This window comes from Thunnus thynnus, chromosome 8 (genome assembly GCF_963924715.1).
Source record: "Thunnus thynnus chromosome 8, fThuThy2.1, whole genome shotgun sequence".
Taxonomy (NCBI): Eukaryota; Metazoa; Chordata; class Actinopteri; order Scombriformes; family Scombridae; genus Thunnus; species Thunnus thynnus.
In genome coordinates, this window is record NC_089524.1 from 29,725,295 (window position 1) to 29,789,061 (window position 63,767).

Sequence of the window (63,767 nt, forward strand, 5' to 3'; positions counted from 1 at the left end):
AAGCAACGGCGGCAAACTCCCAATTTACACAGACTGGTCCAACCTCTTAGCCTTAATATTGACAAATGCATAACAGCAGTGTCAAGTGCTCAAGGGTGATCTACTTTTTTCCTGATGTGGGGCTCCCTGGAGTATGGTGCAGAAACATATTCTCTTCAAACAATCCCAATGACAGCCAAATAGCCTGCTTGTCGCTTGTAAAAAACCTTCTAATGATGCGTGTCGAGGGAGCGCCCTGCCTTCTTGTAGCAGACGACTCCCCTGTGTATGAGGAAAAGCAGAGGGAGAAAATAATCATGTTTCCCCAAATCATTCCTCCTCATGAAACCCAACGACACCCGAGCATCTAAACAAACTCTCCTTCTCTCAGGATCTCTCACGTTTCCTTTTTCCTGCCTTTCTGATCCGCTGAGTCAACATTCATTACAATAACCATTAAATTTCCAGTTTCAAACAGTATTTGCACATATGCGCAGACTTGGATATGTATTGGAAAAAAATTGGACATGATAGGTACATGAGTGGAAGCACAGGGATCTTCAAGCAGCTATTGCATCAATGTAACAGGGAAGCAACTGTTCCATCCCTGTGCATACATTTCAGGTTCCCCCCTTCACCTTTCATATTATAATTAGAGCAAAAGTGATAGGAAGTTAGATGTTTGCTGTCTGGGGCTTAATGTTCCCTCGTGAAATAGTGGGGGAAGAACACCAAATCACATTCATGTATTTCTAACACGATACCTTGTTAAAAAAAAATGGTCGTCTTGGCCACCAATGGAATGCTACCTTTGTATTTTTTATTTATTAATGAAATTTTATTTCATAATCTAGTCTCCATTACAGGTTATTTTCTTGATTAACTGATTAATCATTTAGTCTATAAATTATCAAGAAATTTGTTTTTTTTTTTAAGTTCAGCAAAGAGGAGATCAGTCCGAAGCCCATAAACATTCAGTTTAATATCACATGAAACAAAGAAGAACAGGATAATCTCACCAATTTGTTACATTTTTGCTTGAAAAATGTCAGAAATGATCAACCAATTATCAAAATAGTCCATTTCTGTTGACTGACTACATTTCAGCTCTGTTATGATCAATTCTTTATTAAATGTATCTGCTGCTATATCTACATTCCATTCTGTTAAGCACCTTAACTAACCCCAATTAACATAATGCGTAACTATCATGATGGTTATTTAAGAGGAACAGACTCAAATTTTATAAAACAATAATTTACCAAGAAATCCAGCAGTTAATAAGATCATTAGAGAAGCAATAGAAGAACATCTTGATCTTGAGGGAGCAGGGTAGTTCACTGTCAGATCACAGAGTCTCTATTAAAAACATATCTTTTTCATGTCCGCTGCACAGATGACAGGGCAGCCAATGAGAGAGCAGGAGGCTCCGTGTCTTAATGCCAAGAAAGTGGGAGTGCTAACAGGCCCTGATTAGCTCCGTTTATCTCTAATTAATTACCTTTACCTAATTAGATGCTCTGTTTCAGCTAGACATGGAGTCAAGTAGACTAGATTATTAGTGTGCTCATCGAGCCTTTATAAAGGGCTGAAATTAATGTTACGTGCAAAAGAATCCGCTGCTTTAATTGCACAGGTGTTGCCTTATGGCAACACTTCATCATCCACCGACTCCCCAAGATTATTAGCAGGGATTCATACAAAGGGACTATTCTGTGAACTGCACCGTCGCAACAGCTCATTAGTTAGGCTTGTTATTGTATTATTTATTACATTTGGCCTTCCCCCATTGCCCATATTGATTCATAGACCCTATTTTCTTACATCCTCTTCTCCTTGGCTGTCTGTTATTTCATAGCCAGTTAGTGAGTCTAATTTCAAAGCCTGTTTTCACAGAACACCAGAAGCCATAAAGATGGAAACAGTGGAAGAGTGTGTTTTCACACTTGAATCTCTTTTATGAACAAAGCCCCAATACTTTTTTTTTTTTTTAAATAGCTTTCCTTGATAAACAAGAAAAACATAACACAAAGATTGCAGCAGGGGTGGCAAAATTAATTTGATTACTACTAACTTAACATTGATAAAATTACACATTTAAATCCCCAGTGTGGGTTTTGTGGAGGATATTTTGAGAATACACACAGATTTTGTGAAGAGGCTTACAGATAGAAAACAAACTGTATTTGTTTCATTATAACCCCATATAGCAAATGATCTTACATATAGAATATTTCAAACAGAAACTTACAACCCAGTCTCACATCTAAATGTATAATAGCTACGTTGTTTCACAGCGCAAAACGTATACAATACAGTAACTGCTCTAAAACTGTGAGATGCCTACATGCTATCACTGGAACCACGAAGCTTTGTCGTTGTCTTTGTGTTGTCTAGTTATCTGAGCTGCTATGTTATTTGTCTTATTTTATGTAACTGAGATTTGTGTTTGTTCATGGAGTTCCCCCTTCACACACACACACAACAGAGATAGTGGCATTTGGATTAATATAGTTGTGATCGTGGCTGATCGGCGGCAATTTGAAATAGAATAAAGCTTTACCACGTCAGACAACCCAGAACAGGAATCCAACACACCAAGTTCACCCACAACACAAGGCACTTCCCTGACCCTAACCTGCCTTTGCACTGAATTGCATCAAATCTCGTACCATGGCCATATAAACCAGATGAAAACGGGGTATCAAACTGGACGTTACACTTCACATCCCTCATTTAATCCCTGCACTTGTCACTTTCATATATTTCATCACACACTATAAACATAATTTGTAATTGTACCTTTTATGGACAGCATAGTCAGAAATGAAAGCGTTTATTTTTCATATTTCAGCTGAGGTATATTTACCCAAGTCTGACATTATTTAAAGTTACCTGCAACACCATCTGGTGAAGAGAGCATGTTTCACCAGCTTCCACAAGGACTTTCTCATTAGGGCTGAAAACATAGATCTTACATTTCATCATGAAAATAAGGTTAAAAGTAGGCCAAGTCAAACAATTTTACCTTGATGAATTTTTGTCACCATTTCCACAAAAACAGAAAAAATAAATAAATAAATAATAAAATAAAATATGTACCCTACTGAACTTTCAAAGAGTTCTGTGATGCTGTGCCTGAGCAAAGTCATGTCTATGAAATGTGAATGAAATTAAAACCTTGTCATAGGACATTTAGCTCTCTTGCTAGCATTAAAAAAAAGTTGCTTATTGACTTTCATGTGGAGTATTAAATGACAAGATTGACACCACTATCATGTTTGTCCATCAAATATGAGACTATATAGCCAGCAGCTGGTTAGCTTAGCTTAGCACAAAGACTGGAAACAGAGGGAAACTGCTAGCCAGGTTCTGTCTAAAGGAAACAACATCCATCTAACAGCACCTTTAAAGTTCAGTAATTGACACATTACATCTCTCTTACCATTGGACAGAGCCAGATTAGCTTTTTCCCCCCCCATGTCCTGTCTTTAGGCTTAATTAAGCTAACCAGCCTGGCTCCAGCTACATATTGACCAGCATGAGAGTGGTACTGACCTTCTGACTCTCTGCAAGAAAGTGAATTAAAGCATTTCCCAAAATGTCTAACTATTGCTTTAACTATCTGATCTGCTACACTCCAGTGTGGTGGAATGAAGGTTACTCATAATAATGAAATGTGCATAACAATGTCATGTATTGAACAAAGCTTATTTGATGCTTCTATGTCCACAGACTTTAAAAATCTCCACATTGCTTCAGGTTATACTGTAGTGGGTCCTAGTCGGTTCACTTTCCATGGAAAAATGCATTCTGTGACTATAAAGAACAGAAGAACGACATCAGAACTTGGATGACTGAAACCATTGTAGAAATATTCAGCGTGTCATGGCACACTGTCAGTTTAAACATCTTTAAAATTACCAGACAGTTTGAGAAACATCAAACTGAAATGTTTATGACTCTAACATTGTACAATGAATGGTAAAGGTATAAATAAGGTGCGTGACACATAGCTCCTTGACAGCCACAAAGAAAAATGCCTTTAATTGGCAGCAGCTGAAGCTAAAATAGATTAGACCTCTTTTCGTTCTGAATGCGAGGGTTTCTCTCCAGCTCCACCAGCTGTTTTTTCCTTAGTCTCGTCCGATCTCAACATCGTGTTGTTCTGGGGGAAAAACGAGGCTGACAGCTTGAGGAAGTCTGATGTCCTGGCACTTATAGGCCTGCAAAAGGAGTGGATAATGCAGTGAAGTGAGGGATGTGGAAGGAGAAAGAGAGCCTGAGGGAGGCAGTCTACTGGACATGCATATGGTCCTCTCCTGGTTAGCTTCTCCACTGCTTCCTCCTCACCACTTATGGCCCCTCGCAACCCTGTCTTATGGCACCTTTGCCAATAAGAATGGGCAAGGCAGCTGTAACCAAGCATGCTCAAGGCCACTGACCTGGAAACGTGGCTCAACCTAGCAAGCCCACTTACTAGCCCCTATTGGATTTGTATGGCCGGGAGAATGTGAACCCCCCCCTCCCCTCCACCCCCGACCCTCCTCCCACTCCATATCACACTGCCCATAATGCTCAGCTTACTGGCAGTTTTATTATTGTCCTACAACACATGTGCAAATGCTCAGTCTAAATATGTATACAGCCAAATCAAGGCAGATTAAAATGTCAACATCCTCCAACACACTTTGTCATGTTAGCATCAATCACAAGCGTTAAGTGAAGTGAACGCTTCAAAAGCTTAGCAAGTCAAGTGTCTGTGTTTGAGGGTTTTCTTTAAAGTGCTCGACTATAATTGTCTTTATTTGGCTGTGATGGATATATTAAGATAAATTTTCCACTGCCTCCCTCCCCTCCATCTTTACTTTATTTCATCACATGTCTGTAAGATATCACACGGTGTGACAATTTCTTAACAAGGCCTGCCTCAAATTTATTCAACAATAGCCTATCACTTCAGAAATTTCTCCCAGAGAATAAAAAAAAAAAAAAAAAACGGGCACGCCATGTTTGTTCAATGACTCAGAATGAGTGAAATTAACAAAGATAATGTGACACTATCTGTCATCAGCCATTACAAATCAATGGACTCTCCATCCGCTGGAGCATATTCCCAATGGTTTTACTTCCTTAAAAGTACAGCAGGTATTTTAATGCGTGATGAAAGGCTCATTTCATTGAAGAGCATGAAATATGAGGGACATGTGACGACTGGGATGCGACCTCCTGTCTCAGAAGCTGCTGGCGGAGACAAGATGGGGAAAAAAATCAAGCGTCACTTTTGAGATGTGACGACGGGCTTTAAACTGAAGTATCTTAACTTGTGTCACGTTTAGAAACAATTAGAGTCCATTGATGTTTGATGGTGGAGTAGGGGACCGCTCATTTTAGACGTTTAGCATTTCAAGTATGCCGACATATCTGACTTGAGACGAAAGGCTGTATTCTACTGATGGTGTAATGACAGACATTGCTTTAGCTTGTCTTACACCCATGTCGTAATCAACTTACTTCAGCATAAAACAAGCAATGGTGACCTAAATTTGCTCCATATCGCCCATTGATGTTACTTCTTTCATTCTATTATGATACATATACGTATGACAACATGGCACTGATTTGAAGTAGGATGTTTGCTGCGCTGTAGCTTGCTTGATCATTTATTTTTGAAGCACAACTTCTTTAAAACCAGTGAAAAGTTGGGTAAAAGCCCTCTGCCAGACAAAGGTCACTCAGCCAAGAGCACAGAGAACATTCTCCTACTTCCCATCCCATTTCTTTAGAAGTGTGGGTGGAGCGAAGGGGTGTCTCTCACACTCTCTCTCCCTGACACACTCCCGCCGCACTGCTGTCCTCAGCATCTCCGTGGGGCGGTGACTAATTGCCCCCGTAAATCACTGTGCGGGCCGCGCGATCCTCCGTTTATTTTTTCTGACAGTAATTTAGTGCTTGCTCTTTTACACACTTGTCATCGCGTGTTTTTCCTCACATTAGAGGCTGGTGGAAAAAGGACGGTAATTAACGGTGCGACGCGCGCTCGCCATGGCTCTTTCATCATAGTGTGATAATTGTGCTCCTTGTCTGTCACAGTAACCTCTCAGTTTCCCCTGGAACTTCCTCAGTGCTATTTGTCAACCCTGAGAAATAGGAAGGATTCCGGGGGCTTGGATGCGATTCGGCTCGCTTCGCTACCGGTTTTCCTATTTGTATCAAGACTGGGTCATTTATATTTCACACAAAACTTGTCAAAAATATTAGCCTTATCCTGCACAGGAAGATAAAAGATATATGGTAAACACACCTGAGTGTTTGATAGCTGAGGAGCTCCACAGCCTTCCCCGCTTTTTATTTCCTTACTCTTTCTTATTCCTGAAAGGAGGGTAAGTCGCAGAGGAGTTGGCAGGGACAGCCTAATAAACAGTCCTTCCATTCATAGTGCTGAGATGCAAAAGCCAGGGCAGTGGGGATGCACAGAACAGCTGAGACCATAGAAAATCCATTCAATGAACTAATCTATTTACAGGAAAGCCCAGTCCACTCATCTCTTTAGAATTTACAGTGGAATAATGCAGTGTATATGCTACAGAACATGTCATATTCTATTTTTATCAGCTGTGGGCAGGTGATTCACTGTCTACCTTGTTATCCTCTGCTGTTCCATGCTGGGGATGCACAGTATCCATCACCCATAACCTGCACCCCAGAGGTTAAGTCATCAATAACTTTGCTGCTGAAAATATTGCAGAGGACTTGGAGGTTTGCGTAAGGTCCTTTGACTGGCTGTCCACGTCCCGCTCCGCATCCCCCTACACCCCCGTCTCCCAACTTCTCCCGGATTTTTTAATATCTTTATTCTCCTGTCACAGACAGGGGCTAATGGGATGTGTGGTCAAGATTTCAGGATCCATCACTGGCTTGCTGAAGAATTAGCATGGGCCCCATGCATCACCTGCCAGAGCTGTCAGGCCTGCTGTCTACCGCGCTTCATTATAGCGCTGGCACTGTGCTGCCTGTCTCCCCTCTGCGTTTGCTTCTCCCCAGCCAGAAACCACAGCTGGAGGGAGAAAAAAGGCCCTACCACGCCCCTCAATGTCAGCCCTGGTCACCATTCACTAAATTAGGATACACTGTCGTGCTTTTAGAAATTAGGAAGAGGAGCGGACGGAGCTTCTGTCTGCCGAGGATGCTCTCTGAGACAAGTGATTCTCCCTCCCTCCTCTTATCCTTTCACTCCTCCTTCTCTCTGTGACATAGCTTTAAGTGTTTTTTTCCCCCCTTTTTCTATCAGGAGTAAAAAGTCTTTAAAAACTATTAGGGTAATTAAGCAGTATTTGGCCCCTGTCGCACTGAAGGAACTATTTGATTACTCATGTCCCTCTGGTTGTGAGTAGAGGGTACTGCTCTCATTTTTGGTGGCTAACCCCCTTGTGCCTCATTCAGAGCCTGGACCCAGAAAACCCCTCGAGAGCCATTCTTTATGTCTCCTCTGCAGCGCAGATTAGACCGGCAGTGCTAAGAAGGTCACAGTGAAAATGAAGAGAGCAAAGCAGGACTACAGCTGGGGACCCTGCCCCGGTCCTTTCCCTCTCCCTCTTATTAGCAAATCAAAGCTGCCTCCAGAAAGATTCACACTCCTCACCTGATTTTGTCCTTTTCCGCTAATCACATAGCCACTTTGCCTTGACTGACAGTTTTCTTTATAATTGGCCCATGATCTGGCAAGGATCTAATAACCAGAAAATCCCCTCTGAGGGTCCGCCGGGCTTGGGCGACCTGTCTACACACACACACGCACGCACACACACACATACACACACACACACACACACAGAGCCTCCACCATCCCCCTAACACCATCTGCAAAGGGCCGTTGCCATGCCACACTGTTTGTGCATGACGGCGGCGAGCTAATCTTAACGTTCAATAATGGTGTGAATATTCAATGAGCAGCCCAGGCAGAGGATCCACAGTAGCACACTCTAATTACTGTTCATTTGCCAGAGTATCAAAGCCTAATTACTGTTCATTTTAATGCTCCAGAGAAAAGGGAGGAGAGTCAAGGCAGGGTTAGAGGAAGATGCCCTCGAGAGATCACTCAGTCAGTCTTTATCCGTCTCTTTCGCTGTCTCTCTGCTCACAGTGAGTTCATTGTCTTTGTGCGTGCGAGCGCTCGTGCCTGTGTGCATCCTGCATGTATTCGCCGCCTGTGTGTTTTATCGTGCGAGCAAACATTCAAAATTTCTTCAAACAAACACGTTAATCAATCACAGAGACAGCTTAGAGGAGAGAAAAAAGAGAAGACATGAGAGCACGAGACGAAGGCAAGAGACAGGGTCCATAATCCCGAGCTTATTGTTTCTGTTCTCTTCTTTATCTGTTTAATGTGTTTTGGGTAAATATCAGACAAGGGAAGGGAGGGGACTGCCGTCATATTGTCTTTGCCTTCACTAGAAGAAAGCTCTTTTTTTTTTTCTCCCTCTCACCTAATCCTGACAGAAGCCACCACAATCACTATCTGCCACCCATTTGACAGTTTCTGTCACCAATTAGCAGCTAAATCAGCATCTCCCAAAACAAGAAAACGAAGCAATTTATATGTCTATTATTTAGCGCTTGTCTAAGTGGGTTTTCTTCTCTTTTCATTCACACCCTCACTCCTTCACATTAGAAAACAGATGACTGCAATGCAGTTGGCGGCTCACTGGTCCTCTCAGATCTTCGGGCTCCCCGCATCGGCGCAGGAGGCCCCTATGGGCGGGGAATAAACCCTGTCTTCCCCTATCGGGAAGTTTGTCTTGTGAATTTTCTACCCCTTGCTCCGCAAAATTTACAAGGCATCGACAACCCCTTTAATGAGGCACACCAAGCTGTTCGCCGGCTTTCCCCATGATAGGATGTTAAATGAAAAGCTGCGTGCAACATGCGCGGTTTGTTATCATTCAATCTGCTTGAGACCGCAAACTGGTCATTATCCAGCCATTATTTTCCTTGATTTACAATCGCGGGTGGAGGAGGCGATTGCTGTGGCTTGTTCTCCCCTCAGTGGGACGGATGGGTACCAGCTTGAAAATTTGCATTTACATGATCCGGCTGAGCAGCTTATTAGATCTGGATATTTATTTTCCACTTAAACCGATGTTTGATTACACTTTAATAAAGAACAGGAAAACCACTGAGGTGGCTGGAACTAACTGATCCCACCCAGTGGTTTCTCTGGGATTTTGTGTAATGAAATGAAAGGGACAAAAGATAAGGAAGCTTTAATGCTTTATAACAGGGACACAAATGAAGATGATTTGCAGGACATGCATGGGGATGCAAGGGGAAAAAATCCTGCAAAACACATCCTTCAACACAGCTAAACTGATGTTGTCAGAGTAAAATCATACTGGATAACATTGAAAAACAACATTCAGATCACATAAAGGCAGGTTAAGCCTGCTGTTAGGAAGATAACGCAAAGCATCCACAAGTATATAAATACAGTAAAATCTAAGAAAAAACATCAGGAACAAGGGAAGGTAAAACCCAAATCACGAAGACCAGAAAAAGACAGTGTTGTTCTTTTGAGACTTCCAAACAGTGAGTGCTTAGTAATTGCAGCACCTTATGGAAAGACTAGAGATTATTTTCATTATTGATTAATCTACAGTTTGCTGGATGCATTTTGCGTTTGCTGTATAAAATGTAAGGTAATATATTATTGTGGTGGGTATATTGTGCTAAAGCCCAACATGATCATCGTCATCAAAATGCTTTTTTTGTCCAAACAACATTTCAAACCCTACAGATTTACAATTCATTATCACATAAGACAAAGAAAAGTAGCAAATCCTCACAATTAAGAAGCAGAGCAATTGTTGTCTAAAGAATTAGCTAAACAATTAATCAACTCTCAAAATAGTTGATTACTTTTTGGTTGATTGTTTAATCAAATAATCAGTTGATCAATATGATGATATACATGTATATTGCAAGATGATAGAAATTTGTCAGCTGTTAAGAGAATTTTTATTATATTTCAGAATTATTACAGTTGGATTTATGGGATTTTTTGCAGCAATGGGTAAAGAATACTGAGATGTTCTGTATTTAAAGACTCCTCCAGACATGTTTTAACAAATTTAAAATACTCTGCTTTGAATTCAAGTTCAATTACTTCATTAAAAAAAAACTTAAAATTACATCTACTCCTTCTGCCTCATTGAAAAATCCAGAATCTATAAAAATATTTTGATTTCGAAAGTTTAACTGTTGGACACAAGATGACTTCTAGTTCACTGAGAAGTCCACTCACTTATATAAGCTGTCTGCTCGACCGCTATTGGTTTTCAAACTAGTTGTGATGAGTGTGAAAACAACCTTCTAGTGTCAAACTCTGCACAGTGAGGCTCAAACATCGAAGTGAAGTACAAGCAAAATACATTTTTGAGTGGAGGGGCGCTTTAATTCTCCTGTGCTTATTTTGCTTGTGTAAAGTGTTCTATATCACAATATATATTGAAATATAAAATTACATATACAGTGACACACAGGATTTTTCCTTTATCATCCACTCTGAATGTGATCACATAGTCTTGTTGCTCAACAAAAATCCTTTTCTTCTTAAGTAGGGTCTTGTTGTGTACATGTATTGAGGGTCAAAAGGTAAAAACTTCAGGGTAATGGATATTGAATAACTATTGATGCTGACTGTACAAAAAGAAATCCTGTCCCACCTGACAGGACATATGGGAATATAAAACAAATGAGTTTGTCAGCTAACGCAAACATGGAAAACACAGACTACAAGCTGTAATTGCTTATGGACATTTGCTTTAAGCCAAGTGATGTTACACTTGACTTAATCAATATTTGCCTTAAAAAGCCATTCATAACCAAGTCACAGCTGATGAATAAGTGGCAACAGTAGCGTGTATCTCTAGTGTAAAGCAAAAGGTCATGATCTGTGTTGGGGGCGGTGTCCTTTCTGGACGATGATGCATGCGACTCAAACAATAGGCTCGTTTATGCCACAGACACAAGAAGCAGAGTATAATACCTCATGAATAGTGTAAGATAATGACAGAAGGCTGATATTCAAGTCTTTAAGAAATCATAAGTAAACTTGAGTTAGAATTTCGCTACAGTGGAATCACACATACATTACACGCCTTTCCCACACATAAACACAAACATAATTCCTCTCTCCCAGTGCCTGTAACTACTGCTTGTTGTCTATCGAACAGCACAGGCACACAGAGAGAAAATGCAGAGGTGAGCCCTTGGCCTGGAGTGCCCCTCATTTAAGACGATCGACAAAATCAATAAAGTGAAGTATGTTTCCTCGCTCTTTTGGCTCCGTTCCCGCTCCTGAAGCATTCCCTCAAGTAACCTACTCCAGCTGAGTTCTATTACTGCAGCTCTTCCCCCACATGTATACATCCTCAACCACTCTGTCTTCCCCTCAGCAAATAAAAAATTCCACCAGCACAAACTATATGGTGTTCTAATGGTTAACGCAGCGGTGAAAAACAAGCCGAGCCTCGGCACAAATAACAGAGGACGACCTCAAAAGTGTCTGTTTTCGACTTAAACACTGAGCTTTTACACATCAACTTGTATAATGGAAATTGTTCATTATGCTTGCATGCTAATTTTCAGGAGCAGAGAAAGTGTAGTTGAGAAAAAAAAAATGATGACATGTATTTAATTTGTTTTTACTGTAAGCAATTGATAGGCTATTAGCTACTGATTGAACAATAGTTTGGTTGAAACATTTTGTAATAAACAACCTACATGAACATCATGATTAAATAAGCAACATTAAGGGAATAGAACAACATTTAGGGAAACACACGTATCCACTTTCTTGCCCAGAGTTACACGAAAAGATCAATAACATTCTCCTGGCTGTACGCTAAATATGAAGCTACCGCTAGCAACCGGTTAGCTTAGCTTAGCATAAAGACATGAAACACAGGAAAACAGGAAGCTTGGCTTTGTCCAAAGGTTACATATACACACACACACACACACACACACACACAAACACACACACACACAGATCAATCTTTTCATCTAACTTTTAACTATTCCTAAGAGATTGAACTATCCACTATTTTACTGGATGGATCTCACAGCTGCAATTGGCAGACTTTCTGTGTTAGCCATTTTGCATCCCTCTTTTCACAACTCATGTTAATTCCATTTAAATGCATTTGAATGGGAACATAATACAGCATAAGACAAGTCAAAACAGTCAGTCTATGTGGGAGCTTCAGTGCTTCATTTGGAGCCAACTTCTGTACAGTAGCAATAGTCTTGTGAATTCTGTGTACCTCTCTACTATAAACTGAAAAGCAAAAACGCCATAAGATTATCTATCTTTCAAAAGAGATGATACTTCACTTCAAAGCTGTCCTCGTACACCCCGAAGAAAGCTTTGTGGCAGAACCATCAGCAGTTTCAATAAATATCACATAAGAGAAAAAGTTGCTGCTTTTCCTCTTTTTTTTTATTCTCAGTATTCCCAATTAGCTAGCACCTTTCGGAGTGTTGACTCTCTCCATTGGTTACTGTTCTAATGGGAGAGGGAATGAATATATCTTGGGATTTGAAGTGTTTGATTGACGCAGAGACATCTCTGGGCTGTGTACCCATCAACATGAAAGTAAACCAGGAGTAAAATGTACAAAACATTAAAAACTGCTATTCAGTTTTGATAAATTTATTTGTCAGTGAAATGCCATTCATGCATTTCTGATTACAACATCATTACCTATATCACAGTCATTCATTAGTAACTTTGTTAGCCTTTGTTTTCCTGTTAACTCTACTGTATAACTCATATATATACCTGGATAGCAGACAACGGAGTATGACTCAGTCAGCCTTCGTAGTGACATCTTTCATGAACGGTTCCCACTGGCCAGCATAACCTGCCAAAACAAAAGTGTATGCTGTGATTTGCTACCATTATATTCCCTCTTGAAGAAATAGTTTGCCAAATATGCTTATTTGATTTCCAGCCAAAAGTTAGATGAAGAGATTAATACATATATAAAAATATGAAGCAGGAGCCAGCTAACTGAGCTTAGCATAAGGAGTGCAAACAGCGGGACACAGCTAGCCTGGCTCTGTTCAGAGGCAACAAAATCCAACAACAGCAGCTCACTAATTAACATGATATATCTTGGTTTAATCCATACAAAAACAGAGGTGTAAAAACAAAAAGTTGTGGTTTTACATGGCGTTATGTGCAGGACGGAGCCAGTCTAAACATTCCTTTAAGCACCTGATAATATTCAGCAAAACCGCTTATTTAGTCTGAAACAGGAATTAAATTGGGCACATTGTAACAGTGCTACTGCGTTTATTGTTCACCAAATGAATTCCTGTGGTTCTGGCCGCAGAAACATTTGACTCTATGTGCTCTTTGTGTATAAAAAAACAATTTCAAAATACCTATGCTCCGTGTTCTAATAAGTACTCTTTGAGGTGTGAGAGATGAGGGGGGAAACAAAGCTAGAGTCTGCAAGGTCAAATCTTTGGGTTCATAGACCCCGAGGAGGTAAATTGATTGTTGAGTGTTAGGGGAGGGGTAGGAGGTAAGCATTTAACTGCTGACAGACAAACTCTGGCCCTGCAGGGGAGAGCAGGCAGCACATTGCTTGACATCATTTCCACAGGCCTGTGTTCCACAATCCTCTTTTGTTCAATGGGGCAAGACCCTGTGCTTTTGTTACAATTAACCTATTAGGAGAAGCCTTTCATTCACAGGTGATTCCATACTCCCTTGTGTGCCTCAATAACACAATTTTGATCTGAGGGACTACGGCCTAAAGACATTTGCCGGATAAATTCTGTTGAAAAGTGGAAGATGTTTCATCAAATGCGATAGGTCAGCTCTAGCACGGTCCTATGAAAACTTAGCCGCATTTTGGTAAAATAAACAACATTAACCACACTTCATATCCCTTGTTGTTTGGAATAAATGTGTTGTTTCTGCAGTGTAAATGTAGTATGGCCTGCAATAAAAACAAATGACTCTTACCCTCGGTGAAAAACATAAAAGTATTTAAAAATTGACCCCTAGGGTCTGCTTTGTCCGTGGCTGGAGGCATTATTATACCCTGGTTGTCACAAAGTACCCCCTCAGGTCATTACTCCCGGGCAGCCATGGACCCTCTGGCAGAAGCTGAGCTCCATTATCTGGGACGCAGAGTGGGGCTGAGCGGAGCAAAGAGAAGAGGGGAACGAAGGGGACGCACTGGCCGTGGATCTGAGGAAAAGGAGATGTAGCGGGAGATGGCACCGTTCTGATGTGACGTTTTCTGGGGCCTCGCCCAGGCCTGGAAGCCGCCCATTTGGGACAGGTTCTAGTGGTAGCTGGCATGTGCTGGCAGAGAAATACTTAACCCAATCAGGAACATAATTGCATATTTTTTCATCTGCTTTTCATTTGATGCATATATTCTCTTTAGTTAAATTGTTTCTTTCTCGCCAGTTCCAGCCCATTGGAGTGCAGATGAGAGTGATATGCTTTTTTGTGTACTAAATCAAAGCAAAAGCCCATTGTAAAATACGTCAGCATCATCATTCTGAGGCCAAACAAAGAAATATGTGTCAAGCCACACAGCCATCACAATGCTTAGTGCATAATGTATACTAAAACAATGCATTAACTCTATAAATCAAAAATAGGGTAGTATAATAGTGTATAGAGTGCTGTCTATAGGTATTTGGACAGTGACATGTTGTATTTGTATTGTACTTTTGATGAAATAGTGTCTATAGGGTTCAAGTGTTGACTTTCAGCTTCTCAAACACAAACTGTGTTTGAGAAACTGTGTTTGAGAGTGTCCACATCTGTATCTGCTGAATAGTGTAGTAGTATTCATAGTGCTTTTCATACACAGGCCCCAATTGTACAACAATGCAGTGTCTGACATTTGTGTTTTTCAGTCTCATCAACTATTAGATGGAATGCCATGAAATAATTTTCCGACATCTATTTCTCCCACAGGATTAATTTTAATGACTTTGGTTTCCCCTAACTTTTCAACTAGCACCATCATCTAAATTTAATTTTATCTGAGAATTTCAGTCTAAATATTTACAAAACTCGGGACATTCTCATTAGCCTCAGCTATTTAGTGCTAATTAGCATATCGTAGCATGTTAACACGCTGAACAAAGATGGTGAACGATAAGTGAACGAATGAATGATAAATATTATGCTTGCTTAGCAACAGTATTGTGAACGTGTTAGCATGCTAATGTTAACATTTAACTCTGAGCATCGCAGTGCCCAAGCACATCTTCATAGAGCCGCTTCCATGGCTGTACACTTTTAGTCTTGTTGAGTCAAGTTTCTGTCTACCTGACAAATGTCCTAGAATCACTTCCCTTTTAGCTTAGTTTGAGGGAAAGATCTGGCTCTTAGCTGCTAAATGCTCCACTACACAAACAAGCTACTTGCTAACATTTTTTGTGGGTTGTTTGGTGCTGGGCATGTGTTGTACAGTGGGTTTACAATGGGAAATTATGTTGATGAAAGCTGTGAGACGGAACCAAAATGGTAAAGTTGCGGGCTGTAAAAGTAAAACACTGAACTGACCTGCAGAGACAAGTAGTAATATGTGGGTTTGTCACTATGAGTGACATGTAGTCATTTGATCCATATAAAAATATGCATTAGGGCAGCTTTAAGTGTACAGTATGTCAACTTGTGCAATGACTCTATCCTTCTAAAACTGGTCAACAATGTACTGAGTAATGGTTCCTATGCAATTTATCTGATGAACTACCTAACAACAACTCAGCTGAATGCTACATGTAATTTAATACCCATCAACAACTCCGCTGATTGAGAACACATTTACAGGTCTGTACTTGTATATGCAGCACAGAGTTTGGAATTGTGTGTGCCTTACATGTTTATTTATAGAAATAATATATAGCATCAGTAATAGAGTCATCACTAATTTCAAGTTAAATGTGTAAAAGAAACAATTTCATGTAAATTCGTAAATCTTCTTGGTATTACAGGGTACATACTGAATAAGAGTTCGCAATTATAATATGTAACTGAGCGTCATTGTGCTCCATGGGTTCTACAGGCTGTGGCATGCTCTGTAGACACACACTGAAACATGATTGGGTGATTGTTTTGTTTTTAAAGAGAGTAATGATTTTATTTATTTTTTTTTTTTATTTTATTTTTTTTAAGATTCAGGCAGCGCAGGGGTTTTTGAAATTACTCTGTTTAGTGACTATGAAATTCTAAAATTTGTAATACTATGATAAGATTTAAAGCCAATAATGTGACACAGTAGCTGTTTTGGAATTTATGCAAATTTCTCTGCATGAACTCTCATATGAGGAAATGTAGAACACTGTTGATTTTTTGTGTAATTACTCATTCATTAAGTCTTTGGTTTGATAACCATCATGCACTATGTTCTGACTGTATTTCTTCCTCTCTTCCAGGGAATCACATGTGCACGTCAGACCGTCAATCAAACATGACAGCTATTTACACTCACTGGGTGAGATGAAAGGTTCTGGGTCTATCACTCAGGCCCCATTCACCTAAGAGAATGGGAAAGAAGACAGACAAAGCAGGAAAAAGGCCTGTAAATTTTTATATTCTGGGCTGTCTCGGATGCTTTCCTATGGCAGGCACAAAGACGTGCACGCAAACTCACAACAGCGCTCACGGGTGTGTGTGAGCGTGTGCAGAGTTACAGCAGAAACACAGACACACACAGTGTTACTAATGTTGCGGTGCGGGTCTTTGATGTTCAAGGTGCTGTATCTGTTGTGCATGTCTGTCCTCTCAAATCATTTCCAGCACTGGGAGTAAAACATGGAAACAAAGGCAAACAACATATTCAAAAGTGTCAAATGACACATCTGGTGTTTCATGTTAGCTGGATGGCGACATGGAAGCAACTTCAGTCAGTTAAGATGCAGGACAGACTAATAGACGCTGGCTGCTGCAGGAGGTGAGAGGTTAGAGAGGCAGGGAGTATCCATCCCCGTCATGAATTATCCTCCAGGAAAACTAACTCTAATTAGACTGCGAATAAATTGTTGATTAAAGACTTCAAAGTTAGCATTAAAAGAGGAGGATAAAGACTCTAACCTGACGCACAGAGTAGTGGTGTCGACAGAAATTAACTGAAAACCAATATGATGACCGATTAATGATTTAAGTCATTCACAAAACAAAAGTGTCATTCTGTGGTTCCAGCTTCTCAAAGGGGAGGATTTTCTGCTTTTCTCTGTTTTCATTGTAGTTTGAATGCCTTTGGCTTTTGAGTGTCAGACACAATAAGTAAATTGAACTTTGCTCTCTGAGAACCTGTAATGGTAATTTCTCCTCAATATTTTGGTGATATTTTGTAGACTAAATGATTTTTTGTAATTGATAGATTGGTCAATAATATAAATGTTATTTAGTGGTATTATTTAAACCCGTTCTCATTCCCAGGTCATCAAATACCAACGCTTTGACACGACCCTCGGCATCTGATACTGACGCACAAGGCACCCTGGGCTTTCAACTTACTCCAATGTAAACCCATCTGTGTCATTATTAGATCAATTTTTCAACATGTAGTATCACGGCATTTCATGAAATTTAATCTATATAATGTATTTCAAATGGAAGTATCTTAAAAAGTGACACCGACGGGTGTGACAAAGCATCGGTATTTGACAAGTTGGGAGTGAGAACGGGATGATTATTTTCATTTCAATCACATACTACAGCAACTTATGTCACTCATCAGCACCTTCAGACAGTGACTAATCTATGAAATGACAATCTGCGCACACCACTCAATAGCAAATCCTTAAAAGGAATAGTTTTGGGAAATAAGCTTATTTGGTCTCTTGCTAAGAGTAAGATGAGAAGATTGATACCACTCTCTGTCTGTATGTTAAAACGGAGCTGGAGCAAGGAGGTGATTAGCCTAGCTTAGCATAAAGACTGGAAGCAGAAGAAAACAGTTAGCCTGGCTCTGTCCAAAGTTCAAAAATATGCCCACCATTTCTAAAGTGTGCTAATTAAAACAAAGTTATGTCTTTTGTTGAATCCGTATGCAAACAGAAATGTAAAAATGAATGAGGTGTAAATTTCAATTTCTTGTCAGAAATCTTGGCAACATGGAGGATGATGTTCTCTATTGGCAGTAGAACCTGACCAATATATTGGAATGGGAAACATTATTGGCCAATTTTACGTAGCTTATCACAGATATATCAGTATACTGATATATACTGGATGTGGGCCAATAAGAAATAGCATTTTTCAACTTTATCACACAGTACAGACATTGGTCACAATTTAATTTAATTTAATTTAATTACCACATTTAAGGGATTCTTATCAAATGTCATTGTTTATACTTTGCTTATGTAAAAAATGCATATCAGATTGTTAACAAAACTTCAAAGGTTGCTGAAAGATGTGAGCCAATGTGTGTAGCACTTAATCTGAAGGTAATCTCAGTTCTCAGGCACATAGCACCTTCATCTCTTTAGTGGAGACTACCTTAAAAAAGGGAAGTACCAGTGTTTTTGCAGGTTTTACTATAATATATACTTTACAGTTAAAGGACCAGTGTGTAAGATTTAGTGGCATCTAGTGGTGAGGTTGCAGATTGCAACCACATGAATACCCCTCTCAAGCGTCCCAAGCATGAAGGAGAACTACGGTGGCCGCGAAACTCGCAAAAAACGTGAAGAATGCAGGGAAAAAACGTGAAAGGCCCTCTCTAGAGCCAGTGTTTGGTTTGTCCATTCTGGGCTACTGTAGAAACATGGTGGTACAACACAGCGGCCTCCATGAAAGAAGACCCGCTCCCTATGTAGATATAAAGGGCTCATTTTAAGGTAACGAAAATACAATGATTCTTATTTTCACTGGATTATACACTAATTAAAACATACATATGAATAGTATATTTCATTTCTACCAAGTCCGTTCCACCAGATACAGATTTAAGAGTGTAGATTATTTGAAAAGTTCATTGTTACCACACAATATAACTATGATCAAAAAAAAAAAAAAAATCTGAAATGACATTTACTGTAATGGATTGTCTATTTCAAACAGGTTTTTAAGTCTTTAAGTCCCTTCCCTTTAATACTCTCATACTGGTGTTTTTGGCCAAAGCAGTCAGTTGTGTTGAGCGAAAAAGCTCTGATAAACCCACTGTACACTATTTAAGATTTCAAGAGAGTTCACATTGGACTTAAATTTGTGGCCAGAAACACAACTCCAAATGAAAGATAATGTTGCTACGTAAATGCTGGATGCTGGAAGTGTGCCATATTAATTTAAAAGGTAATAATTTGTCAATGATGTGTTCACAACTTGTCTCTGCTGCCCCCAAGTGGCCAATGACTCCATCAGCACACAGAATATGTACAGGAGATTGGCTTGATCAGTGACTCACTGATACAAGACAGCTGTGACTTTAAGCTCCAGTAATAACTGCTCATTTCTGTGTAAAACAACACAAAGGCATCCATCCCATGCCGCATGCCAGCACTGGCTTTAGAAATGATAATCAAATGACTCTGAAAGGCGTGGAGGAAAACAACTCGACATGTCTTATAAATCATTTCAGAAAATAATAATAGATACCGAAATACATTTGACAATTATTGGCTGAGGGGAAACTTTTCAAATAAACAGCTTTATGGTAAGTCATATCACTTGGCAGTTGATCATCATGATCACTCCTGGATTGTCCCAGAAGGTGGCATATTTATTAGTATGCAACAGATGGGGAGCCTGCGTTTTCCTTGCTAAGGCTCCTGAAATGGGTCTTTTGGTAGCAGTATAAATATGATGAACTGTAGCCTATAACAGGCACTGGATCCCTCACAAGGACAAAACGTCCAAATGAGCAGCAAAAGTCGTGTTGTAGCTGCTTTACAACAGTGCCATCAATGATTGATCTACACCCTGCTGAGCCACTACAGGAAACAAAGTATAGAGCCTATAATTTAGTTGGAAAACAATGCATGAGACCGTCAGGTTGTGCATCCATTTCAGCACAAGCATTCCCCGGTGAAGAGAGATCATTAAACTACCAAGCGCTTTGCAATATGGTGTAGTCAATGTCACTGAAAAGATGGGACAATAAAGTGAGGTAGGGGGTTGCAACAGCAGGGAGAGAGCATGGAGATGTATTAATGTCACATAGGCTTTAGCCTGCCTCCTTAAGCCCTGCAAAGAGTCACCCAAGCCAATTTCCATTATCATATTGATTGAAATAGTTCATCATAGTGTAATTTTAGGTTTATCGCCACCCGGTTGGGAATAAGACCAAAGCATTATCCAACAAAAGCTATTGTTCCAGGGGACGTTTCGCTGTTCCAGTTCATTGATGGAGTTGATTAAGTTTAAATGAAGCAGACACTGGATAAAAGTGAGGGTATTGACCAGCGAGTGGTGTGCCGCGCTTGAAAAAGCCTGATACATGCGGAAAAGCAAGATTTGCTAAATGCTCTAATCTTCAATCAAATCTAACATCAATACAGACAAAGTTTGGTAATGAGAGATTCAATGAAGCATGCAGTAGAGAGAATTAATCCCCCTCGCCTAAACTGAGTTCAACTTTGAAGCTTGCTCCTCAGGATAGATAGTTATCTAAATGCTAAATAAGAAACGTATTGTACTTTTCACAGCATACTAATCATTTGTTCATTTTGTCTCCCTTATTTGTTCTCTCACACATCCCAGTTGTTGATCTGGTGATTAGATCAACCTTGGATAGTGGAGGAGAATGGAATAATGAGATTTGATGCACACCAGCCTGTAACGCTTAGGCCAGTGGCGACGCTGCCACCGTGTACTGTTACAGTTCACAGAGAGGGAAATAGGGCAAGAAGAAATGAAGAGCATTTAAAGTGTGGTCTAAAGATGCCTTTGCACTAGTCCACAGGTTATGAGGAAGAAATTCTGAATTTTTAGGGAGCTTCATTAGTGGTTTACTGAGATGCAGGAAAACTAATTCTTAATTTATAGAAGCCTGAATTCTTATTTTAGAAAAATCACCAATTGTGAGCTTATTATGCTTTAATGTGTTAACCTTTTTGCCGTGTGCCCACTTAAGTATCCTCTCTGGACATGTTTTAAGACCTAAGATTAAAAAAAAACTTTCTCTTTCTCATCTTTGAATAATGATTTGTGTCTGATGTGGTTTTTCCACAAAGAAAGTTCAATTAACTAAAATTAAAAATTCTTAAAAACATATATCCCTCACCTTCATTGGAAAAAATATATAAATATGCAAATATTTGTAATGTCAAAAGCTTAACCGCTGGACACAAACTGTCTCCTACTAGTCAATTCTCAGTGTTTGCGCACTGGAGGCTTCATGTGTCCACATCATATTTGTGTAAGTTGCATACTGGACGAGGATTGGCTCCAAACTACTTGTGATGTCACACATCATGTGGTACATGTGTTTAAAGATTTAAGGTGAGCACAGAGAAACTTTCTACTTTTAGCAGATGAATGTGAGAATGTGAGAGAACTCTGCACACATTATTCTGCACATTGAAGCTCAAACATCAAACTGAAGTAACAAGAAGAAAAACACATTTTTGAGTGGAGGGGGACTTTAAAATGAAGCTATGTCTATTATCTCAACTTAAGAGTGATTTGGGCTTCTATAAAAGATTCAAATACTGAGTTGAAAAGGGTAAACTATGCAGTATTTCACAAAAAATGTAATTTTGTGTGCTAGGATTTTTTTTCTTCCCTCTCCCATTAATCAGCTTGTGACTCTTCAGATTTCTCTTGTGACCCTTTGGGGGGTCTCGGACTCCAGCTTGGGAACCACTCCACTAGATAATCAGAAGGCCGTGTAGGAAGACTTTACAATTGATAGTTTAGAGAGAAGAAGCAATGGAGACACTGAGCCCCTTCATAACAATGTGTTTTATATCATAGCATGGGATCCTATTGAAGGCGCCAACATGTGCTTAATGGTGTAATGTCACAAATGTTTTACCTTATGCAGGTGAGATGACATCATTCAGCTCCCATAAACGTTCACATGACCCATCAACCATCCGCGCAAACTGAGCGCTTTCTCAATTATTTGCAAACATATTTGTCACATAGGCTAACTTTCTGGCACTAACTTTACAAACTACCGCGGTCTTCACGGGTAAAGCACCTGCTGTTAGTCAATGTCGCAGTAAGGTAATGTGCTAATAGTGACTGAAACAACTGTAAACCAGTATTTTACTGTGCACGTGTTTTGTTTTAGCTTTCAACCGACCCTTCAACCGCCATTTACCTGTATTTCCTGAATTTAAACTTAAACCTCGTGACCGAGCGTCACGTGACCTTTTATAAGGAAGGGGGGCAAAATAAAAAAGAAAATGTTCAGAAGTAGGGTGGGTATTAAAGATCTGGTTGTATTTTATCATGAATTTATTTATTTATTATTTCTCATAAGATTGTTTTTATATTTATTTATAAATAAATATATTTACTTATTTATGTGTTTGATTCTGTTTGTAAGGGATTTAATGGTCAAGGGTGACCTCCGAAATTAACCAACACACACAACACAGGACGGATATTTGCCTATTGTAAATGTGACTTTTGAACATATTACCGTATAGCATGACAGAAATAATCTGCATTTGAATTTCTGTATAAATATTTTTTTTTCTTCTCCAAAAACAGAAATATGAGCTTCCGGTGTCATATTAATATGTTTTAAAAATTCTAAAGGTGAATTAAATCCCCTCTAGCTTGTGATTACACACACAAAAAAAACATATAAATGACATTAATTTACATGTTTCCATTAAAACACTGACTCATAATAATCTCACATTGTCATAATCGTCACAATATGATTTCTACCGGCCTGAAGAGTTGCTCCTGCTACTATAAGAAGGTCATGTAGGTCTGAGCGTGTTTAGCTGCTGCAGGCCTGCTCTGACTGTCATCCTGGAAGGTGAGTGAGTGAGTGAGTGAGCTAGTGAGTGAGTGAGTGAGTGAGCGAGTGAGTGAGTGAGTGAGTGAGTGAGTGTTGCTGGTGACATGTAGCCTGGTACCACATAACAGGTGACAGCTCCCTGCACTTGAAGTAAATGTTACACATGTGTGAGGTCTGATATTTTTTTTCTTCTTTAGAGAAGCTTCCTGCTGGCGACGCCCAAATCCAATGCGCGTCAGGATGTATGAAGAGAGGCTTTTTGGGGTTTAATTTCCATTTTACAAATAAAATAAAAAATATTTATTTTTGTGTGCCAAATCCATCAAATTCATGTTTATCGCATTATAGATTTTTTTTCAGATGTGTGTCTATACCCTTGAAAGGTCTAAATAAAGATTTTTAGTGCCGCCCTTTGGGTCTTGAGCGGACCAGGGTTGTTATCAGTCTGTCTTAACTTCTTCTATTTATTTCCAGATGCCACCTCATTATTTGCATTTACTTTTTGCAGAGTGACGGTAAGTGTTGTCAACGGCGCTGAGTGGATTTTTCAACCCCCTTTTTTTCATTGTTGAGATATGAGCTGTGGGACATGAAGACTGAGCTGTGTGTTGTCAGAATCCCATCTAATCTGCATGTTTGTTTCTTAAACAGGGCATGTTCGCTTATCCCCCCTTCTTTTTCTGCAAATCGACAGGAGATGCAACCCGGGAGAAGTGCAATAAAACAAACTCTGCTCTCAAAGGTGTGTGCGGCTTTGTACCGGCGCGTTTTGCCTGTTAGCTGCACATCCTCTGTCTTTTCATCTGTCAGTTATCCCCCCTCATGTTTTGTCATTTGCTCTGTATATTCATTTGTCGCCTGGTATTTTTTTTTCCCGATGCCTTGCATACACCCGCGGTTGTAATTAAATTTCTCCCTCAAATGCGACAAAAGGCAAAGAAGATTGTTTTTTCTTGTTGTTGTTGTTGTTGTTGTTGTTGTTGTTGTTGTGAGACGTGTATGATTACTGATGTGATGGTGAAACAATCTGTGCAGCTCCTGCAGACTTGTGCGTCCTGAGAGCAATAAGGCGGGATGTGAGCTCTCAGTAGCCACTAATAGAGAGGAATGAGACACAGAAAGGGCCTTAAAGGCAGCTTGATTGGAGCTCACTGTCCTTCAGCCTGCAAAAGGAGGAAAATCCATTCTGTCTGCAAAAGGCCTGCGAAGTACAGATCATTCTAGCAATATTATATCAGTAATATCTAAAAACATCCAAATAAACTGAACAGGGATGGCTCAGCTTGAGTAGGTGCAGAAGACCAAAGGAAAAAAAACAACAATTTAGGCAAAAAAATGTAAAATTACTGCTGACATTTCCTACTATTATTTTATCGTTTTTTTATATTATTATATTGTTTGTTCAGATTCAATGTAACCACTTTGTGTTTGCCAGTTGATGTGTTTCTCCTCTTGGCTCTCAGAACGAAATGAGCAGCGCCCCCTGCCGTCCGACGGTCAAACTGCACAGTAACACCAGCACATAGAGCTCATGGGCCTGTTTTCAAGAGAGCAACCCAGTGGTTAGTAAACACTTTTTAATCCCATAGAGCCGTTTCACACCTCTCTAAGTGACTACTGGGATACAATCACAACCGTAAATATTCACTTTCTGTGTGAATGATTGCGGGATTTCAAAGCACACGTTCATCTTTGTTGTTGAGCAGGCGATGAGGCACAAAGATGGACAAAATCTGACTGAATCAGTGTCGATGGAGGGCCATATTTAAGGGGGGAGAGCGGCTTCAGCGGTCCGGGTGTGACATGATGGATCAGTGCAGACACTTTCACTCAAACACACACACGTTAAGATATGGATTTTCTTTTTTTTCTTCTTCTTCTTTTTTTTTTAATACAATTTTATTCTTTGACTGCACCCGAAATCCTGCCTGACTCGTCATTTCTGGCTCATATTCTACATTTCTCCCCTCATCCAAATCAAAACCTCTGCTTGTACGGCTTGTCAAGCCTCCAGTTCAGTGATGTAAAAAAAAAAAAAAAAAAAAAAAAAGGAGGTCAGCCTGAGCCCGGCGGGATGCAGGGCAGCTGCTCCCTGACCAGCTCCCCCGTCACACCTACTGCAGCCCCGGTTCTAAAGGCATTTGGTTGGCGAGTAATTAATAGGAAATAATGATGTTGCCGAAGGTGCGGCATCGCTACCGAGGATGTCAAGACCGGGCATATTGTTGGCTACATTATTCATTTCCTTACTGTAAATGACACACTGATGCTGGTGATGATGCTCAGTCTGTTCATTGATACAGTAGGCTGTGTGATGGCAGCGCCTGGCTTGAATTGATAGACAATGATGGAAAATTATAATAAAATTATTATTATTTTAAACGGGAAAATATTACATGTTTGGGGGCTTTCTTGTGCATTTTTGGCACAATAGAAGCCAAAATAAAAACGTAGCCATCAGCTCTGACAGGCTGGAATGATCCCCTCCCTTTTTAATTCTTTTATTTATAACATATTTTTTTCATGCACGATCAACACCACTGTCAATTTAAAAACACACACTATTCCTTCTTCCACCAGAAAAATCATCTGACTCAGGTAATTACAGCAGATAATGTAATCGCGCCATAACGCACTTGTCTGCCCAATTAGCTGAAACAATTATTGCAACTTTGACTTTAATTACGTCTCAATTTGAAGCCTCGCGCTGGTCTATAATTCAGTGATTAAAACCCTCTCTGCCCCAGTGCCTTTAGGGCAGCGCATGATTAGGACCTGTCAGCTGCTGAAGTGAACGGAGCCAGCCATGCGTGTTGTGCAACATGACCCGCTGTTGTTAAACCTTGTCAACATATTAACCTGAATTCCCCAGTCATTATGGACTGAATTGCCTACATAAGGAAAAAAAATAAATTAATGTACACATATGTGGCGGTATGTGTAATTGAAAAAAAAAATGTAGGCTAGTATTTTCTCAAGCACATCAACAAGGAGTGTGACGTCACATAATGTCCCAAGGCCTGGTTTCGACAACAAAAGCTGGAATGAAAACTGTTAAGCCTATTGTGCCAGACATACATGTTGAAATATATCTGGTATATAACTGTTCTTTAAAGGTAAAATGTAGAATGTCAAATGAAGATACTGTTAAATACGTTTGGTATCCGAGTTAAAGCAGATGAATATCAAATTATTTTTCCTAAAAGTGATCTCAAAAATCATGAGTCATTGGATATCTGGTCATTAAATGGAGACAAACAAAAATAAAGAGGTTTGACATGAGGAGAAAGACTGTTTTGCGAGGGCCAAAAGGTTCATCTCAAGCACATTTGATCCTTGTCAAAATATATTGATTCATGTTCTTTCAAGAGACAGTTGATGTCTTCCTTAATTTCTGACTGGCCATCTGTACTGACTGATGAGAGGAGACTCTTGTTTTCTTTGCAGGCAAAGAGATAATCAATCAGAAACCTAATAAGTCAATTAAGAACGATGGATATGATCATTTCCTATCAAATATATATATGACACAAAATTTCCCTGAATGTTAATTTGCAAAAGAAAGGGTCAGTGATGTCACAGTATCATGTATAATCCCATGCATATGCTTCACATACAAATATATGGCACAATTATTGTAAGGTTTGCATACAGTTGCAGGGGTGGTGACTGGTGGTCAGGCAGCTACAGTGGATGCAGACTGGGCCGAAGGTTTTATGAATTTCCCCTCAGCCACAATCAGTGCAGCCGAGTTTCCTTTGGTGTATCCAGAGGTGAATAATTTATAGGAGGATAAAAGCATTTGTGGTAGAGAGCTAGACAGTCAGACAGTAGAAGGAGGCTGACTGAGAATACCCCCCACCCCCCACCACCACCCCCATCTCAACCCCTCCACCCTGCCCCAACTGAGCTCGCCCCTTGCCGCGCGGTGGCCTTGCACGATACCTCCTTGGACGGCTGCTTGAAGTGCAAATCTGTGTTCCAACTTGTTCCCGGTGCCTGTCAGCATGTTTTCCTCTTGTCAGCAGCGATTGAGTGTGGGCCTGTGTCACCCTTGTACCACCGCTGTAACAGGATCATTGACAGGCCAGTGACACTGCCCAACCAGATAATGGAAACCTATTGATTTTTTCTGCTTTTTTTTTTTCTTTTTCACACAGACAGTCTGTGGCACTTCTGAACAACTGGCCAAAGGACAGGTCATGATCAATGGTCCTGATCTCTGAATCACTGCTGCCGTGGACACTGAATGGGAAAAAACAAGTCTAGCTGACAAAAAAAGTCCCATTAGTTAATGCACGTTTTCTCAGGATGCAGCAACAGGAATGATAAAAATATTTCGACTAAGTTCTGAGTTCAAAATTTACTTCATTGGCTAATAAACAAATGTAACAAAAAGCACAAAGCAGTTCAAGGTTTTCTCACTTTTCCACCTTTTCTCATTTTAATTTGCTAAACCAATATCAAGTGTTACCTCTGAATTAAATGCAGGGTTTCTCTCTGTTTTGTGCGTGCAGGGGTTACCGTTTGCAGTTTTAATGGAGCAATCTCCAGAGAGGAGGCCCCTTTGATACCCATGGCAATGATAAGCATGCATTGGCTGCCTACAATTGGACCCCCATGGCAGATGGTGAGTGTGGGTCCTGCAACAACACATTTCTTTATGTCAGCCTTGTCCCTCTCTTTCTCTCTCCCTCTCCAGCCAGTGGAATAATGAAAAGCCCAATTCTGGTCATGGCTAACTCAATCTCATTATAATCTCTCCTTTTTTATTCATTCGGCCCCTTGGGATGCTGTCTGCCAGCGATGTGGCTTTCAACCTCCAGAGAGAACATCTTTTGAAACAGCCAGGAGACCTAATGAAGTCACAGAGTGGCACAATTATTTCCCAAAGAAGGAGCATTAATGTACTTCAAAATTCCCTCCGGAGAAGCATGATGACAATTGGTTTGTACAGCTTTGATCGCTGCTTTAAATACTGCCCAAGATAAACTGCAGGGTTAGCCCCCTTTGCCACTGGTAAGTAGAAAACCCAGATGTGGCTATCAAGCATTGGATACATCAAATACTCAGCCTGTAACACTAAAAACGCAAGTTTAAAATAGCACATAGCCCTAAAATTACTTTCTGCTGGGAATAATGGTGCAAAGTCATACTGAAATTTGTATCTTTTACCTAATAGAGTGGCAACAAATTTGGTTTAACAAAGACAGATAAAATTGGACCATGTGTTGTGGGAAGGGAATAGTCCATCATCACATAACACACCTTTAAACAACTGAAAGGTTGTTTCTGTAATCTGGAATGAAATGCTTTGAATTATGAAGTTTTTTAATCAGTTTTTAACTAAAATATTACTGTATTTATCAAGTTTGTTTATGCTACTGCTTACAGGGCATTCACTACAACTGTAGGCAGTGCAGTAAGCACAGTGAGTGAGCAGATTACATGATAAACACTAGAAAAATATAAACCATGAATCCAAGGATTTTTCCCCTAAAAAGGAGACTGGACAGACACTGAAAGACTGTAACTGTATTTAAACTGAGTATTGTTACATTCATGAGTGACTTAAGATAGTAAAACCAACATTTATTGATGTGAAAACATGAATAATTACATTAATACAGATATAGCAGAACTAAACATAGTGGATAAACCTAATTACATTACAATGGAATAATTGTAGATTCTTCAGTTTAATTTTCTATTTAGAGCCGTGAGCATTAATGCATTGTCCTTCCTGTGTTGTTGGCCCTGCACTCCACAATGAGCTTCCAAAACACCTTCATGAATTAAAAACCTGACAGTCAGAAATGTTGTACATTTTCTCATACTGATCACTGTGGCCATCCCTTAATTTGTTAATTCACTGTAATGCTTTTTCACCTGATGTTGAATATCCAGACATTTGGCTCTTCTCCTCCTTTAGCATCATCTTATGTGATAAACAGCATTGTCTTGCAAATTAAGTCTTTTGTTCTACCTAAATCTCACACAGCTTGCTCAATTATCCACTCTTGTCAAACCCTTTGTCCACTCCACCTAAACTGCTGTTGTAAATGATCTCAGCAGTTACCAAGTAGCCAGATGCTACTCCCAATACCTTCAATTCTCCTTATGGGGTAGTGTGACAGAACCATAATATATTCTCCAATATCAACATTACATTGATACTCTATTTTACCTGGTACCACTAAAAATGCTTTAGTATATTTAGCTTTAAGAATAATTCCCTAAATTCACAGCAGTGACATTTACTTTTATATCATGCAAGTTTTTCATCGATGTCACTGATTTATACACAAACAGTCACCTACAAAAGCTGTATTAGAATCTTATCAATACTAAGTCTAAAAACTATCAAGCCTGAGTAAGAATGAACAACTTGTAATGATAAGAATTGCACTGTATGTTAGGGAGTGCTACACCTCTACAGTTTAAAATCTTCAATATAACAATCTCAATATTTCGAGAAGATAAATAAATACATAAAATACCATTATAACTAACTTTATGACTTCTGCTCAAATAACTAGTGTAAATCTACAGTTCTATTCTTTTTAAAGATTTTTACGTTATATTATAGTCATTGGCATCTAATAAAATATGAAAAACTATCATGGAACATACAGACATTGCTGAAAGCAATATACACATTGTAAATATTTATCATAATATTGATGCAATATATTAACTTTTCTTTCTTATTTTGAGTTTTTAATTTAAAAAACAAGTTTTTATCAAAATAGTTTACTGTGAGTTGTGTCTTTTGGCAATGAGACTACACATTACATTGGTGCAGAGAAGAGTGTCAAAGGAGGACAAACTGCTGAAATAAAGCACACATGGACCATGTGCACACAGAGCATTAAACATATTAAACGTACTTTCGCAAAAGACAAAGTCCTATCTTTCAGTGATAGAACCTGGTAAAAATTTCAGTCATTATCCTTGCTGGGTTGGTTGACCACTATAAATGTACTACAAAAAAGTGCAACATCATTTCAAAATGTCATCTTTGCACTTTGCATAGCCTGCTCTCCTGTCTGAAAGTATTGTCTGCTAGCCTGCAAAATAAGCACCAAGTTCTGAGAGCTGTAGGGATTGGAGGACAGGTGATGGACATGCATAATGTTCAGTAACAGTGGTCTAGACTTTTTTAGGATGAATTTAAGTGTGACATCACTAATTACAACACATTCTTACTCACATGAGAACCAAAAGACAAAAGAAATTGAACCACAACTGATTTTGGGTTCAAGCCTTTGCAAATAGAGAGCTGCCAAAATGAGAAAAAATAACTCTCACGGTATATTGTTATAACTGGAAAGTTTTCTTGTTATAACTTGAGACATTTCTCATTATAAAAAGACGTTCACGGCTATAATGAGAACAGGATTTCAGAAATTACACTGATGGCTAAGCAGGAGAACAAACAATGACAGAACAAGCTGTCCCAACATAATATAACATCTCGAATCTCACTTTGATTAAGCGAGATTCTTTCTCTGATGCAGGCACAGAGAGGCGAAATCCTCCAAACTAATGACAGTCCCGTGTACATTGCTTAACAAGAGCACTATTTCATTGTGTGTTGGTTGCAACAGAAAGTGGGACATGAAGTTAATTCAAATGCTCAGTCACAGGGATTTCTGTCGTATTGGAGGAACATCGCTACTTTTAGCTTTTCTTACAATGACAAAAAGTTTCTCCTACCAAGAGATATTTTTTTATATAATTAGAAAACTTCCCCTTTTTGACAACAAGTTACAAGTGAGATATTTGGATATTTTTTTTTTTTCATTTTATAATGAGAATGTTTTCTCAATAACAAGGCACTTTTTATCATGACAAAAATATGAGAAACATTTTTTTCTCACAATGGCAGCTCTGCAGTGCCAGATCAGCTTATACTGAGGAAATGTTTTGTGCTGGTGCTGCTCAGACTGCCACTGTGATTCTTGCCATTGTTGTCCCTACCTTATACAGCAGTCAAAAACATAAATCCTACAAGTTGTATTAGCTAAGTTGATAAGGCAAAGCATTGCATTTGAATATCACATAATTTAGTTTTTGCTAATACATAAGGTATTATCAAGATATACTATCATTAATAAGTCTTGATTAACTAGTATACTCATATAAACAGTTACAGGATTCATCTAAAATAATGTGCTGAACATACGGTGTGTAAAATCAGGAGGCAGCTGGTAGAACTCTACTCAGGATCTGAGTGCTGATGTGACATGCTTATTTGTATTTTGTGATGAAGACCCAGAACCTCTACCATCCCTGTCCCTGAGTAGGGCACGCTGGTGTGCAGAAGGTGCCTCTGTAAATGCTTGATCCAATCCTCCTGGATAGACAGGGGACCCTGGAAGACTAGGTCGCAGAATCTGCAGAAATAAAGCAAGGGGAGAGTGAATGCACTATTATGTTCTTCCAGTACCAAATGTAAGATGTTCTCTATAGTATCAAGACCTCTCTACCACCCGGTTGCATATTTCTTATGTGCAGGGACTGGTGCAGGGGTCAGGTGATGTCTGCAGCCACCAATTTCACAAGAGCGGTAAGAGATGTACGAGAGGACAACCTTTTGTGACTTAATAGTATAAGAGAGATTTCAAGAGTTGATTCTCTTAGTCTTAGGGTTTCTGTGAAGATTGTTGGGTTAATAAAGATGTACCTGGGATATTACTCTTACAAGCGGTTCACATGACCCAGGTACAAAGGCTTCAACTGAAGCTAGTGAAGGGAAAGCTGTTGTCCACTGACTACTGTGTCTTCACAGTTTGTAGCTCCTTCATAGTTTAGAGGATTGTTTTGTGAGGGCTGCAGTATCTGCCCTGCTTCCCTATTTTGTCAAATGCCTTCCTTTTCACTTTTAAGCTGACTCAGTGGTCTCCCAAGCAGCTGTAGACTACACACCTTAGTGGTTTCCCAGGAGAACTGACTACACTAACAAACAAAGAAAAAGTCAATGCTTCAATGTTTGCACTCTCAAAGGAGTTGTAGCTCTTGAGATATTTGGCAAGCCATGTGGCCCATATTTGAGGAAAATACTGGGTGCAGAGTCTGGAAGAGGATAGACACAATAGCTGCGTCCTAAGTTTAAGAAGAGTTATGCCTTTTAAGCAAGGGAGTACCCTTCATCATACATGAAAGGAAGCTTGCTGACCTGTGTTTCAGGGAAAGTGAAAAGGCTGCTCCTGAACCGGAGGAGGCTGATCAGAAGGAGTGTAAACACATTGTCATATTGATAGGACAGGTCAGGCCTTGGGAGAGGACCCCCACAGTGGGTCTTGCACCTGCCCCACAGACCAGCCTAGGACCAGGACAAGCATAGTTAGAGCTTTAGTGACTTACTTACTTGCTTACAAATAAACTTGCAAACTAAAGAGAGCAGTAAGGGCCAGCTGGCCATACCTGCACAGCAAGCAAATTCAGTGATCTCACAGACCACCACTTTCCAGGTTGCCACTGATCTCTTTAGGAACTGATCTGGACAGCACTGCCTATTCAGGCCAAAATTTAACGGTATTAGAAAAGCAGACCATAATAGAAGTACCATATGGCAAAAGGTTAGGTGGGTTCCATTCCTGATATTTTTGTCACACCACATTAGATTTAGGAATCAGGATTTTAAAATTACTTAGGCAACAGGCTACTGTGTGCATGGTCAGAGGACCAGTGACAGACTCATCTGTGGTAGGTCCAGCTACATCTGCAGCACTTAAGCCTGCTCTATCAGACCAGGTGGGATCCCTCTCAAAGATCAGAGTTCCAGGACCTAATGTTGGATCCAGACTGTGCTATGTCACTTTTCATATATTTGGGACATGGTGCAGCGAACACCAGGTACATCTTTAAAGCCCCCGATATTGTACAGTTCCTCCAGGAACTCTTCGACTCTAGAGAGTGGGGGTGGTGGTTGTAATTAAGACAAATATGGAAATATGATTTGGCTGAGGGGGAATGAAAAGTGGTTTGCCAATTCTATAAGGAAAGTCTAGGAATCCATCACAAGGTCCACCCTGGAGTTTGGAGTTGGCTTTCAGTGGGCTAGAGAATGCCAGGTTTATGTGGACGGTGGTGTGTCATGGCATGGCTGCATAATGGGTATTATTGCACCATTGGTAGGTATGTGCTGCTGCCACTTAGTCTGTCATATCCATACTTACACTGTTCTACTCTCGTAATGTGAATGCAGCCACTTTCTTTGGGCAACAGGTGCTCAGCAGTTGCTACTGGTTTTGGTCTCCTGGGTGGACCTTGATAAATCAGTGATCCCAGATGAGAAATGACCACCTATCTATTTCAGTCAGCTTAGTGGCTGGTGGGATGGCTTATGCGTCTTCTCATCTCTTTCAATTGGGCCCTAGTGTCTTAGAGCCTTGGTCCCATACAGACAAAATATGTAACTGGGCGGAGAGACCTCTTGCTTCACTCTTTCTCAGAGAACCATGGTTACATGTGTAACTTTCCATTCTATGTACCTGCAGGTGAGTGTGTACATCTCAGCATTCAAGGAGGGTAAAATCTTCTTTTTTAGCCCAGGCCTTAGTCTTGGCTTCTTCTGTTTATAATCATAGCCTAAAACAACAAAACAACACACTGCTGTATCTGATAGAGTGTATTAAGTTATCACTGACAGGAGGCATAAATAAATAATCCCAAAGCCCAGGATCTATTCTAGTCAACGTCCATTTTTTAATTAACATACATTGGGGTAGACTAATTCATTAAATGTGCCAATGCAGCATTAATCACATTTATTCTGTTTCTTCTTAATTTGCTTCCACAGAGAGCACCACTTGATCACTACACTTGGATCACAAAATTTGATTGCATGGCACAGGAAAGAAATATGATGACACTTTGCTTTTGTATATTGTAAAAAACTTACCTGGTTCTTCCAAAATGGCAATCCTCTTCCTGCATGCATAGGCTTGAAGACGACCAGACAGACTGACAGCAGTGGGGAGGCTGCTGTTACACTGAAGACATGATTCATTTGAATCACATTCTCCTGAAAGACAGAACATTGAAAAACTAAAATCAACTCCAAGAGAATAAGGCAAATTGATCAAAACATTTAGGTTGAAATTATTTGATTATCTTTTCCATTTGCAAAATCTTTTAGCTTTAATGGAAAATTTGATTGGATAATGTTCATTTTAATACAGTTTATCTGTTTGTCTTAAATCTTACATGGTGGAGTATCAGAAGTTAGCTAGTTTTTAAGGAGAAGTGTATTCTAGGATAGAGTTTGAGTTTATGCAGTAATTTTATTATCAGGCAAAACTGTTACTCCCATTGTGCTCTAAACTCTTCTTCCACCTGGTTTCATTCTAAGCATCTGATTTGCACTCTCCTGTTTGAAAAGTGTTACTGGTAAAGTTTAACACAATCTTGTGTCTTCAGGGGGCCTATTTTCACATACACCACCTCATGAGAGTCACGGAGGATTCATAAACCACACAAAAAAATCACAGATCTGTTAGTCCTATGACAGGAAGCTGGCAATGGCACTGCTGTGCACCACTGCCTGTTAATAAATATTCAGAATTAGACAGTTTCGTAGTTTTCTTTCAAAATGAAATAAAGCAGGTTCCCCAGACTTGATTATTGCTGTGGTGTGAGAAAAGGAACCTGATATTTCTTTTTAAGGTGAATTTGGCTTTACAAGAAAATATTAAAAACTATATAGTGATGCTGTGATCATGTCTTCACAGAAAGAAAGAAAAAATATCAATTCTTAATGGTTGTCCTGTTAAATTACTAATTATATGCTGTCTTAAACTTAAGGTGATTATACAATATAAACAAAAACATTTACATCCAACCAGTATATTACAATTTGCAATCAGTTTTCAGGAGGCAGCAGCTATGTTTGGGAGTAAATTGCAGCTGCTACTATAACACCATGGAGCACCATACCATTTGGTTTAAAACGGAACTTAACAATGAGCAATTTGATATTAAATCTTTATCATCATCTTTCTTGTTACCTGAGTGAAAATTTGATTTGGACACACATTAAACAAAAGCGTATAAACACAGATGATGGGCTTCCAACTCAACATCAAGAGGATCTTATGATTTTTTAATGTGAACTTCAAAAGTACTTGGGCGACATTCAATGTACAGTATGTATTTTTTTCCATGAATCAAACAACTGAACTATTCTGATTGTTTTACTGGTTTCTGCCTACAGTGTTCAGGCATCTGTACTGAGATACTATAAATGTGTAATTAAATATTGATTAAAATCAGAGGCTTGATGCGTACAATAAACAGTGAACCTCCCTGCAATTGAACAAAGAGGCCAAATGCTTCCCAAGAAATATATATTGCGTTGCAAGTGTTTCCACCTGCACTTGCTTTGCTTGTAAGTTTCGTTTTTACTGTCAAATGTTCAGGATCAGGACTTTAAATCTGTCCACGATATATGAGGTATTTAAATCAAATCACAAACACCAGAGAAATGCTAGACATAGGCTTTTTATGTTTGGGTTTGCAAAATATCTACAAATCAGGTTCACTTTACATGATTGCTGCTGAAGGTTTTTGTATGCATTTGCTTTTGTACCTCCAACAATGTGTAAATCAACTTGCAGAGACTTGAAACCTGCCTAAAATGCTTTGCCAGTAATGTAAGTTACTGTATATGTGCATATATACCATCATAGCCTCTAATGTCCCAAAATATAAGTTATTATTATAATAACTATAATAATAATTGATATTATTTTATTGTGGACACAAGTTATGTTGTGCCCACAAGAGTAAAAGATAAAAAAATTCAGGGGCTGCGTATTATCAAGGGGCTAAAACATGCAAAACCACTCATATGGCCCTTTAAGAGACTGTTAAAACATGAAATTGCTGTGAAACCCTGAGCAAAAAACTCCATACCATGAGCCCAGTTTGGTTCCACACTGGTCACTTCAGTCTCCTCCATGCAATCTTTGGTAATATCATGGAGCTTGGTTGCATAGGTTTCCTGCTTGTTTCTCGCTGTAAGCTCCATACTCTCCTGTCTTGCCTTGAGAAGTTCAACTAAAATGCTTGAGGAGGCCTTTGTGCCTCTTTGTGCTTCTAACTGTAGCTTTTTCTGCTCTGAGAAGGCCTCTGTCTCCTGTTTTGGTGCAAAGCTGTCCAATACGGGATGTGGACTCCTCATCTCATACTGGATTTTCACTGGTAGTCCAGTACGCATCAGGAACAAGCCATTGCTGCTGATGAATTTCTGAGAGACGAAAGGCTGTGAGGGGAACTGGCTCTTGTTGAGGACCTGGAGGATGTTGTGATGCTCCTTTTTGTCCTGTAGGAGTTCATTTAGGATGCACAGGGGGGACTTACTGCTACTGGTACCACTTCTCCCTATTCGTTTCAGGTGTCCCCTCACATGGTTCGACAGGCCAGTCTTAGTATCAAACCAACCCCAGCACAGAGGACACGTGTGCTCTCCTTGTGTTTCTGGCTTAATGGCTGTAATACAAGTTCAAAAGATTGATACAATAAATGAAATGAAAGAACAAGAATGCTATAAACACAGTTTTGATCAACAACACTCACACAGTTTAACATGAGTTAGTACAATAGTGTAGACTGCTTTAGATTGCTTTACATTCTACAAGCTTTTATATAAAGGGGAATTCTACAGTAGCTACATTTAAGGTCGTTTTAAAGGAATAATTTGACATTTTGGAAAATATTCTCATACTATTTCTTTCTTCAAGTAAGATAAGAAGATTGCTACCACTCTCATGTCTGTATAGTAAATATGTAGCTGGAGCCAGCAGCCAGTTACTGGAAGCAGAGAAACAGCTAGCCTGGCTCTGTCAAAGGGGCCAGGTGGTAGGCAACCAGGGGAGACTCCCGGAAGGTGTTGGTTCCGGCCAAGAAATAGTCCAGCTCATAACCATCTGAGAATTGTTGTTTTTACACTCAGAATTTTGTACGGATTAAACAAACTAGATACAACATGTTATTTTGTGAGCTTCAAAAGGGTGATTTTGTTACCTTTGAACAGAGTCAGGCTAGCTGTTTCCCTCCCTTTTCCAGTCTTTATGCTAAGCTAATGGGCTGCTGGCTGTACAGACGTGAAAGTGTTATTGATCCTATCCTCAAACTCTCTGCAAGAAAACAAATAAGCATTTCCCTAAATGTCAAACTATTCCTTTAAGCCAGAGAAAGTTGGCTTCATTAAATAAAAGACAGAATCTTCTGTTCTGAGTTGGCGTGTAGCTGCTGGTAAGGGATGAACTAATATTTTCACCTTTTCTCACTTTCCTCATGCCAGTGGGGATCCTTCTGCGGATTCGTGGTTGCCGGTCCCGCAACGCCACTTGCTCCGGCGAAACCATGTGACGAGCGTTATAACTCAAGCCAACTCGGTGAAGGTGCCCTCGCACATGATTGGACAGACCCACTCCAGACTCAAACATAGCAGGGCAGTACGGGCAGAGCTTGTGTTCGACCCCTGGTGTGGGCAAAACGTCAAAGCTGTCACTTGTAGATGTAAAAGGCGACTCCAGGGAATCATCACACACTGTAGTTTCGATATACTCCTCCTTGATTATGAGTTGCTCTATGTCACTGCAGTCTTCATCGCCATCATCTTCATTCTGGAGTACATGGGAGCTTTGGTCTTTGGCTGAAAACCTCTGCCTCTTTCTGAAATACCTCCGAGCATACGGGTTCCTTTCATTCTCGCTGCTTTCCAAGAAGCTGCCTGTAGCTTCACTGGTGTCATCACTGAAGTTATCGTTGCCCTCACAGCCTTTCTCTAGCTCCCTATCTGCAGACTGCTTCTGAAGCCTCTGGCTAAGCCTTGGCAATATATTACCATTCATATTGTCAATACTGTTATGCAAAGGTGCTGCCATTTTTCTCACTGATGGAGAATTTTGGTTTACTGTCTCTTGTGAACTCCCGCTTGCCAGATCATTCCCGTTTCCCTGACAGAACATCCGGTCTAATTTAGGATTGCTGGTTGATAGTAAAAAATCTACAGTTGCAGGACAGTTCACATGCTTTGAGCTGCCAAAAGCCTTGTGGTCATTTTTTTTATCGTCTTGTTTCACACAGGTGAGATCAGTTGCCACATCTAATTTTTCTACTGGTTGTAGGAGTAACTTTCCATGCTTGTCGATCCTCCATAAAGATGGTGACAGCGTGTTTTCAGTGCAGCACTTGAACTGAGGGGACTTTATGTTTTTGTCTGACATTAGCGTGTTGGACTTTTTAATGTAAATTTCCCCTTTTTTACTGGGCCAGTGGGGGAAATGGGCTGTTTCTCCAAAAGTAGACTGAGGTTTAGACCTGGCATTTTTTGGCTGTTCAGCATACTTCTTATAATTGCCACTGTGTGATCGTTGACGCTCCAACTCTGAATGTCTTTCCAATGCTACTTTGTCCCTGCAAGTGAAAAAACCCATTTTACACTGAACGTGAACATGGTCTGCTTCCTCTGCATCATTAGTATGAGTCATTTTCCTGTATTGAGTCTGGTGTGTGTTGAGGTGTGCGACATGTAGGTGTGCTTCAAGTGCCTGCTGTGTCAGTGTAATGTAGTTACACTCCTCACAGAAGTAGTAATGTTTCAGATTATCATGTGTTTTGGCATGCTGGACAAAGATTTTAGGGCAATTACAGCCAAATACACACTGAGGGCACTGTACTGCGGTGGCCCCATCTTCCAGTTCAGTGTTTTTGAGAACTTTGATTTCCTCCATAAGTTTTTCCAGCCTGTCTTGGTGAATAATAATGTGCCTCATGAGGGAGTTTCTATCACAGAACAAACGCCCACACTCCCTGCATATAAAGGGCTGTGAAACATTGTCACTGTTCACCTGATTATGCTTGCCTAAATGATACATCATATGTCTATGGAAATGTCTTTTTTCCTTGAAATTAACATTGCATATTGTGCAAGAAAAGAAAAGTGGATCTTGTTCAAGTTGCTCTGTCTTCAGTTGTTCCACTTTTAGACTAAAATTGTCTTCATCTTCAGGGTCATTTTCCTCATTACAGCCTTCCTGTGCTGTGCTATACACACGGTGCTCAGAGTCTAAAGCTGTGCTCCTAGAAAGATCTTTGAATGGCATAACTGAATATTTATTATCAGATTGTGTACCCATAGATTTGTGTTTGTTGGCGACATTTAAAACATTATTACCTCTGCAAAAATGTCTGTATGTGTGATTTAAGCTGTTGTTAACCTTTTCTTGAGAGCTTGACGTGCTTATTACATGTGTGTTGTGCTTCCTGTGTCTTTGGTGCATCACTTTGGTCTCCAGCCTTCTGTCATTGTGCAAGAAGCGCTCTCTTGCCGAATCCCATCTGAATACTTCACTATCATCATAATCGTCTGAGGAGCTTTCTGACCATTCTGCATCCCGTAGAGATCTTGTTTTTATTGTCTGTTTTGTCAAAGGTTGGCTAATGTGCATTTGCTCTGCACTGTCACCTGACAGTGTGGAATAGGCCAGTTTAGACTCATTCTCCTCCGAGTGAGACAGTGGCGTGTTGACACCTGGCTGTGTGGCCAGTGTTTTTACGACGGGCCCCGCTGTGTTCTTCCAAGCGTCTGATTGAAGCTCACTAGGTGGTGGTAACACCTCGGGGCTCGTGTCCTTCTCCGGTTGCCACGCGGCATCCAGGACATTGTTGGATAAAACAGTGCCTTTGTTCAGGACACAGTGTACCTCTGAGGTGGGGTGTGAACCAGGTCCATTAACAAGTGCTCCTGAAGGCAATGAATTGCCTGCATGGGGAACAGCAGGGACACTCCTGTATACAAATGGATTCGGCTGGGTTCCATTTAAAGGGTTTTCGTGTTCATCTGAGGACAGACCTGCAGCATTGTTCTTCAGGGAGAATGTGTGACTCTGTAATGGCTCCTGAGTACGACCTGGGCTGTCAGACACCGGTTCCACGTCTTTGTCCTCTTGTGCATTTGGCTTCAGATGAGACATAGTACCAATACTTTCTGAAATATAAAAGAATATCACAAAATTGTACAAAAACTGTACAAAAGTGTACTCTGTATGTACATTTCTAATCATTTCAAGCATGACATACTTTACAAGTATATTACTTTCTTATTATAGTGCAGTATTCCAACATGTGAAGACAACTTGCCAAAGAAATAATTCAGATGCAAATTATAAACTGGTATAATAAAAACCAGTGCTTTTTTTCTTATTCATGCTGCAAATGTGGTAAAATAGTTTTTTGGGCTATTCCCACTGCTACGTAAAATGAGAGAGGTATTATTCTGTGCCGCATTATGATTTTCCAACACCCTCTTTCGCCACCTCTATTCACAACAAACCCTGCTGTTAGCCCTGAATACCCTGGCGAGGATGCTTAATTATGTGAGCGTACCTCTGGGATACAACCTTCCTGCTTCTCCACCTAAAGTTCTCAGTCGTCTGCTAAAATTGACCAATTTCCATGGGAACAAAGTACACCTCCAATGAGATCATATTGCGTCTTATCACTCTGTGATGGTGCCAACACAGATCCCAGCATGAGACTGTTGTTACTTCAATCCTGACAAATTGGCAGGCACACAATCTGTCTAAAACACAAACACAGACCCACACAAAGAAAACATACACCTTTGCACATACACATGGACCGGTTTATGAATGGTTACATTCAAGGCACAATATATTCACTTTTTGGTTGTTTTTTGACTTGAAAGCACTTACATATGCAGAATTTGAGTTAGTAAATAGTATGCAATATATGATGATTTAACATGTGTTACATTTTACAACAGATTGCATTATGTGTCCAGAGCTGATTTAGTTTAAAATGATATGCTCAGTGGATTTGGCATCCAGGGCTGGTCGCTCTCTACAGGAAGCTGCGTTGCTAACGAAGTGGTAAATTCAGTGTTAATGAGTGGCTTCACTGTTACCACCTCTGAGGTAAAACCTTCCGAGCTCCATATTCTCCCCATCTGTTGTGGTGTTAGAGGTTCGAAGGGGGAACAGACATTCTACATTGAAAGCAAACTTCACTGTTACCCCCAAACGGCAGGGTGGCAAAACCATCAAAATATCTTGGTTGAAAATGTGCAAGGCTCATTAGCAGCCAACTCACACAACTTGCGTCTATATATAACGAACAGGAGTTCAACAGAAATGCAATTTTTCAAAAAATGTATTTGCTTCTATTTACTTCACTTAGTCAATGTTAAAAGGCTGACTTTGCCTTGCCTGAAGATGTTTACAGGGATTATAAACTTTAATACGGTTAAGCTGTACTGTATATGCACAGATCAATCTGCCATGAGCTTTTACTAACCCTGTCTGGTATTTTCCCCAAGACACTTGCAGTTTGGTAAATGAGATTGTGTTCTGTTAGACAAGAGAAAACAAACTACAACACTGTACAGTTATATATCAAGGAGTCTTTAGACTTTTTTCTTTTTCTTTCTCTTAGTTTCATGTTTTGTCTTGCAGCACCTGAAGTTTGAAAATTACGTTTGCAAACTGTATTTCTGTATATGCTATAAATAAACCTCTAGAGTTACCAGTTTATTAGGCATATCTGTACAGTCCGATGGAATCCAATACAATAGGCCTGCAATAAATCCCATGCTTGCTCATGGGAGAATGTAGGGTCTCTGTAAATTAAAGAGTACCGTCTACTCCTGCACTATATGAAAAGTGCCCTGAGATAACTTCTGTTGTGATTTGGCGCTGTATAAATAAAATTGACTTGACTATCTTTGTGACATTTATCAAGAGATGTTTCTAATAATCTGCTCCAGGTAGACAAAATATTAGAAACAACAGTCAATATACACCTCAGTGGCCACTTTATTAGGTGCACTTGTACAATCTAATACAATCCAAAACACGACCCTGCCATAAATTCTACTTTTATCAAGATTAAAATGTTTCATTTTTGTTGACCCTGCCAAAGATGTGTTAACTCAACTGTGTTTACCACTGTTGCCGTGGTTAGTGTTGGTGTTTTACTGGAGTGCATTATATTAAGAGTTGTCTCTAATATTCTAAATGTATGCAGTCCAGCACAGAACCAACACCTGTGTGCCAACCAAATCTCAACATAGGGCCTAACCTTTATAAAAATAGAAAACATTGCATTTCTGTTGAGCTGGATTGCTTTAGAATGTCTACAGTGACTGCACCGAATAAACTGGAAACTCCCTGTTCATAACAATCAACTATGCGTACGATTTTCCCTTTTTTTAAATTATGACTTTCAAATATTCAAAACCAATTTAAAAGCTTTAATTTATACCTCACCACCAGCGAGTTATGGAGTTCAAATTGATCTCATACAGCATGCTCTGAAAGTTGGTGGGCTGGGAAGCATGCCATGTACTCACATCACTATTGCTTTGAGTCTGGCTCACAACCTCAGCGCATGTCATGCCCTATTCTCTTTCATCTTCCCGTCATTCTCTACTCCGCACAATCTAATATAATGAAAACACCAAAACATTTGCCTGTAAATTTTTTTTTTTTACTCAAATTACTTGTGTCATTAATCCAAGTCACTATGTAAGCAGTAATTTTACACGTGTTCTTTAAGGCAAAAACTACTACAACAGCAGGTGTAAATGACTAGAAGTCAACAATCTGCTTTCATCACAATGACATGATGACATGATGAGTGCAAAGGTCACGTATTACTATGAGAATTGGTGATGCAATTTGGTCATTATTTTCACATCTAAAAGAAATGAAAACTAAATAAATGAAACCTGTAGTAACGTGTGGAGGACATACTGGTGTTTTTGTTCATGTTTCATTTGAATCTTCAGAAAGATATAAAACAAGAGAGGTATGTGATTAAAATGATGATATAAAAAAATGTATTGTCATTTTGGACAAAATCATCTGCTAGATGAATGTAATGTAATATATTATGACTGATATACAAAGGGCAGAGACAGAAAAAAATGTTGGACTATGGGAGAAGTCAATAACAATAACCTGTCATGACAATAACTCGTAAAATAGTGCATTGTGCCATTACAGGTCATGTTTGGTGCCACAGTGGAAAAACCCAACAAGTGAAGACATTAAAAGAAGAATGGACAAGTATTAAATGCTAAACAGTATAAAGGCAAGCTTTTTGTAGTTTTGACAGCAAGCACAGTTGCCTTTGCAGTATACTTTCAAGGGTTTGTGTTGTTTTAAAAATGTTTGACTTTTTTTAAAATGCCAGAATATGAGTCAGAGTCATACTTTGAGATGAGGACAAAGACAGACAGTATTCAGTAGAGGAAGGAGTGGAGAGATCAGAAGGAAAAGAAGGTTTCAACTCAGGGCCTGGGGTCAGGCGTATAATGTCATTTCTGGTGTCAAAAATGTCAATGAATGAATGAAATCCTCTGGACTTAGTTAAAATGGCTAAAAGTTGAATGTTTTAATCTACCAACTGATGCTGTGATGACGGGCACTGAAAACTGAATACAATGTACAATGTTCTCTAGTGCGGTGGAGTAGTTTTTAGGGGTTTTTTGTGAATTTATCGGGACTACTTCTTATGACTTAAATGACTATGCAGACTTGTGCTAGGGATCTAAGGTTAAATACTTTTGTAATTTGTTTTTTTAATACAGAAAGGTTAAAAGTACACACAATTTACATGTATAAATGTGTATTTTCCTGATTTTTTGACATTCTTGTCATTTATGGTAATGCAAAACAGTAGAAAAGATACAGTTAATAGACAGGAATTGAAACAATTAGGCTAGTTGATTGATTGATTAGTCATTTATCATGAAGTAATGCCAAAAAGTTGATGGTACCAGCTTCTGGCTTTTTTCCTGTTTTATATAATTGAACGTGATGAGCATTTTTCACAATTTTCTGACATTTTTAAGACAAAATTATAAACAATAATGAAAATAATAATGGTATGCCAAATTCCTGTTGTTGGACATTACATAAAAAATAAAGTGTTTTAGAAAAAAAAAATCATTGTGACATCTCTCTTCCATCTTAGACATTATTTAAGTCAAAAAATTTAAATACACAAACTTTGAGTCTCAGGAGAACAACAAACATATTGAGGAGGAAAACTTTGATGCTGTAGGCTTATAAGACTGTGAATGTCTAAGCAAATTTCTTCTTCCTGTACAACTGAAGACCCAGGCTGGCAGCACAGTGGAGACAGCGCTGAAGACCAACTGGGACCAGTCAGCCAAACCATTTCAACTGCTGGAGCTGTCTGTATGGATCAACAGCCAACCCTATATTCCTCTTCCATCGCCTTTGCTGGAGAAATGTCTAAGGAAGGGGGGCCATGGTCCCTCAAGTACTGCACTACACAACTTCCTCAGCTAATGGGATCTATTGATTTATTTGACACAATGTGAATTTATGAAGCTGCCTCTTTAGTGTGAGAGTATCAAAGCGTGGCTCAAAACAAACAGACAGAGATTCAGCTCGACACTCCGGTAATCCCAAGGTGAGTATGTTCTCTCAGCGAAAGTGCCACAGCGAAAAGAAAAAGAAAAAAAAACACACGGTTAAGTTGTTCTTCTGCTATCTTAGCCCTGCAGTCACCCACAGTATCAAACAGCAGAAAAGCAGGAGGAAATTAGCAACAAACCACAAGCCAAATCTCACTTTCCTCATTGTGACTAACTGGCTTGTTCTGCTGAAGAATGTGAAACAAAAAAACACGACAATAGCAGATTCATGAAACATCCTAAATTTCTTAAATTTGCACAGGAGAAAATAAAGAGAGCGGCTTCACACGATGTCTTTGTCTGGATTACATACTCTTTTATCCCACTGAATTCTTGTCACCCAAAGGTCATTTCCATAATAATGGTCTCCATTCTCCCTAATGGGATTTTGGCTGTGATTATGTATGCCAGCGTCTTGTGCAGACACTATCAGCCCTGTCATCGTGAATTGCACAAATGTAATTACACAAAGCCTTTGATAACTAAACAATGTAATTTACTGCTTGAGTGGAAATATACACTGGAGTTATATGACTCAAATTATACACTAAAGGAAAATATATGAGAACCATAGGTGGTATGTGCTGCAAAGAAAATTGTGTTCTTTAAAGTAAGCACAAATTAAATGCAAATGCATACTTAGACAACAAGAATAATGGTGTGCATTCAAGTGATTCATGGAAAAAAAATGCAGATAAGTATAACTGGAAGTGGTAAATTAAAGCAACATTTTGGGAAATGCCCTTATTTGCTTTCTTGCCAAGAGTTAGATGAGAAGATTCATACTACCTTTGTTTCTGTTTGCTAAATATGAAGCTACAGTCAGTAGCCGGTTACGTTAGCTTAGCTCAGCATAAAGACTAGCTAGCCTGGTTCTGTCTGTACGTGATAAAATCACCAATTAACATTGATTATATCTTGTTTGTTTAATGTTAAGAAAAATCAAAGTGTTAAAATGACAAGTTGCTGTGGGCAGGTTTTATTACCTTTGCACAGAGGCAAGCTAGCTGTTTCCTCCTATCTCCAGTCCTTGTGTTAAGCTAAGCTAACTAGCTACCAGCTATAGTTTCATTTTTACCATACAAACATGAGTGTGGTATCAAACTTATCATATAACTCTTGGCAAGAAAGCAAATTAACATATTTCCCAAAATTTCGAATTTTTCCTTTAACTAATCAAATGTTAGTACACAAAACAATGTGTTAGAAAATCTGCAGAGGGTATATGCACATACATAATAAATACTTGTTCATCCAGTAGAGACAAAACCACATAAGTAAAAGCATTAAAGAGTGGTGCTTTGAACCACAGATGAGACTCAAAACAATCCTGTCCTTTGGCCAAGGTTCAACACTCTAGCACAATATATCTAAAAAAAATCCCCCTGAACCTGCCCACAACAAACTTCTCCTTGCCCCCCTCTCCTAAAAAAGGGGAATGAGTGAAATGGCTGTGATGGTAGATTTACTGATGAAAAAAGGTGAAGCGAGAACATTCGGAGTGATAAAAGGGGACAGGGAGCGAGTGACAGTTGGGTTAAGACAGAAGTCATGTTCAATAGCAGGTAGAAACATCAAACAAGTGAGTTCACAGGAAACCCATGCAACCTTGTCTTGAAGGAGGATTTTCTGTTGTGTGGAGTAGATTATAACTGTTGAAGCTGCTGACACGGCCTCATTTGCTGCCCGTAGTGTTGGAGGGGGATTAAACGATATAAACTTTAAAGCTTTAAACAATACCTTTCAAAATTAAATGGATTAAGGGAGGGATGTCTGATGGGGATTTCCCAAGGCTTTGTTAGTTTTAAACTCTACTCCTTTTAAAGGGGGGAAGAAAGAAGAAAAAAAAAAAAAAACAAAGCAGTTAGAAATTTCTCAGGCATGTGACCGTTTTAATGAGGCTGCTCTCACGTTGAGGAGGGCAGTGGGCACAGGAGGGCTGCCAAACAGATGGCTCTCATAAACATCATATCTGCTCTGTTTAGATACATGACTTCTCATCTCCCAGCACTGAGAGGAAAACAAACCCGACCATCACCACAAGCACTACCCACTTGCCCGCTTTTGGCAAGCTGTGCCGTCTCGTTGAAATGGCACATTTCCATTTCCTGCATTTCTCCTTCATAACAATATGCATGAGCTGCACAATTGATATACATAACCTCTAATCTGTTATAAGTATGCAGAGAAGATGCAGTGATTGCCGTGGTGGGTATTTTTGTTTAGTGGCAGTTAGGATGTTGACTTTTATTAAATGTTATTATTACCATATAACTGAAAGTATATAAATACTAAGCAAGACAGAAGTTGTTGCTATGATTAGGCATGCGTTTCCTCTCCAGTTGAGACGGAGAAAAAAAAAAAAATATATATATATATATATATATCAAACTTTGTTGCTGCCGCTTTGCTGTAGACATGTGACCATTCAGATGAAAGGGAGTCAGTGTCAAGCTGCTCTCCAAATTGAGGACAGGCTCCGAATTGCCGAGCAGACATCAGTGAGCTTAAATTCGGAGGCATGTCAAGCATTGCAGGTATTAGGATGAAATCTCTCATTATCTTTCTTTAAAACATAATATGAGCGCACCAACGGCAGGAATGGGAGCGCAGGGAGCACGGGCCTCATAGTCACTAAACGCAACCAAAGTGATTCCTCAGTAGTCACCTTGAGTCCTGTTATTGGACCAGGACAAACAACTCTAAACAGGAACTGGATCAAGTGAGTCATTTGCAGGCTCTGATTGGGTTTTGAGGCTTAAAAGTGGCTAAAGTAAGCACCGCTGTGATCACATGGGGTCAGACAGATGACCTGAATAGCAAAGTCTGCAGTGAACAGAGAAGAAGCGAGCCTCTGAAAAGATAACGCAAAAACTGTGGCTGTCAAAAAGTCACAAGGAATTCAGAGGCCAACAAAAGCCTATTTATCTACCTCTATCAGGAAACCTGGACAGCTTGAGCGCAGTAGCCTTGACAGCAGTGGGATTCGCTTGTCATTTCTCAAGGTCCACACACACACACACACACACACACACACACACACACACACACAGACACACGCATGTAAGACGGTTATTCAGTACTGCTTGTCAATTGTACCTTTTCAACCCGGATCAATGAGTCGTCTTGCACCAGGGGCCTGTATCAGCGCCAGTCATTAACATGTGAGTGCCACTCTATCAGCTCTAGCTCCAAATAAATCAAAGGGTCGGCCACAGAAGAAAAGGGGCTAATATTTCCTCAATAACCCCAGAGAGACACCATGGAGAGATGCAAATTGCCTCCCAGGAGACCCCGGGGGATGTGAAGGAGAAACTCGCTGGGAGGCAACGGGAAGCTAATGAGTATAATGGTAAATGTATACAAGGAGAGGGAGAAAACCCTCTCTATTCATACCAATTAATACAATCTTATCAATGGAGGTGTACTGTAGAAGGAGGGCCCACGTCTAACCCTTGCCCTCCTCCCCACTTCCACCTCGCCAGCGTCTGTATTATTCAACACGGGCCAGGCTACGGTCATTAGCCCTGTGGGAGGCTGGGCCAGGCCTGGGGAGTTAAGGAGATTTTAAAAACCACTCACTCCTCACATCAAAACAAATCGGGCCAAATCAAAGGGGCTCAAATATGTCCTTTCTTGAGGGGTGAAGAAGGGAACTGCCATTGTTGTTAAAGCCTGCTTTCTGCGGCGTCGATGTAGAAATGCACAAAAAATACAATGTAGATTTGCAGCATTTGAGAAAAAAAATGATTATCTTTGCATAATAACTAGACAATTATAGCATCAGTGCATTAAATTAACTGGATGGTGCTTTACAACTGTGACATTTCTTCTTTTCTATATCATCAGTATGTTTTTCAGTTTCTTGTTAGAAAAAAACTGAAAACAAAGACAATATTTAATTGCTGCTGCTGACATACCTTCAGTTATTCCATCCATGACACCATGGCAATAGCTTGAACAAAAAGAAACAAAACCCATACAGGCACAGACACGCCATCATGTTCAAACATACAACATGAAAATCCCCACTCCAAAAAATCTTATGTTCTTCAAATAAATGCATAACCTGTAAATGAGAGTACGATTATTTCACCTGTTCCCAAAACAAACAAACAAAAAAGCTTGTTTCAAGAACTTTTTCAAGTGTCATTTTCCTGATTTAAGTGCAGAAATCTGTTTGGAATTACAAACACCTGGGTATAGATAATTCCTAAAGCAAGTGGATTTATTTTGGGAAGCCAGTTAATATAATCTCACCCTACTGGGAGATTTTTACTTGTTTGTAATTGGAATGAATGCTTTTTAGGACTTATTAATTAACAGAATAACTAGTTAAGATTTTACCCTGACTTTTGGTTTTCCTGTGTCTTATCTTATATCTAACTCTGAACCAAATAATAAATAAGTTAGATTTTATTTTGGGCTGATGGAATTCGACAAAAAAAAAAATCAGTAATATATACACATTTTTATTTCTATTTTCATTTCCAGTTGCAGACATTAAAGTTGTTTCCTGCTGCAACATATCCAGTGTAAATCCCCTCTAGTACCATATATCACCAACAGATGGCACCTGCAGCCATGGAAACTAGCTGAAAACACACACAAAAAAAATTGGCATACGATAAATTTCATGACTCATGGAGAAAAACGTGTTTTCTATCCTTTCTTATGATAACTAAATTTCTTTCCTTTGAATGTAATAAAATGCACATTGCCATGACCACAATGACACCTTAAATCTGCCCTGTGGAGTTTTTATGTAAACAAATAAAGTTATGTTTACACTCAGGGCTGCTGATAGCTCCATGAATTGTGCATCACTTACAACCACTACCTACCCCATCTCAAGGTCCGATTCCCAAAAGATATTGCACTAATGATATTACAGCACAAACATTTAACAATACATTAAACATGATATTAAAGAATTAAGTTTTGTAGCTGAGTGCAGTTTGCCCTTTTTTGTGTGTTATTGCAATATCCATGTGGCAAAGTATAAATGTTGCCTTTGCGCCAAGAACACAGTAGGCAGGACGATAGCAGAGAGAAAGAGAAAAATTACATTTTCAGACCGCAAGCTACAAGTCCTGACCAAAGAGGTGCTGAGGCCTTCCTCAAAACTTCAGGTAAGAATTTAAACATGATCACTAGAAAATCTGGGTGTGACACCCCTTATAAATGCCCTTCAGTTACCATCAACTCTCTGAAGATGCTAATAATTTAACTGTGTGTGGCTATTAGCCCTGGTCTTTGTGAATTGGGCTGTTTTCGCAATGAGGTTCATTTGCATAGGACCAATTGGCCATAGGGGCCAATTTTGCACCAAATGTATGCATATTATCTAATTTAAATACGTGCAAATAGCAAAGAAGCACCGAAACGCTATTTGCTTGGCAGCACAGTTAGGGGTGCATTTCAGCCTTTGTTGGTGCTTTGTGAATTACAGTTTCTTTTTGTCTTATTTGTGCAGGTTTAGCCTCCGCAAAAGCCGCCAAATCCTTGAATTAACCTTTGTGTGTGCATGATACAAACAAAACAAGGGCCCACTCTTAAAAACATTGCTCCATAGTGCTACTAGTGGTCAAAAACTCCACAGGGTACCTTTAAGTTACCTCTGAATCCATACAGCCTTACTGCTGAAGAAAATCAGAGTGGTATGTAGTAAAAAGAGGCATTTGAACTACCTGAAAGGGCAAACAAATGCTTCAAAAGCATAAGAAGAAGAAGGAATGCCTCAATCTATCATTTTGAAGGTCATTCATCAGAATGGAAAAATATAACTGACAGCAGCTGATCGGAGGAGGATTTGCCTTCTAGAGATCACAGAGGGGACTGAAATGAAGGTTAATCACTATATAACTTTCTACATGTATAATCCTACACTCCAGATTTCATTGAGCACATCTGTAAAAGCCCTCCGTCAGCATAATTGCGCCTAACCTGTGCCCTGCATGCTCAAATCTCTAAAATATCACATCCAACTCTGAGAATAAATGGGAAATTAATGAGGAAAGTGCTGAGCTCAACCTTAGATAGGTATCACAGAAAGGGTTAGCTGCCTCACAGCTCATGTACAATAGAAGCTCACTAATCCGAACCTTCAAAGATAGAGGTTGTTTGGACTTGTGAAATGTTCAGGAGGGATAAATACAAACCCATACTGATTTGACATTCTTGCAGAGCTGGGAGCATCTGCATCAGACACCAGAATATACTAGAAAATGAAAATAACCATTTATTTTTAGGTAATTTGGATTTAATTAGGGGAGCAGGTATGCTGAGCTAAGAAAAAGCCACAATTAACTGATATTAAAAATAGAGGTACTCTAGATTATTCTCTAAACATGTATAGAACATTTTCATCCTCCACAATAGAACATGCCCCAAATTATATATATATTTTTAGATATTTTTTGTTATATATCACTACATTCTCTGTTCATGACAGCATGTAATTATGGCCTCTTTCAAATATGGATTTCTTTTTTTTTTTTTAAACTTTTGTTCTTTATGTGGAGGATGATTGCAATGACAACTCTGTAAATAACAAGGGTGAGCTTTATTATGTGTTCATCCATCATCCCTCTTATAATCATCCATTCAATTTACTGTAATGTGATTACACAGGCCACATTAACCAATGTTGCTTTTCAATGTATCATCCCTTAGAGCAAGGGCAGAGAGTATCAGTGATCATATTCTGCCCCTTAGTGGAGGAAATGGTCCATAACCTGAGAGAGACGGTGTAGTCTGAGGCTTGATCTGCAGACCCAGAGCAGCAGGCTGGACTGTGGACATGTGCAGCTTCATCCAGCTTTTGATGGACTGCAGGAATCTCACCTGCTGGTCCTCATGATGTTTAAGGCGCTGAAGCCTGTCTCTCCTTTAAAATGAACTTCTATCCAAAGAAGTCTCATGGCTCTTTTAAAAGAGAGCGCTACTCAATTCACATGTGATCCCTTAACCACAGAAAATCAATTTCATGTTTATCAACGTAAAAAATACCCCAAAATAGACACTAAAAAAAAAAACAGAAGCAAGGTTGGTTGTAGTCAAGATGTAAACTGGATTCAAAAGCTGCTTATTTGAGGATTTTTTTATGTAATCAGACTGCATCATGTGTTAAAGAATCAGAGAAAGAACCCTTATCCCTATAAATTCATCCAAAATAACATTTCTGCAAATCCCTCTCAGTAAAGCTGCCGTCGCAAATTAGGGAAGTAAAAGCTTTTTTTCACATCTTCACAGTGTTTGCTACAGGAGCGACAGTGAATGTGCTCGCTAATGTGAACTGAAATGTAACTGAGAAAAAGACAAACAAATGTGAGAGCTGAAATTAGAGGAAAAATTAAGAATGCAGTTGCACATACATATACCATGAAATATAAAAAAAAAATGATGTCTGTAAAATCCAAAGAGTTACTGCCGTGAGGTGTAGCAAAAGTACTGTAGCTTGTTGAAACCTGTTTCCCCCTCATACAAAATATGGATTCAAAAAGTATGAGAACAACAGATATAGAGATGGAGCAAATATCAAGTGCAATATGCTCCAAAAGCCCATATTTATAAGCCCTGTAATGGCTTTATCAATGCAATATGATTATTCAATTCATACATACATTTTATATTAAAAAAGACACTACATGCCTAGTACTTAATGTGTTTTTTTTATGTATATGTAGGTGGAAGAATAGCTGGAAATTGGATAAAGAAAAACTGACATGTAAAAAAGTGGATTGTACTGCCCTGTGAAAGAGGCTGAAATTAGATATAAGTTAAAAGAATATGATATCTGTTCTACAGTGTAGAGCTTTTCCTGTCCTGTCCTGTAACAAAGCTCATTTAAAGGGCCAACATTACATAACTGAAATGAACTCCTAGAGAAATACAGCTTCTTATGTATGTGAGTCTGTTTTTCTAGATTGTTTAGTAAGAATGAACAGCAAGGAACTACTATATCAATGATGTTAAAGACAATAAGGCTGAATAAATATTCATAAATTTGTTTCATGCATCCTCTGAGTACAACTGGGATTACTGATTAAATAATTATACCATGATGGTACAATCTGGTGACAATTTCAACATCAAAATTCACATTTGTCACTTACATTTTAAAAAAATTAAACAAAAAAAAAAACAAAAACAGAATATTGTGAAAACTAGTTTGCATCAGTGATTGTTTCACACTGGAAAATAATCAACAGCCAGCTTGTCACTCCCTACAACCTGCCAAGTGTAGGAGTGGAGGCACTGACACATGTAACTGACATCTCAGATTTAATTTGACTGGTAATCACACCCAGCTATAGTTTCAGAGCATTTCACACATCTGAGCTACAGTTTCAGGTGTTAAGCCGGTAAGGAGACATACCAACTGTGCCTCTGAATTATAACACCTCTTCAGCGACGGTCACATTTTGGTTTATGCTCTGCCATTATGATTGTAATAATGATAATACTAACAAGAATATTAGACGCCACGTAACACACATTTTTGTACTCAATTTAAATGCAATCAACACTCGTTTTGAGCTCACAGTTACCTGTTTAAATAAAAATTTATTTCAGCTGAGTGACTATTTGAAAGAAATTAAAGAGCGTGTCACTGCATGTCAGCTTGTTGTGATTCTTGTTCAAATTATAAAGCAGAGTTGATAATATCACTTCAAATAAGAGACAAAATGTTACTAGTAGCACCCAAGTTTGTCAGATTCTGATCATAATTATTATGTGGTGTGTTAAACAAGATGAAACAAGTGATTGAACCAGTCAATATGTACTTACCAGTCTGTGTTGTAACACTGATTCTGCCACATGGCTCTTAGAAAACACACCTGTAACAAAGAGTCGAAGAACAAGTCAATATTCTGTAACTTTGTTGTTTTTTTTTAAAAAAAAAAGCTGACAAGCAGCACACTACACAGATCACTGTGATTTTTTTTTACCATATATTTCAGTAAGATTTTGTGACTATATCTGACACACCCTGCCGCAGGGAATCTAAGCTCCAAATTTAGCCCCAGTTTTGGGATCCACGTCTGAAAGCTGACGAGATTCTTTCTTGAAAATACATCCATGGACACAAGGAAATAACATTTTAGCAGGGTCATAATAAGAACTAAAATAATTATATCAATTGAAAACAGTTTTGATAACCATTTATCACCATTAATGCCAAAAACCTGCTGGTTTCAGTTTCTTAAATATGCGGATTTGCTGCTTTCCTCTGTTTTATATATTTGCAAATTTAACAACTTTAAATTTGGACTGTTGGTCAGACAGAAAAAATGAATTTGAAGGTTTGACATTGACTCATTTTTCACTCTTTTCTGATATTTCTTAGACTAAACTATAATGAAATAATCATTAGTTCATATTGACACAGTATGCAGTGTACATTACAGCAGCAGTATAATTTGTTAGCCTAAATTCAAAATAGCCACAATTACAGAGTATATTGGAGACAGCTAATAATGTTTGCTGTCTATTCATTAACTTAAATATGAACATCAAAAAATGACTCTGTAGTTGTATGGAAATTTGCAAGAGCAAAAAGAGAATACTGAACAGCTTCAGTGTAGTATGTTCATCAAAAGAAACAACTGTGATAATAAGTTATTCATTTCATGCAGATGATTTAATGGGTCATCAAAGGGTGAGTCAGTCAATGTGATTCCACGAAAACACGCTGCCCTTATTTCCTCCTCCGCCACTGATATATTTCTGCAGACCTCAATGTTCTTGGTAGATCCACCTGATTACTAAAATATCTCATCTCTGCAGCTGTTCCTCAGCTGAGTTGCTAATTCAGGCCAGTGTACTCCCATTTAAGTAGTCCCAGGTGTCTTCATTTATAGCTGTGTAAGCAGCCAGCCAGGCCAACAGAGAACACATAACTGTTTGCTATGCTGAGCATTCAGGGACTTCAGGCATCTTGGTTAAAATATTTGACCTTGTCAAGTGACATATAATCAATTTGTGGATAACACGCCTCAACCATCTGATTTATTTAGTCGGGCAGTTGACTCCTTTACTCTATACTAATGCAATCAAACCTACACAAGGCTGTTAAGCTGACACTGACTTCTTCCTATAGCCATGTAAGCTTGTCCTTAGACACCTGCAGGGAGGGATGGACTCATTTATGTAGGTCTACGCTTTGATTTTACAAAACCTTATTTCTTCAGCTGTTAAAAGGGATATGACACACACCTATTATCTGCAATAGAGACAATTAAGAGTCCTATTCTAGCCTCTATGCTTGTTATCTCTGTAGTCAGTCCTTTTGTTTAATGAGTGATAGTTGTCTCAGAAAATCACATATTTGAGAAAAGAATTATTATATATAATATAATGAATCTGATGATGGATGAATGAATGAATGAATGAATTACCATTTGAATTAAAATGAGTCTGATATTGATTTACCATCACCACCCCTGGTAAACAAATACAAACTGCTAGAGTCTCAATGAAGATTATTTACCAGCTTACTAAAAGTAATACCTGAGAGGTGAACCCCCAGTTGTGTTCTTGGAGTACAGTCTGACAGAATTTATTTTGTGCGTGCCACATACATTTTTCTCAAAAACAGAAAAATAATAAAAATAATAATATATTTAACCTAAAAAGTTTCACACAATCAAACTGCGATGTCAATAAACTCCTATATATCAAATATTATGGAAGTTCTTTAATGCCAAAACTACTGAGCCAACACAAAAATAAAGACAAAATGCTCAGTCCATCCAGGAATTGTGTGATCTAGCAATTCCAACAGTTAAAGCAGATTCAAACAATCTCTGCATTACTGATCAAACCTGAGGAGTGCTTGCAAATTTCTACCAATCATCATCCTTCAGTGTATGGCACACTCCAGTTCAAAGCCACCAGTCAAATGAAATTAACTCTTAAAAAACAACTTCCCTGATATGTTAATTTCTTTGGTCTCCTAGGGAACATTTACTCCTAAGCTGTGTATAGCCTCCCACAAGCACAAGTCATTAATATCTAAACAAGTCGTTTTTACAATTAGCCTATACCAAAACCAAACCACCCTATAACCTGCTCTTCTCAGCCCTTTTACCATAGTTAATCAAAGAGCATCATCTGCACTGGAACATGAAAATACCTCAGAGAATTTTAAGATTAACTTTAACACACTTTTTACCGTTACTGGAACTAATTGCACTCTTCCAACCATCAGTAAGTTCCTAAAACAGCTGCAATTCTGTCCTGCTGACTTAATTTCTAAATATTACAGCAGTTTAGTTGAACAATGCAAAACAGTTGCAAATTGTATTACATGTTATATCATTACATTGTGTTATCATATAGGACAGCTATAGTCCTCTGCTCATATCCAGTACCACAATTTAAAAGGAAGAAAGAAAAATCCTTCCTGTCTAGTTGTTTGCCATGTCTTGTTGTCCTTGCTCTGAACTTAGAAATTTCTCCCTGTAGTGCTATCAAATCTTAAACCTGCATCATCAGATTTTTTTTTCACAAAAAAAATGTCACCACTCTGACATTTTATCACCTTTTAAGTTAATATTGCCAACTCGTTTGCAATCAGTTGCTTAATTATCCAGCAGACACAGAATATTATTTTTGGAGTTGGATTTGGCTACCTGATTAATTTAAGCTCAATATTCACTCCTCTTTTAGCTCCGTTTTGCTCTCCACCAACTCCTGATTGAAATATCCAACTCTTTAGCTGATTAATGCTCCATTATGCTCACCAGCTATAGTTGCCAACTTTGTCTGTCAGCTGTTTGGTGCTGGGCAGATAGTGTATAGATGGGGTTTTTTTTAGAGCTTTTTAGCAAAAGCTACCTGTTGCAGCTGGAAACGACACTGATGAGAGAAATGAAACTGAATCAAAACAGTTGTCTTAGAGCTGAGGGGAACTGCAGATAGTCTAACTATCTGTGGGTCATAACGAGCAACCCTCATCACATACAAACAGCCATTTGATGCTTTATTCATACAAAGAATTGATCACAGCTTCAACTTAATTCATTGGAGTTCAACTTTGCAATAGGCCCTTTTGCCATTTGAGAACTTCCATACAATGTAGGTCTAACAATTTCCCACAGGCACACATTGCATTTACCTCACTCTCAGAATCACTCTGTGTTTTTAATGGGCTATTTTAAGTCAGTGAGGGCTTGAGGTAGAGACATAAAACTTATGTGAGCACATAGCTCTGCATCAAAAAAAAATTGCATATATCCTACAAAAATTGCCAGTGTTAACAAGAAACGTAATCGTCTTCCTCTACACACCGACTGGCACGTTTTAGTACAAAGTGAAACACTACAGCTGGATAGCACAGAGCCACCTTTACACGCTGTGATGCGACAGGCTGAACCACAAAGAGAAAACTGTATCAGAAATGTCTTGGACAAAGAGTTTATGGTACAACAGTGAGCCAGTTTAAGTTGTTGAGGTAAGACTGTGTAGCCTGCCTGTCCACAGTTACCAGACACTGCAGTGTTACTGTTTTCATACCTTCATAGCGACCTGCTGTACGACAGCGACACATCTCTGACTGATGACCGTACCTGCCTACAATGTATCCCTGCGCACATCAAACTGTACAGCAGGCTGTAACACCTACCTCAGGACGACGACTCATGTCCACAAGTTTGTCATTGCACTTGACACCGTTCTTCCCCTCTATTACACTGTCGCCATTTTGCTTTAAAATCACGCAGGTTACACTCCGGTCCAGAGGAGAGGGATGTTGCTGCACACCGACCCCTTATGACCATTTCAGTTCCCCGCCAGTCTGACCAGTTGGTCCAGCTCGCTTTAATAACTTAACTACAATATTGAAACAACACATGTCCCCAAATTTTAAATTGGATGATAACAATGGGATATTGTATTGATAGTGTAAATATTTTTATAGTTTGGGAATGAGGTGACCTTGGACTGGATACTGTGTGTGTTTGTCAGTGTGACAAATCTAATAAGTGGGCTATCACTGCTATATAATAAAAATCTATATTCCTGTTTATCAACATTGTTCTATTTCATATAACTTAGACTTTGTTTTAGGTCTGACTGTTCAATAGCCTTCTCTAGCACTCTCTTTTGGGTCTAACAAACCCCAGCAGTGTCACCCACAATGTAACAACAGTGTGGACTGTAAGCAAGACAGGACAGAAAGGGTTAAATATGTCTTATGTGACCATGGACTGGATTTCAAAATGCTTCCAATCAAAGTTTCACTGGTGAAAATATGCTACTGTTGTATATTTAATGTCCAATTGCTCTTGTACAAGTAAAGCAGTGAGCTTTAACCCTCATTTAAATTGTAGAATAATGATGCAGAATGAATGCTCAAAATGCATTATTAATACTGTCGCATGGCTTTTCTTGCCCAAGTGTTATTTCCATGTTTCCACAGGAAAACCATCAGGCATTTCAAACCTCATGAGTCAGAGGGGAAAAAAATATTGTATCATCATCAGTGTGTTTTGGAACAGGTGTTAATTATTAGAATGATCATTTCTTTTAATGTTACATTTGGTATTTTCTTTGCCAACATAATTCCTATCTAATAATCCAGGAACACAAGCTTTAAGCATGGGCAACTGAGCTCTAACTAATAATGTAATTTACTTTAAGTCCCTTCCATATGATCTATATGATCTGTCTAAGTCATGTTTAAATGATTTTTTTTTTTTTAATCAATGGTTAAACTGACATGGAAATCTACAGTAGTGCATTATAATAATAGTCAGAATATTCTTCTTGATTCTACACAAGTGATGTAAAAGCAGATTTTCCAGACCATACTTTTAATGTGTGAAACATTAGTACGTCTTTAACCAGTGCATTGAAGAAAACGTAGTCTGAGTGTGGTGTCTGCGGTGGTTAATTGGAGTGGTAGTTCTCATATTCACAAACATATAAAATATTGATTGGATTAAGCAAACAACTAACAAATCTGTGAATGTACATCGCTCCAGTGACTGCTATTATCAACAAGAAAAAGTCTGCAGACAACTGAAATTTCTCCAAATCTGCTGAATATTTATAGAGTGGGCAAAATATGACTTATTTATTTTTGCTAAATTATTAAACGTGCGGAATGCAGATCATTAATATTGATATATTGAGAAACTGTAAGACATAAATATTTGTGCATAAATATTTATCTACGCCATGCCAGTGTGTATTAACTTTAGCTTTAGCTCTGTATTCAACAGCGATATGTTTCTTTCAAAGCTATTTCCAAGTCACTTACTGTATTTGTGCTTGTCTCACTGTGATCTGAGCTTATCATTGTACCCACCTAGATGGCAGAAAACACAAAGCAATTCCGAGGAGTGCGTTGTCTTTTTGTGTGAGATATAGGGATTGACACAAGCCCTCTGTTTTCAGAGCATGAAGTAATTCTTTTAATGGCCTGCCAACTGTGCACTCCAAAGTTTGATTTTGCTCTGCAAAATGAGAGCAAAAATCTCGAACAATTTATTATGCTGTTTGTGCCTCGCTTCACTAGTTATCGTCTGCAATTTATTTCCTACCTTGGGGTACTGCAAGCCATTTTTCTCCATTTTCAGTGGCTCACTTTTTTTTTTCTTGATCCTGCACGCTGCTGACTAAACTCCTGCCTCCAGCCATGGTGTTGGAACATCACAGAAAACTACATCATTATACTGAAGCTAGTTAACAAAGAGAGGCAGAGAACCAGTTTAAATCACAGGGCACAAGACAGTATGAGGAATTACTGAGTTCACTAACTCAGATGCATGTTTCATCGCCTGTCAGTTGCACAGGTGAACGGGCTCACTAATGAAGGCTGTTTCAGACCTTAGTTTGAATTCAAGGTCGGGCAGTGCCTGACCACTCTTCACTACTTTGAATTCATTTAGTTCTATTATGAATTACGCTGTAGTCCAAACGTGAGTGCCATCTGCATCAGCTGAGCAGCAGCGATGACCTTTGATGCATGATTTGTTGGACCCTGGTGTAACTGTAGCCTTTCTCCTCTCTGATGGTCTTCATTTCTTTTCTCATGCAGTTCTCTTTTGGTCCTCACCTATTTGCAGAATTTATTAAGCAAACTGTGTGTACCTATCAGCCTTTTTATAGCAGACATTTTGAATGACCACAGTAGGAAAAGTACTAATGATGTAAGGTATTACCATTAACAATGGTTCCATTCTACTGAAGTGTCCCAGTAAGTCATGGCAGTGTGACAGTGAGCCAGCATGCACAACACCAGGACCCTGAGACTGAAGTAGCTAAATGGATTTCAGCCATCATTAGTTTATTATTTAGACCTGTGCTTTTCCTACTGTGACATGTCAAAATGTCCTCAGAGGAAAATCCCTGATGCTTTCTGTAAAAACAGGATTTATCAGTGATTTAAAAGATGAGACAGAAATTTTAATTTCAAAAGCATATGGAATTACCTGTGGTCATAAACTTTAGAGTCAGCAGGTGAACCTTGTCTGATGCTGCACTATAGCACACAAAATGCAGCTATTGCAGATGAAAGACCTAGTTTAATGAGTTATATCATAAAATAGATTTGGAAAACTAAAAAGTAAGAAGCATACGAAAAAGGCACTGCAGTAAAAGACTTATAAGAACTTATGTGGCTCAATGTCCAGCCATAAATCCAAAATAACTTATATTTACATGTGTATAATCAGAACACATGAATTCTAGCACTGCATTCAGTACTGTACTTCCATAGAGTTGGAAGACTTCAAAGGGACACAGTAAAAATAGAAAGTTCAAATCGAAACCACAGAGGCAATAATATCCTGACTTTTGGCTCCTAGTATGGGTCCTCTCTGCCTGTTAATGTTCCACTCCCCCAGTTTGTAACACAGTCTTCCTCTTATAAATATGTTGCCTTCTATCCCAAATTGAAATGCAACCATGATGACATCATCAGGGGTTTTTTCTTAGACCTGACAAAGCTTTTCGAGGGCCAGAGAAGACATAAAACAACTCTGTTTTTACAGCGTGAGTACTACTCCTCATGAAGAGTGAGCTCATTGTTATGTGTAAAATCAGCAGCATGACCCTTTACTTTACACCTTTAACAGATATGCAGTAATTGTGAGGTAAAGTATACCTCACATGTATGCATGATAAATACAAAAAATGCAACTGCAACATGCATCATGTCAAGTAATAATAATGTTTTGAACTCCCTCTCATCCCTGCAGTAGCATAGAATGACCATAAGGTGGCAGAGGAAAGCCTGCTGTGTCCATCTCCAGCATGCCTTTTGAAATGAGTCTTATTAACTACCATTAAATCACTGCTCACAAATTGTATTTTGATATGCAAAACGATTTTTAAACGCATATTATATGCTGTTTTAATCCTTAATATCAGTAAATATGGCATATTAGGGGTTTTAATATTCTTAAGAGATTAGCAGGCACTCATTGCCTGTGTGCTCTTGCAGGGTTTCAGCATTATCAAATATTAATTCTTCTAAACTTGCTCTTTTAAGGGGACTTCTTTGATGTTGATGTAATTTTTCATCGGCTAAGCAGATCTCACACAGTGGTATCTTTTGGAAAGCAGTGGGCCATAATTCATTGATGAGCTATGTGGAGCTGCAGATATTCACATCCTAATGCTTATGCAAGATCTTAAACAGTGCTCAGTTGTGGAATGGATATAACAGAGTGGTGTGGTGCTGGGCCGGCCTCAGTGGTGCCGCAGATTGATTTAAAGGGCTAAGTAGAGGGCGAGGAAAACTGATCCGTGTGAACTTCGTGTTTATCGAAAATGCTTAAAAAAAATCAGCCAGCAAAGTCATTTTAAAGCTGTGTAGATATTAAGATATATTTTAAGACATCAGGGCCTTGCAGAAAAAAGCTTTTCAAGCATCTTTTTCAAATCTGTCAACAGCTGAAGGTCAAAGTCATTAAAAAAAAAACATTTATTTGTCATCACTATGAAATAAACAAGCAGCACTACTTTGATTCCAGTTATGTCTTTTTGGCACAAGGAGAAAAAAAACAGAGAAATATTACAGAGGCAATTATGGCAAAACAGAAAGTTTAAGGTTATCATTATTAAATTATTCATTTTTGACAGTGTTGGCCCTTGGATTTGGGGAATTGATCTCTCTGTAAACCTGTTAAAGCAAGCAAGATTGACATAAATTGCAAAGACGAAGCCATCTTTTGAGTGCTCTACGTTCTCTTTCATGTTGCTTCACTTTGGGGGCTGAACGTTGCTAATAAAAAGTGGGAAGACCTTGGGCAAGTAACACAGGCTGATAAGTTTTGTACACTGGAGACGTGCAGTGCTTTGGAGTCTGCGATGATATTTGTTTTCTTTTCAGAACATATCTGAGGAAGAGAAATAAAGAGAATGCTTAAAGTTTCACCGATGTGTTTGTTCTCTTCAAAGCAGCGAGAGAGAAATCTTGTGTCTTTTTTTGTTTTTGTGTCAGATGTTGTATGTGCATGATCATTATTTCAATAAGCCCACTTTGCCTCTCGTGATTGCTCTATAAAGAGAATTGTGGATGACCCTGGCTCTGTTGTTAAGTTAATGCTTTTGCACAAAGGAATAACAGATGCTGGTTTGGGTAACAGTGAGGTTACCGTGGGACCCCCAGTCCGCCTTGTTATCATGGCCGCTGCCTCAAATGGACTAGATGAGTCCAGAATGTGGCCCTCTGGAACATGGTAGTCTGCTTGAGTTACTAATCACACAAGACAAACAAGGGCTGCTTGGGCTCTTCTGTAAAGTTTTTCACTAATGGGATAATTGATTGACAGTCTTTGAGCTTTCATGCAGCTGTATTATTTACTTCTGCACTTGCATGCTGCAACACTTTCAATTTAATTGAGAAACAATTGGGTATAAGGGCAACACTGCCGTAGGGGAAATCAAGCGATGGGACTGTTTTAATGATTCCCCCGCCAGAAAAGTTAGATCCACAGTGAACTGAGACTCTTTGCACTCTGATCTCACAATAACAGCATGCTGCAAGTGTTTTTTTTTTCTTTTTTTGTTCATAGTCATCATTTTTTTCTGTGAAATCCCATCGAAGCACCCAATTGGATGTTGGCACCCAGCTGGCCGCTACACGTCGATTCCAATATCACAAATTAATTCTTTTGTTTTCCAGACAGCAATGGTGCAGGAGTTTCACTTTTTTTTGTGGGAGTGTGGCAGTATGTGATGTACTTTTTTTGCTTTGCGGCCAGTTATCCCCAACACTTTGGCATGATGCGTGCTCACAACGAGCCAAGCAGCTTCCTGTACATCCAGCTGCTGTAAATGTGCTAGTACTCCGGACTGCACTGTACTGCTGAGGAATGCAGACTTTGGCTCTGAGTCGCAGTCTGCACTCCTCCACACACTCATCTCTCATGCAGCAGAAGTGTCTGTCTGTGCTGGAGGAGTTCAATCAAGTTCAGATGTATCTCAAAAGTATACACCATATTTTTGTTTTGCATGTCACTCAGACAGCAATTTGTACAGTGTGTGCAAGAATTCAAACAATACAAACACTTAAATGAGGATGAACTGTTGTATGTGACCAGATTATCTCTATTATTGACTATATTAGTTAATAGATTAGTTAATTTCTCCTCGGTCTTGTCCATATAATTCTAAATGGATGGCATTACAGAAAACATCTGTCAAGATTAGAGAAAAATGTATGGTTAAAATGGCACAAAAAGAGCAGAAAAAACTAATCTAAGCTACACCTGCTAAAACTTTATGTCAGTGGGATAAAGCATGTTGGCTGTGAATGGTAAAAACAAAATACATTCATAATAAATTAAATATTAAGTGCTATTTTAGCAACTGATAATTCAAGCTCCCTCACCATTAAACTTGTAATTCTGACAATCCTACATATAATTGTGTGTGATGTACCACTCATATGAACAACTGAACCATTTTCTATTATCCTACTGTAGGCGTTAATGTCATTTTATTTCCACTAGAGGGTGCTGCAGATGAGCAAATTCACCTTAGTGACTTAACTCGACTACCCTTGCTTTTAAAGGTTACCTGAGCAATAGCATAAGTGCAGCTGGGTAGCCTGAAGCAAATTGTGACACCATGTTGTTTTTGCCTTCACTGATGCTGCATTAATTGTGTTTAATACCTGTAACATCTATTATATGTAGACAATGAATAGCATACAACAACTCCTATTTGTATATGCATGCTGGTGCACACTTGCATCAGTGCATGTGTATACATGCAGACGGGTGACAAATTAAAGGTAAAACTGGTACAGGTCTGAATGCTTGACCCCTACAGTGAGGGGATCTGGTGGCTCTGTCATGCTGTGGGGGGCATTTTGC

General features: G+C 39.1%; 1 protein-coding gene and 1 long non-coding RNA gene across 2 annotated transcripts; both read right to left on the reverse strand.

Annotated features, from left to right (window-relative positions):
• Window positions 1–3,996: 3,996 nt before the first annotated feature.
• LOC137188280 (uncharacterized) lies at window positions 3,997–22,316 on the reverse strand. Its single transcript, XR_010929341.1, has 4 exons — window positions 22,005–22,316; window positions 16,512–16,557; window positions 12,821–12,902; window positions 3,997–4,205 (listed from the first exon to the last, which is right to left on the reverse strand). It is a non-coding gene; the product is annotated as an uncharacterized lncRNA (long non-coding RNA).
• Window positions 22,317–28,519: 6,203 nt separating this feature from the next.
• znf644b (zinc finger protein 644b) lies at window positions 28,520–57,361 on the reverse strand. Its single transcript, XM_067597874.1, has 7 exons — window positions 57,062–57,361; window positions 53,224–53,273; window positions 37,237–39,951; window positions 35,871–36,446; window positions 33,859–33,981; window positions 33,449–33,545; window positions 28,520–31,348 (listed from the first exon to the last, which is right to left on the reverse strand). The coding sequence occupies exons 3-7, from the start codon at window positions 39,935–39,937 to the stop codon at window positions 31,171–31,173; spliced, it is 3,675 nt and encodes a 1,224-aa protein (XP_067453975.1). The 5' UTR covers window positions 39,938–39,951; window positions 53,224–53,273; window positions 57,062–57,361; the 3' UTR covers window positions 28,520–31,170.
• Window positions 57,362–63,767: the final 6,406 nt, after the last annotated feature.

Bases quoted from the DNA above. Each gene is read 5' to 3' on its own strand.
- znf644b (XM_067597874.1), bottom strand. From the start codon at position 39,937: ATGTCTCATCTGAAGCCAAATGCACAAGAGGACAAAGACGTGGAACCG. The intron at 36,447-37,236 runs GTGAAAATATTA...CTTGTATTACAG, and splicing joins CATGAGGAAAGTGAGAAAAG to CCATTAAGCCAGAAACACAA. The intron at 31,349-33,448 runs GTACATAGAATG...TTATTTCTGCAG, and splicing joins ATGTACACACTCACCTGCAG to ATTCTGCGACCTAGTCTTCC.